Source organism: Salvelinus fontinalis, chromosome 32, assembly GCF_029448725.1.
Source record: "Salvelinus fontinalis isolate EN_2023a chromosome 32, ASM2944872v1, whole genome shotgun sequence".
Classification (NCBI taxonomy): domain Eukaryota; kingdom Metazoa; phylum Chordata; class Actinopteri; order Salmoniformes; family Salmonidae; genus Salvelinus; species Salvelinus fontinalis.
In genome coordinates this window covers 34673248-34738078 of record NC_074696.1, presented here as the reverse complement: position 1 = coordinate 34738078, position 64831 = coordinate 34673248, and the positions used below count along the sequence as shown (strand labels likewise).

Below are 64831 nucleotides of genomic sequence, written 5' to 3'. Positions count from 1 at the left end.
AATGCCTTTCTTAAAATCAATACACAAGTATATACACTGCTCAAAAAAATAAAGGGAACACTTAAAAAACACAATGTAACTCCAAGTCAACAAACTGTCCACTTAGGAAGCAACACTGATTGACAATAAATTTCACATGCTGTTGTGCAAATGGAATAGACAAAAGGTGGAAATTATAGGCAATTAGCAAAACACCCCCAAAAACAGGAGTGATTCTGCAGGTGGTGACCACAGACCACTTCTCAGTTCCTATGCTTCCTGGCTGATGTTTTGGTCACTTTTGAATGCTGGCGGTGCTCTCACTCTAGTGGTAGCATGAGACGGAGTCTACAACCCACACAAGTGGCTCAGGTAGTGCAGTTCATCCAGGATGGCACATCAATGCGAACTGTGGCAAAAAGGTTTGCTGTGTCTGTCAGCGTAGTGTCCAGAGCATGCAGGCGCTACCAGGAGACAGGCCAGTACATCAGGAGACGTGCAGGAGGCCGTAGGAGGGCAACAACCCAGCAGCAGGACCGGTACCTCCGCCTTAGTGCAAGGAGGTGCACTGCCAGAGCCCTGCAAAATGACCTCCAGCAGGCCACAAATGTGCATGTGTCAGCATATGGTCTTACAAGGGGTCTGAGGATCTCATCTCGGTACCTAATGGCAGTCAGGCTACCTCTGGCGAGCACATGGAGGGCTGTGCGGCCCCACAAAGAAATGCCACCCCACACCATGACTGACCCATCGCCAAACCGGTCATGCTGGAGGATGTTGCAGGCAGCAGAACGTTCTCCACGGCGTCTCCAGACTCTGTCACGTCTGTCACATGTGCTCATGTGCTCAGTGTGAACCTGCTTTCATCTGTGAAGAGCACAGGGCGCCAGTGGCGAATTTGCCAATCTTGGTGTTCTCTGGAAAATGCCAAACGTCCTGCACGGTGTTGGGCTGTAAGCACAACCCCCACCTGTGGACGTCGGGCCCTCATCCACCCTCATGGAGTCTGTTTCTGACCGTTTGAGCAGACACATGCACATTTGTGGCCTGCTGGAGGTCATTTTGCAGGGCTCTGGCAGTGCAGTTTTTTTACCATTTTAAACCATATTTAGCTAATAGAAATCCAGGTTAGCAGGCAATATTAACCAGGTGAAATTGTGTCATTTCTCTTGCGTTCATTACATGCAGAGTCAGGGTATATGCAACAGTTTGGGCCGCCTGGCTCTTTGCGAATGAATTTGCAAGAATTTTACGTAATTATGACAACATTGAAGGTTGTGCAATGTAACAGGAATATTTAGACTCATGGATGCCACCCGTTAGATGAAATACGGAACGGAATAAACGTTTTGTTTTCGAGGTGATAGTTTCCGGATTAGTCAAAGGTATATGGTTTAGAGAGAAATAGTCGGCGCGTTATAATCCCTGTAATAACTTGCGGCTGAATTTGAAAGGGGTTCCTTCGTTATTTTACCGTTCATGTCTTCCATAGAGAATGTCTTGATCTACTTCAAATAAGGTCTGTGTTTCGTGCAGGCTTAAACCGCCTCGACGTTTTGATACCCGTGTAAATCTACTAGGATAAGGTAACGTTTGTCAACATATTTTCATAATTCCACTCTACAATTTTTTTAATCTTCGCTTATATTTAGCCAATATTGATCAGAGTTACCTTGTCCTATGGATATCTACACAGTTATAAAATTGGCACGGTGATGTAAGCCTACACGAAACACAGACCTTATTTTAAGTGAATCTAAAAATATCCTATGCAATAAATGAAGAAACCGCTTTTCAGATTTTGCTAGGTGTCATGGGAATTATGACTTGCACTTTGGTTGTCAATTCTTACCATGCCCATTATTAAAATAGGATTTCCTGCATATAGAAATTAAGGTTTTTGTTTTCAACATTCATCACAGGTAACTTAAACTCTATTTTTATTCAAACAGTTGAGAGTATTTGTCTAGTAAGCAGACTCTTCAGTATCATTGTCACTTCAGAGCTGTGTGCGTGTGTGTATTTATGTATTATATTAAGTTAAAATAAGTGTTCATTCAGTATTGTTGCAATTGTCATTATTACAAAAATGTGTGTATGATATATAATTATTATTATTTATTATTATTATTATATTTTTTTTTTAATATAAATCGGCCGATTGATCAGCTTTTTTTTGTCCTCCAATAACCGGTATCGTCATTGAAAAATCATAATCGGTCGACCTCTAGCGCACACCACCCACCGCTTCTGAGTATATTACTCGCAAATGTTCAGTCTCTGGATAATAAAGTTGACGAGCTCAGTGTAAGGATCTCCTTCCAGAGAAACATCAGGGATTGTAACATGGCCATGTTTCCGTGAAACAGAGTCTCTCGGGATATACTATCTGAGTCCGTACAGCCAGTTGGGTTCTCGGTTCATCGCGCAGACAGGAATAAAGATCTCTCCGGGAAGAAGACGGGCAGGTTGTATGTTTCATGATTAACTACTCATGGTGTGATTGTGATAACATACAGAAACTCAAGTCCTTTTGTTCACCCGACCTGGAATACCTCACAGTCAAATGCCAACCGTATTACCTCCCAAGAGAATTCTCTTCAGTTATAGTCACAGCTGTGTATATTCCCCCTCAAGCCGATACCACGACGGCTCTTAAAGAACTACACTGGATTTTATGCAAACTGGAAACCACGTATCCCGAGGCCGCATTTATTGTAGCCGGGGATTTTAACAAAGCTAATCTGAGGAAAACGTTACCTAAATTCTACCAAAACATTGACTGTAGCACACTCTGAGAACATTGGACCACTGCTACTCAACAAAATGCCTACAAGACTGTCACGTAGGCCAGAAGGCTAAACTGAAAACCTAACCTCTATGAAATGAAAATATGGCGGAGCTGCAAAAGTACAACTGTGCAAGAGTGTTTATTTACATAGTGAATCCGGAAGAAAAACAACAGTACTGCCATCCAAAGTATACATTATGGGGACAGCTTAAAACAATGCTGCTCCATCAACAGCTCAATCCCAAAATGGTTCCCCCCTTGAACTGAAAGAGAGGCTCATTTTGTAGGGGAAGCCCCTCCCATCAGAACATACCCAGCACTAACTAATTAAGCAATTACCTTCATCAAAGCCTACATTTTCCACTCAGCTAAGCATAATGAATTATATACATTGCAACACGTTTCTCATGATACAATACACCAATATAACACACACCAATACAACACAAAATCCCATCCCTACTGACATGGAGTCTTCCAATATGCCCATTCACATGAACGAGCCATTCGGGACAGGCACTACAAAGCCAGCCCGATTACCGTAGCTCTGGTCCTTATCCCAGTATACCTGGAACCTACAGAGATGGAGAGAGAGGGACAGAACCAAACAAACAACGCGCTTGTCCGTAACATTGATAACTACAATGTGTTGCTTAAATTAAACATGAACGCTTGTCTGTATATTCTTTAAACTGCTACTGACGGGAGGTAAGAATAAAGTGTGAAATGTATGTACTAAGTTAGGGAAGTTAACTTGTGTGTCGACCCACATTGTTCACGTAGCTGATAACGGAGCAGGGAGGCGCGCTGAGTGTGTGTGTGATAGTGTACCAAACGCTGCCCACGGCCAGTGTCGGACTTCTCCTTCACAAAGACCCTCTCCCGCCCTCCTTTCAGGCAAATCTCATCATGACTCCATTTTGCTCCTCCCTTTCTATAGGTAGAAACTCAAACAGGAAGAACCCGTGCTTCGGACTATTCAATACTGGTCTGATCAATCAGAATCCATGCTTCAAGATTGTTTTGATCACACAGACTTGGATTTGTCCCGGGTAAAACCTACCCAAACCAGAAATCGTGGATAGATGCAAAACTGAAAGCACTAACCACCACATTTAACCATTGACTGGGAATATGGCCGAATACAAACAGTGTAGTTATTCTCTCCGTAAGGCAATCAAACAGGCAAAACGTCAGTACAGAGACAAAGTGGAGTCGCAATTCAACGGCTCAGCCCCCTCCTGTACTTACTGTTCACCCATCACTGCGTGGCCACGCATGCCTCCAACTCAATCATCAAGTTTGCAGACGACACAACAGTAGTGGACCTGATTACCAACAATGACGAGACAGTCTACAGGGAGGAGGTGAGTGCCCTAGGAGTGTGGTGCCAGGAAAATAACCTCTCACTCAACGTCAACAAAACAAATGAGCTGATCGTGGTCTTCAGGAAACAGCAGAGGGAGCACCCCTCTATCCGCATCAACGGGACCGCAGTGAAGGTGGAAAGCTTCAAGTTCCTCGGCTTACACATCACTGACGATCTGAAATGGTCCACCCACACAGACAGTGTTCAACCTCAGAAGGCTGAAGAAATTTGGCTTGGTACCTAAAATCCTCACAAACTTTTACAGATGCACAATTGAGAGCAACCTGTCGGGCTGCATCACCGCCTGGTATGGCAACTTCACTGCCCTCAACCGCAGGGCTCTCCAGAAGGTGGTGCTGTCTGCCCAACGCATCACCGGGGGTAAACTACCTGCCCTCCAGGACACCTACAGCACCCGATGTCACAGGAAGGCCTAAAAGATCAAGGACAAACAACCACCCGAGCCACTGCCTGTTCACCCCGCAGAAGTCGAGGTCAGTACAGGTGCATCAAAGCTGGGACCGAGAGACTGAAAAATAGCCTCTATCTTAAGGCTATCAGACTGTTAAATAGGCATCAATAGCTCGTTAGAGGCTCCTGCTCTATATACGTAGACTTGAAATCACTGACCACTTTAATAATGGAACACAAGTCACTTTAATAATGTTTACATATTTTGCATTACTCATCTGATGTATATACTGTATTCTATTATATTCTACTGTTTTTAGTTTATGCCGCTCCGACATTGCTCGTCCAAATATTTACAGTTGAAGTCGGAAGTTTACATACACCTTAGCCAAATACATTTAAACTCAGTTTTTCACAATTCCTGACATTTAATCCTAGTAAAAATTCTCTGTCTTAGGTCAGTTATGATCACCACTTTATTTTAAGAATGTGAAATGTCAGAATAATAGTGGAGAGAGTGATTTATTTCAGCTTTTATTTCTTTCATCACATTCCCAGTGGGTCATAAGTTTACATACTAATTGAGTGTATTTGGTAGCATTGCCTTTAAATTGTTTATCTTGGGTCAAACATTTCGGGTAACCTTCCACAAGCATCCCACAATAAGTTGGGTGAAGTTTGGCCCATTCCTCCTGACAGAGCTGGTGTAACTGAGTCAGGTTTGTAGGCCTTCTTGCTCGCACACACTTTTTCAGTTCTGCCCACAAATTTTCGATAAGCTTGAGGTCAGGGCTTTGATGGCCACTCCAATACCTTGACTTTGTTGTCCTTAAGTCATTTTGCCACAACTTTGGGAGTATGCTTGGGCTCATTGTCCATTTGGGAGACCCATTTGTGACCAAGCTTTAACTTCCTGACTGATGTCTTGAGATGTCATGTCATGATGTCATTTTCCTGCCTCATGATGCCATCTATTTTGTGACGTGCACCAGTCCCTCCCGCAGCAAAGCACCGCCACAACATGATGCTACCACCCCCGTGCTTCACAGTTGGGATGGTGTTCTTTGGCTTGCAAGCGTCCACTTTTTTCCTCCAAACATAATGATGGTGATTATGGCCAAACAGTTCTATTTTTGTTTCATTAGACCAGAGGACATTTCTCCAAAATATATGATCTTTGTTCCCATGTGCAGTTGCAAACCATAGTCTGTCTTTTTTATTGCGGTTTTGGAGCAGTGGTTTCTTCCTTGCTGAGCGGCCTTTCAGGTTATGTCGATATAGGACTCGTTTTACTGTGGATATAGATACTTTTGTACCTGTTTCCTTCAGCATCTTCACAGGGTCCTTTGCTGTTGTTCTGGGATTGATTTGTACTTTTCGCACCAAAGTACGTTCATCTCTAGGAGACAAAAGGCGTCTCCTTCCTGAGCGGTATGACGGCTGTGTGGTCCCATGGTGTTTATACTTGCGTACTATTGTTTGTACAGATGAACGTGGTACCTTCAGGAGTTTGGAAATTGCTCCCAAGGATGAACCAGACTTGTGGGGGTCTACAATCTTTTTTCTGAGGTCTTGGCTGATTTCTTTGGATTTTCCAATGATGTCAAGCAAAGAGCCACTGAGTTTGAAGGTACCCCACAGGTACACCTCCAATTGACTCAAATTATGTCAATTAGCCTACCTGAAGCTTCTAAAGCCATGATATAATTTTCTGGAATTTTCCAAGCTGTTTAAAGGCACAGACAATTTAGTGTATGTTAACTTACCCACTGGAATTGTGATACAGTGAATTATAAGTGAAATAATCTGTCTGTAAACAATTGTTGGAAAAGTTACTTGTGTCGAGCACAAAGTAGATGTCCTAACCTACTTGCCAAAACTAGTTTGTTAACAAGAAATTTGTGGAGTGGTTGAAAAACGAGTTTTAATAACTCCAATCCTAAGTGTATGTAAAATTCCGACTTCACCTGTATATATTCTTAATTTCATTCCTTTACTTTAGATTTGTGTTTATTGTTGTGAAATGTAGATATTACTTGTTAGATATTGCTGCACTGTTGCAGCTAGAAACACAAGCATTTAGCTAATAATATCTGCTAAACATGTGAGGCCAATAAAATTTGATTTGATCAACAGACCCCATCTCCAGACATCATCTCTTCCGCTTGCTCAGCAGTTCTCCACTCGCTCAATGGTTTGTATTGTGCTCCCTCGCTTTTTGTTCAGTGGCTTTCTGTGTGTCTTTTTAGCTATTAACTTGTCAGTTTTCTGTTGGCGTGTGTGTCTTTGATTCAGTGCCTAGCTTGTCTTGTCGGTCTACTTTAAATAGCCCATTTTCTCCGTAGCCACACTCTTTGCACTATGAACAAAGGATACTGTTAGTTCTGCCGCAGACTGCCGTAGGGGTGGCCTGTCATGAATCATCGTCTGTTTGACTCTGAGGCTCAACCGTGTGTGTGTGTGTGTGTGTGTGTGTGTGGTATGTATAAAACCCCAATGTATATATTCCTCCAAACACCATGTCCACTGGTATCCATTTCCTCCCAGTTAAAAGTGCTTCACAGGATTCGAGCTGCTGGAAAAACTATCATCACCGCCAGCCGGTGAGTCAAGAGAAATGACGTGTCACGTGTCATATAAATACATCATTACCTCATTCATGGTCATCCATATCCTCCCTTGGCCAATGCAATACCATCATCATCTGGGAGTATGACTAGCCAGAGGTTTGGCCAGGGCAGTCAGCTTCTTACTTGTAAGTGAGACAAGCACAGTTATTTGCCCAGGCTTTGCATCCAAGGAAAAAGAACGGCGAGTCAGCAAAAAAATCTGGTTTTGTGGTTTCTTTGAAAAGGAAAGGAATGAATGGGGAAAATGACTTAACAGCTTGTCTCTTTTCCCATTGCCGTGTGAGTACGTTATGGATCGCAGCGTAGGAATATGGAGAGTAGGCCTATAGCCGAACTCTTGCTCACATTTTTACGCCTGTGTGTTGTGGGATCTCTGTTTCGCTTTCTGAATTAAATTTAAGAAGCTATATTGGCTTAGAAACTGCAAGAACTTACGTTACCAAAGCAAGCGTATAGGGACATATTGAATGAATGATGACAGAAAAATCTCCCTCTGGAATTCTCAATATTTAATTGGCAGATGAAACACATTTGTCAACAACCCATCTTTGAGCCTGCACAGTAATGGGAAAAGTGACCTTGAAAAATATGTAAACTTGTATTTTCCTTTATGTGGTAAAACAGCAGGAAGGATAACAAGCCATTTAAATAATACCGCTGAGAGTGAACTCAGACAGGCTAAATTAGAGACTTCTAATAAACACAACTGGGTTCCTTGTAATTTCGGTGATTCACTTGGTGACCCAGCTTGTCCATGGAAAACAAATGCATCCCCAAATGCAGCCTGTATTTAATGCTATTGTTCTTACCTACATTTTTAACCTTCTTATTGTGGGTTATTTGTTTCAAAGAGTTCTGGCATAGTTCTGATGTAATGTTGAACCATGTCCATGAGTCACTAAATGACTCATGTTTGACTCACTAATTGCATGTTTGGTTGACTCCATTTTGCATAGCTTCCCTCACCAAAGGGTAATTGGTTATTGGTAACGAAATGAAACCGAATTGATGCTCATGAAACCGACATCAGTGTACTGCTAACTTCCTCCACTGTCCCCAAACCGGGCTCGACCCAGTGATCCTCTGACCGCAAACACATGACCGCCCTCCTTGACAACGTACCAACCAATTGAGCTATAGAAAAGGATCCAATTTGATGGCTCTATTGGAGACATTTCAAGCTTATGGCATGTTCTTAACTCTGTGGCAGATTTGTGGACCTCACTTATGCTTACAAACTACCCAGAGGAATTCCCCAAGCTTTTGCACTCTGAGACGTGGCGCAAATAGTCTTGTGCTTCAGGACCACCAATCAACCTCCTCCAATGTGTATTTAGTCGTCCACCTGGATGCCTGAATAAGCCAGCCCGGTCATCAAAAGAAAACCCCTCTGTCCTTATAGCCTTGGCTAACCTCAGTTGAATGACAGCCAGCCCAAATCTATATGGAATTATGCCCTCTGGACGCCAGCAGGATGGGATGGATGGATGCACTGGGCAAAGTTAACTTTGCACATAGCTGCCACTGTGAGGGCATTTGAATGGCAGCTATCCATTGACCAGCATGCTTATGGCTAGCTACTGGATGGCTCTGAATGCACCGCTAGCATGCAGTCACAGCTTTGACCACATATGTTAACTTCTACTTCATCACCATCCCGGATCCGGGAGCATCCTCATCAGTAAAAAGCTGACTAGCATAGCCTAGCATAGCGCCACAAGTAAATACTAGCATATAAATATCATGAAATCACAAGTCCAATACAGCAAATGAAAGATACACATCTTGTGAATCCAGCCATCATTTCCGATTTTTAAAATGTTTTACAACGAAAACACTATGTATTTCTATTAGCTAACCACAATAGCAAAAGAGTCAACCGCATATTTTCACAATTTTTTTACCGCATAGGTAGCTATCACAAAACTGACCAAATAGAGATATAATTAGTCACTAACCAAGAAACAACTTCATCAGATGACAGTCTTATAACATGTTATACAATAAATATATGTTTTGCTTGAAAATGTGCATATTTGAGGTATAAATCATAGTTTTACATTGCAGCTACCATCAAAAATATCACCAAAGCAGCCAGCCAATAATTACAGAGAGCAACGTGAAATACCTAAATACTCATCATAAAACATTTATGAAAAATACATGGTGTACAGCAAATGAAAGATAAACATCTTGTGAATCCAGCCAATATTTCCGATTTTTTTAAGTGTTTTACAGCGAAAACACAATATAGCATTATATTAGCTTACCACAATAGCCAAACACACAACCGCATTCATTCACCGCAAAGGTAGCGATCGCAAAAGATATAAAATTAATCACTAACCTTGACCAACTTCATCAGATGACAGTCCTATAACATCAGGTTATACAATATACTTATGTTTTGTTCGAAAATGTGCATATTTAGAGCTGAAAACCGTGGTTATACATTGTGAAAATGTAGCAACTTTTTCCCAGAATGTCCGGATATATTTCTGACACTCACCTCATCTGACCAAATAACTCATCATAAACTTTACTAAAAAATACATGTTGGACAGCAAATGAAAGATAGACTAGTTCTTAATGCAATCGCCGTGTTAGATTTAAAAAAAATAACTTTACCATAACAAACAGCTTAAGTTAGTGTTCTTCTCTGACTCACTTTAGCTGTTCAGTCAGATAACCTTTATGCGGAGAAGTTCCACTCTATTACATTTTCTTGTCACACGGTGGTATACAGCGGAGCATCAACCTTGCAGTACCAAATCTCTCTGTCAATGGGGGGCACATATCAAGGGACTATGTTTTCCTACCACCACTGAGGTGCCAGGACAGGGAAGAGCTGTGGCTGGGATGAAGGGTGGGGAAGCCATGTGTCCACAGATTGCTGAACAGAGTGCTTGAGCCGAGGCAGAGATGGGCAAAGATACATCAAAATGTATATTGTTACAAAATACCCCCCAAACAAATGATCAGAATCCTGGTGCCAAATAAAATACATATTTTATTTAAAATAGAATAGTCGAGTCACTTGTGGACCAAATTCACTGCATGATCCTTGCTCTGGAAGTGCATCCCTGTTTCAACTGTCTTTCAAGCTCCTCCACTCATCCACCAACACCTCTAATGGCCTCAAAGGATACTGCCATAAGACTTCTGATACCAATGCATTACATTTGGGGTAATGGGAGCCACAAAATTCGGAACCTCTAAAAAATGGTTAAAAGTATTTTGTAAATGTTCTGAAGTATCTTGTTACAAATCACATACATGTTTTTCCAGGCCTTTCAAATACAAATGATAAAATACTCAAAAGTAATTAAAATACCCATCTCTACTGGAGGTAGGGAGGAGCGGTTTCCTCTACTACTCCGTAGGCATAAACCAAGGTGTTGAATTGGATGCAAGCTGCTACTGGGAACCAATGGAGATTGCAAAGGAGCGGAGTGACATGGGAGACCTTGGGCAGGTTGAACCCCAGGGGGATGCGGCATTCTAGATGAGTTCATGGCATGGAGCCTAGCCAGCAGAGTTGCAGTAGTCCAGACAGGAGATGACATGTGCCTGGACTAGGACCTGTGCTTCAGCTGCCAAGTCATATTTTGCTGTTGTTCCCCTTCAAGCTATTAGAAACATTGTTCAGATGGTGATAGTCGTTTCATTTCAGTTGTTTCTGTCATGGCCTCTTCACCCCAGTGAGGATGTTGTTCTCAGTCCTTGGTCTCCAGAGCCCCCCTGTGTTTCTGTCATGGCCTCTTCACCCCAGTGAGGATGTTGTTCTCAGTCCTTGGTCTCCAGAGCCCCCCTGTGTTTCTGTCATGGCCTCTTCACCCCAGTGAGGATGTTGTTCTCCGTCCTTGGTCTCCAGAGCCCCCCTGTGTTTCTGTCATGACCTCTTCACCCCAGTGAGGATGTTGTTCTCAGTCCTTGGTCTCCAGAGCCCCCCTGTGTTTCTGTCAGAAGACTCCGGTGTGCTCCCCAGCTCTGGGCCAGTTCAAGTAGGTACGTCTCTCCAGGAACACCAGGATCAACACGTCCTTTTGCTCAGCAAACAGATGGAAGATGGAGAGACCAGAGTGGCTAATAAAAGTGAGTTGTGTTTGTGTGTGTGCTTGGAAAATAGAGTAACCCCATAGGACATACAACCAAGGGTTTAAATCGGCATTTGCTGTATTTGGTACCTGTTCGAGTCACCCCAGTCTGATTCGAAGGACATTAGATACACCCCACAACCTGGAACTATATGGAGCACCCCTCGCCCCCAGATAAATACGGCTGATCACACAGATGGTCTTTCTGCTCCCGTCTGTGATGTTGTCTATGATTGGTTTGCCTGTGGAATACAGTTGAAAACCAATCCTTGGTAAATACTGTTTATTTTCAGAACCACATTAATGTAACGCTTAGAGAGGATCTCATGTTAAATACTGTTGAAGTAATATGGCTACAGGTTCATCTGCCTCACCTAAAACCCATTCTTGTGGGAAGCTGCTATAGACCACAAAGTGCTAACAGTCAGTATCTGGATAAAATGCTTGATAATGTATGTGATATCAACAAAGAGGTATATTTTCTGGGTGATGTAAATATTGATTGGCTTTCATCAATCTGCCCACTCAAGAAAAAGCTTCAAACTGTAATCAGTCAACCTACCAGGATAGTTACAAACAGCAAAGGAATAAAATCATCAACATGTATTGATCACATCTTTACTAATGCTGCAGAAATTTGCTTTAAAGCAGTATCCAGATGCATCGGATGTGGTGATGACAATATAGTAGCCATATCTAGGAAAACCAACGTTTTGGAGGGAGGCCTGAGACGCCATTATAGCTGAGATCAAGGGGTGTGAGTGAATGTGTTTGGGTGCAGGGTCTAAATACAAAATCTCCTGCAATGAAAAATTATAACGATCTCAGACTTTCAACGTTCTAGTCATTTAGCAGCCGCTCTTATCCCGAGCGACTTACAGGAGCAATTAGATTTAACCACCTTGCGCAAAGGCATATCAACAGATGTTTCACCTCATTGGCTCGTATTCAAAACAGTGACTTTTCGGTTACTGGTCTAACGCTCTTAACTGCCAGGCTACCTAGACAGTTAAGCGGTAAACTACAAGATTCTCCCGGAGATCCTGATTGTCAATCATCAGGTAATCTCGAGATGACAGGTTAGAGAATGATGGAGAGATTGGTATATATGTTTCATAGAAGATAGCATTACAGGATATTTCAAGGTTTAGTAAGCTTCTTAGTCCTGTGAGCACAGCACTTGTTATATGATACTGATCAACTGGATTTGATGACAGATGGAGTATTGTAACGTTGGCCAGTCGCTCTAAGACCCCGGGTTCCAGATGGAACATTTGATTTCCAGGTAAATCTAAATTATTGACTATATTATATATAAGCTTTTTTGTTCAGAATAATTTAAGATTATTTCCGGTCAAATCTAATGTCTCTAGTTTTTGCAAACCCTCCTTGAAAGTCTTCCTCAAGGTCTGGAGATTGTTGCTCTCAAGATTCATGGTTTTTAGGCCCTCAAACCCTGGACAAAACAGCCTTAAAGGTTTGGAATGTTAAGAATGAGTTCTGTGAGACCGGTGAGATTTTCACTACAGAAATTGCACCTTTTTTCTGGTCTTTTAAAAGTAATCCAGCAAAACAGCCTAAAATGTTTTTGCAATGGAAAAATAAAATGAATGTTTCTTATTGTACAAGTCCAGGTATTCCCTCCCTATTTCAATCTGTTTTCTTCTATTTGATTCCTAATCAACATGACCTAGCCCTTCCTGCTTTGCAGTTTTCCACCTAGACAGTCCTGGCAATATCTCATCAGTGTTAAATTCCTCTGGGCCCCGCCACTTCTGCCAAGGCATAGGAGGACATCTACAAAGCACCATTCACTCACTGCCCGCCCAGCAACACAGGTGCCACCATGGCACACTACCACCAGGTGTGTTGAACTCCAACTCAATGCCCATATGCAGCATGTACAGTGGGGAGAACAAGTATTTGATACACTGCCAATTTTGCAGGTTTTCCTACTTACAAAGCATGTAAAGGTCTGTAATTTTTATCATAGGTACACCTCAACTGTGAGAGACAGAATCTAAAACAAAAATCCAGAAAATCACCGTGTATGATTTTTAAGTAATTAATTAGCATTTTATTGCATGACATAAGTATTTGATACATCAGAAAAGCAGAACTTAATATTTGGTACAGAAACCTTTGTTTGCAATTACAGAGATCATACGTTTCCTGTAGTTCTTGACCAGGTTTGCACACACTGCAGCAGGGATTTTGGCCCACTCCTCCATACAGACCTTCTCCAGATCCTTCAGGTTTGATGATGTTTCCACCTCCATGCTTCACGGTTGGGATGGTGTTCTTGGGGTTGTACTCATCCTTCTTCTTCCTCCAAACACGGTGAGTGGAGTTTAGACAAAAAAGCTCTATTTTTGTCTCATCAGACCACATGACCTTCTCCCATTCCTCCTCTGGATCATCCAGATGGTCATTGGCAAACTTCAGACGGGCCTGGACATGCGCTGGCTTGAGCAGGGGGACCTTGCGTGCGCTGCAGGATTTTAATCCATGACGGTGTAGTGTGTTACTAATGGTTTTCTTTGAGACTGTGGTCCCAGCTCTCTTCAGGTCATTGACCAGGTCCTGCCATGTAGTTCTGGGCTGATCCCTCACCTTCCTCATGATCATTGATGCTCCACGAGGTGAGATCTTGCATGGAGCCCCAGACCGAGGGTGATTGACCGTCATCTTGAACTTCTTCCATTTTCTAATAATTGCGCCAACAGTTGTTGCCTTCTCACCAAGCTGCTTGCTTATTGTCCTGTAGCCCATCCCAGCCTTGTGCAGGTCTACAATTTGATCCCTGATGTCCTTACACAGCTCTCTGGTCTTGGCAATTGTGGAGAGGTTGGAGTATGTTTGATTGAGTGTGTGGACAGGTGTCTTTTATACAGGTAACGAGTTCAAACCGGTGCAGTTAATACAGGTAATGAGTGGAGAACAGGAGGGCTTCTTAAAGAAAAACGAACAGGTCTGTGAGAGCCGGAACTCTTACTGGTTGGTAGGTGATCAAATACTTATGTCATGCAATAAAATGCAAATGAATTACTTAAAAATCATACAATGTGATTTTCTGGATTTTTGTGTTAGATTCCGTCTCTCACAGTTGAAGTGTACCTATGATAAAAATGACAGACCTCTACATGCTTTGTAAGTAGGAAAACCTGCAAAATCGGCAGTGTGTCAAATACTTGTTCTCCCCACTGTATGTGCTGGCTTTCTCTTCCTTATATAACTTTTTGACCAATTAAATAAGCTTAGAGAAGTGTGATTCAAACAACTGGAGAAGATGGTGCTGCTTAAAATACAGTGCCTTCAGAAAGTATTCACACCCCTTGACTTTTTCCAGATGTTGTGTTACAGCCTGAATTTAAAATGGATTAAATTGAGATTTGTTGTCACTGGCCTAAACACAATACCCCATAATGTCAAAATGGAATGATGTTTTTTGACATTTTTACTAATTAATTACAATTGAAAAGCTAAAATGTCTTTAGTCAATAAGTATTTGTCATTGTAATCAGAGGGCTAATATTAATACTATGCATGTCAGTCTCTCTTGGCTAAGAGTTGAGGAAAAACTGACTGCGTCACTTCTTGTTTATATAAGAAATTCCAAATTGTTTGCTTAGTCAATTCATACAGCACTAACACACACACTTACCCCACCAGACATGCCACCAGGGGTCTTTTCACAATCCACCGTTTCAGAAAAAATTCAAGGAAATGTACAGTATTATACAGAGCCTTGAGTGCATGGAACTCCCTTCCATCTTATATAGTGCAAGTAAACAGCACACCTGGTTTCAAAAAACAAATAAACCAACACCTCACGGCACAACGCCTTTTCCCCATGTGAACTACTTGTTGTGTGTATGTACTGACATGTATGTGTAACTGATAGATTCACACACACACACTACATGTTAATGTATGTAAATTGTAAAGTATTTTGTCTGTAATGTCTTTTTTGTTATTTGTCGGACCTCAGTAAGACTAGCTGTTGCCATTGGTGTCAGCTAATGGGGAGCCTAATAAATCAAATCCAAAAATGTGTTATGACAAGCTTAAATATATTCAGGAGTAAAACTTTGCTTAAGTCACATAATAAAGCTGCATGGACTCACTCTGTGTGCAATAATAATGTTTAACATGATTTTTGAATGACTACTTCATCTCTGTACCCCACACATCTGTAAGGTCGAGCAGTGAATTTGAACGACAAAGACCTGGGAGGATTTCCAATGCCTCGCAAAGAAGGGCACCTATTGGTAGATGGGTAAAACAAATTAAAAGCAGACATTGAATATCCCTTTGAGCAGGGTGAAGTTATTAATTACACTTTGGATGGTGTATCAATACACCCAGTCATTACAAAGATACAGGAGTCCTTCCTAACTCAGTTGCCAGAAATGAAGGAAACTGCTCAGGGATTTCAACATATGGCCAATACTGGCTTTAAAACAGTTAGAGTTTAATGGCTGTGATAGGAGAAAACGGAGGTGGATTAACAACATTGTAATTACTCCACAATACTAACCTAATCATAAATAACTCCCTAGTCCTTGCCGATGACAAGCAAACCCATTACATGATGCAGCCACCACCATGCTTGAAACTATGAAGAGTGATGTGTTGGATTTGGCCCAAAAATGATGCTTTGTATTCAGAAGATAAAGCTAATTTCTTTGCCAATGTCTTTGCAGCTTTACTTTAGTGCCTTATTGCAAACAAGATGCATGTTTTGGAATATTTGTTTTCTGTACAGAAGTGGCAAGAAGGAAACCTGTACAGAATACAAATATTCCAAAACATACATCTTGTTTGCAATAAGGCACTAAAGTAAAACTGCAAAAAATTTGGCAAAGAAACTAACTTTACCTTCTGAATACAAAGCACAATGTTTGGGGCAAATCCAACACAGCACACCACTCTTCATAGTTTCAAGCATGGTGGTGGCTGCATCATGTTATGGGTGTGCTTGTCATCGGCAAGGACTAGGGAGTTATTTATGATGTGAAAGAAAAGGAATAAGGCAAAGCACAGGCAAAATCCGAGAGGAAAATCTGGTTCAGTGTGTTTTCCAACAGAAACTGGGAGACAAATTCACCTTTCAGAAGAACAATAACCTAAAACACAAGGGTAAATATACACTGGAGTTGCTTACCAGACAAAATTGAATGTTCCTGAGTGGCAAGACTTGAAAATGGCTGTCTAGCAATGATCAACAACCAACTTGATTGAGCTTGAAACTTAAAAAGAATAGTGTGCAAATATTGTACGATCCAGGTGTGGAAAGCGCTTAGATTACCCAGAAAGGCTCACATTCGTAATCCCTGCCAAAGATGATTCTAACATGTATTGACTCCGACACAACACATTGTGGAAAAAGTCAAGGGGTGTGACTACTTTCTGAAGGTAATGTGTACCAACCACTCAACTCTACTCTGTTTCCCAAATTCACAGTTTAACCCTTAGGATGGGATGCCACACTGTGCTGGCTTTGCATACTGCTCTTTGGGGTTAAGAAGACATTGTTGTCAATGATGCACTTTCAGATATCATTAGCAGAAGAGGAACTTTGTGAAGTTCAAAGGTCTTTGTCAACCTTTGTGGACATAAACATTGTATGTACTCATTTTGATCTAAATAATATCCAAATTTAGCATAACACATAGCATTTATAAATAATTTGTATTATGTTCATTGACCAAAATTAACCTATTGTAAGTGCATTATAAGCATATTGTAAATGCACTACTCATGGTTGTCTGCAGGCATACGTTATATTCAATATACTTTTTCGTGGGCTGCAGCCCATCTTCACATCGTCTTCTTTGACTGCTTCCTGCGAATCTAGCCTATACTCTCTCTTAGCGCGTGCCTGCAGCATCAGCAACTTGCCCGCATGCTGCACTGACTGACGCACTATCCCCATTTGTCTCCTCTCTACGCACGGCATCTCTCTACGCACGGCACTTCTCTTCTATCGCCCTTTTACTGCAATATAACCATGTGTCGTTTCCATTAAATGTCATATTCACCATCAGTTTTATGACGAATAAGCTTACGTTGAGACATTGCTCAAACAGTTCAACTGCATTGCTCTGTAGGCTGTCATTCCGTCCCACTTTATACCCCATCCCTTTTTGACGGACACATTCTCCTCCATCCTCTTAGTTGCATGAAAAAAGTGGGCAGTTCAAGATTTTATATTTGCCCTCACTGTCTCAAACTCCCTCTTTTCTCCCTGTTCTTTGCAGCCGGTCGGACGCACGCGTCCCATACCTGCATAGAGCTCCCTGCATTCTTGAGGACCGTCCCGTATCGAACGTCGCAATATCCCGCGCGCACTGCACCAAGAGGGAGACGATACCGAAAATAATTCACTTCACTTCAACCAAAATTATTATAAAGTCCAGTACTTCACAACCATTAATCGAAATGTTTGTCAAAAGAATGCGGTAGGTAACGTTTTATTTAATTTAGCCTAACAGCTTTGGACCGATGGCGCTTAAATGAGGGCAGAAAGTTCTAGTTGGCTATGTCAGAGTATATTTATTGTATTTACCCATAACCTGCACTTATATGTGATATGGAGCTTTTCTTTCTTTCCTCGCATTGCGTTCCTCCCCCGGTGGTCCTGAATTTAGCCTACTCTTATTTACATGAGCTATAATAGGGCTACAAACAGGATTAGACCACTTAGGGTCGTATTTCTTTGAAGCTCACCTGCGCACTATCAGGAAAAAAGTACAATACTCTACTAATTTTCTACAGTGACATTTGACAGCGTAATTTTAACGTCTTTGCATCAGATTGAGGATAAACCCAGTAACATCATTTTTCATTCCATAATCTTAATGCAGTGTCTTTTGGGTGATACGTTTTAAACTTTGCTTTGTAGCTTAAAGTTTGAACCAACTATGGGCCGATGGTGTCGCCAACTAAATGCTGCTGATGAAAGAGGGTTTTTATGTGGACCTTTGAGAGTTCTGATATGGTTTGTGGAACATCTTGCAAAGCTCTTTAATTACATTAAGAAACGTACACTAGACTTCTTCACCCTTTTTCTAATGTAGAAACTTACACATAATTCAACTCTATACTTAAAAACTTTCTTTTTTGCTCTTCTCCACTAGTACAGTACCACTCCTAGTAACTCTTTAGTCTTTCTTTCTCTCTTACACTCTCTCTCTCTTGTCTCCTCCCTGCTACCTCTATTTCTCTCTTTCTCTCACTCCCCCCTCTCTAATGCAGTCTCTTAGTGGACATGTTGCCTTTGGCATCAGGCTAGAAGCCTCAGTCTCGGTCAGTGACATTCGACTTTAAAGGTCCAGTGCAGTCAAAATCGTGATTACCTGTGTTTTATATTTATTTCCACCCTATGAAGTTGGAATAATACTGTGAAAATGTGGGAAAAAATCCCTTTTTGTGTAAGAGCTGTTTGAAAAGACTGCTTGAAATCTCAGACTGTTTTGGTGGGAGGGAGTTTTGGCCTTCCTGGTGACATCATCAATAGACCAATAAGAGAGTTCCAAACCTCTCTGCCAATAGCATCTAGTTTTCAGTTTTCCCCTCCCCACTCAGACCACTCCCAGACAGTCCTATCAAAATTCTTGCTTGAGAAATAGCTCTTTGCTAAGCAGCTATTTTTGTTTCATTTTGATAATTTTAATTAAAAATAAAGTAGCAAATATAGTAAATATGTATAGTAAATATATATAGTAAATATATATATAGTAAATATCAACCGTGTTGCTATTTCATTTTGATGTGAACTATTTTCTGAGGAGAGATGTTGCTAACCCTCATGATGTGTATTCTTCTCCTCTCAATACAACCCATCTGAAGAAGATCATTGCACAGCTATGATCTGACCCCCGTGGTACTGCTTTGGCTCTTTAATCTAGTGGCACCAATAGGATTCTAGCTCATAACTACCAAACTATTATCAATATTCAACTTCAGGGCTAATTTTAACCAACCTAATTTGCCAGACGTGATTTAAAATGGCTGGTGACAGAGTGGGCGTATGTTACTTGTTATTATCCCTGGCTTGTGTGCTTTGTGGCCACAAAGGTTGTTGTGCAGAGCCCACATTAGTGTAGAACATCCACCCCTCAAGCTATGTCTGAAGATGCAGTCTTGACAAACAAATGTTATTGCCACCATTGGTTGTGAATTTGAACTTTTGAAGAGTTCGTCAACCACTGGTAGGTAGTACAACTATGTTGACACAAGGATTGGGGTCAATTCAATTTCAATTAAGTTAAATCAGGGGGTTGGCTAAAATTCCATTTCCATTTTTTTGTTGCTATTTCAGTTTATTTGAAGACACTTTCTGATAGACTCTTGGGTTCAATCAAATGTCATTTTCACTCCCAAGTGGCGCAGCGGTTAAGGCACTGCATCGCTCTGTGTCAAGAAGCAGTGTGGCTTGGCAGGGTCAAGTTCCGGAGGACACACGGCTCTCGACCTTCGCCTCTCCCGAGTCCGTACGGGAGTTGCAGCGATGGGTCTAGACTGTACCAATTGGATAGCACGAAATTGGGGAGAAAAAGGGGAAAAAGAACAACAACAAAAAATTATTTTCAACCAAGGTGGTTGTGTGATTCACACACTTTTTATTAGCTACATGAAAAGGAAGGACGGATGGAGAAACAGATAAATCCATTAGGATTCTGAATCTATTGAATCTCCAGCCCAAATAACGTGTAATAATCCTTACTAGAGATTTCCACGTCAATGATATCAATCTCCCATTGACATTAATACTTGACTTACGTGAAAGTTCAAATGACAGCACACACACATTTCTCAACTTACAATGCAGCCATAAACGACTGTAGAGGTAAGATGAGCAAACTCATGGGATGTGTGATAGAGGAAACAGTCACTGGGGAGGAAACATACACTGGGGAGTTGGAGAGTAATCTTCCCTAAGGGATTTTCTTTTGTGGTAACAGACATGATGAGTGATTTATGAATATGTGGAAGCAGGTTAAATTAATAAACAAAAAGTAACTGGGTTCTACATGGTTGTTAAAGGGATAGTTCACCCAAATTGCATTGTAATTTGCGTGAACTATCCCTTTAACAGACAAGGTTGTGGGGAAGAGTCAGAGGTAGCACTTAATAAAAGAACTTGAACTAGCCTCCGGTGTTCATTGAAAAAGGGGAAGTTAAATGAATGAACTAGGCTCACGGAGGACAGACCAGTGATGAAGAGACAATGAGCTGAGAGAATTAAAAACAAGCCACCAACATTCTCTTGTGTATCTGTGCCAGAACATTCCTTTTGTAGTTTTCTATAAAACAACATGCGGATGTTGTGCCTCACTGGGCCGTGCAGAGACTGCTAACATCTTCTGCTTCCCCCGTGACTGTCTCCTCAGTCTCCTCATCCAGGAAACCAGGACATCATGCACCTTCTTGCCTTTCATCCCACCCTGCAGGAGGCGAGAGCCGGCTGCTCTGAGTGCACTCTGTTTCTCTGGCTTTCACCACGCAGCCTCTGGGACTGTGGGCTCATTTAGTTCACTTCATTAATGGACACGACATATAGGCTGGGCGGGTGGAGAAGAGAGGGGGAGATGGAGGAGTGGGAGCATAAGCAGAAAAGTGAGAGGTGTCCTGACGGAAGTGAAGTGAAGGGATGGAGAGCAGGAGGTAAGGAGGGAAAGCAAGATTCAATCTAAATTTAACACTCCATTAAGCATCCCCCAACCTTGAAATTAAGTGACAGAAAACACAACCTCACTAAAATGGGTGCAAGAGCTACAGAGCTTCAAATCAAACCAAATCAAATTGTATTGGTCACATACACATGGTTAGCAGATGTTATTGTGAGTGTAGCGAAATGCTTATGCTTCTAGATCCGACAGTGCAGCAGTATCTAACCGGTAATATCTAACAATTCCACAACAAAACCTAATATCTAACAAATTCCACAACAAAACCTAATACACACAATCTAGTAAAGGAATGGGATAAGAATATATAAGTATATATGGATGAGCAGTAACAGAGTGGCTAAGATGCAATAGATAGTAAATAATAGATAGTGAAGGATACAGTATACAGTATATACATATGAGAAGAGTAATGCGAGATATGTAAACATTCTTAAAGTGGCATTATTAAAGTGACTAGTGTACCATTTATTAAAGTGGCCAATGATATCAAGTTTGTAGGTAGGCAGCCGCCTCTCTGCGCTAGTAATGGCTGTTTAACAATATGATGGCCTTGAGATTGAAAAACAGCTTCTATCTCTCTGTCCCAGCTTTGATGCACCTGTACTGACCTCACCTTCTGGATGGAAGCGGGGTGAACAGGCAGTGGCCTTGATGATCTTTTGTTGCCTTCCTGTGACATCGGGTGTTGTAGGTGTCCTGGAGGACAGGTAGTTTGCCCCCGGTGATGCATTGTGCAGAACTCACCATCCTCTGGAGAGCCCTGCGGTTGTGGGCGGTGCATTTGCCGTACCAGGCGGTGATACAGCCCGACCGGATGCTCTCAATTGTGCATCTGTAAAAGTTAGTGAGGGTTTTCGGTGACAAGACACATTTTTTCAGCCTCCTGAGATTGAAGAGGCGCTGTTGTGCCTTCTTTACCACACTGTCTATGTGCATGGACCATTTCAGTTTGTCGGTGTGTACACCGAGGAACTTAAAACTTTCCACCTTTTCCACTGCTGTCTCGTCAATGTGGATAGGGGGGTGCTCCCTTTGCTGTTTCCTGAAGTCCACGATCATCTCTTTTGTTTTGCTGACATTAAGTGAGAGGTTATTTTCCTGACACCACACTCCTAGGACCCTCACCTCCTCCCTGTAGGCTGCCTCATTGTTGTTGGTATTCACTCAAGCCTACCACTGTAGTGTCGTCTGCAAACTTGATGATTGAGTTGGAGGCGTGCATGGCCACGCAGTCATGGGGGAACAGGGAGTACAGGAGGGGGTTGAGAACGCACCCTTGTGGGGCCCCAGTGTTGAGGATCAGCGGAGTGGTGGTGATGTTTCCTACCTTCACCACCTGGGGGGCGGCCCGTCAGGAAGTCCAGGACCCAGTTGCACAGGGCGGGGTCGAAACCCAGGGTCTCAAGCTTAATAATGAGATTGGAGGGTACTATGGTGTTGAATGCTGAGCTGTCGTCAATGAACAGCATTCTTACATATGTATTCCTCTTGTCCTGATGGGATAGGGCAGTGTGCAGTGTGATGGCGATTGCATCGTCTGTGGACCTATTGGGGCGGTAAGCAGTTGGGTGTGACAGGTAGGGTGGAGGTGATATGATCCTTTACTAGTATCTCAAAGCACTTCATGATGACAGAAGTGAGTGCTACGGGGCGTAGTCATTTAGTTCAGATACCTTAGCTTTCTTGGGAACAGGAACAATGGTAGCCATCTTGAAGCATGTGGGGACAGCAGACTGGGATAGGGATTGATTGAATATGTCCATAAACACACCAGCCAGCTGGTCTGCGCATGCTCTGAGGACGCGGCTAGGGATGCCGTCCGGGCTGGCAGCCTTGCGAGGGTTAACACGTTTAAATGTTTTACTCACGTCAGCCACGGAGAAGGAGAGCCCACAGGCTTTGGTAGCGGGCCTTGTTGTTGGCACTGTATTGTCCTCAAAGCGTGTAAAGAAGTTGTTTAATTTGTCTGGAAGCAAGATGTTGATATCCACGACAGGGCTGGTTTCCTTTTTGTAATCCTTGATTGTCTGTAGACCCTGCCACATACGTCTCCTGTTTGAGCCGTTGAATTGCGACTCAACTTTGTCTCTATACTGATGGTTTGCTTGTTTGATTGCCTTGTTTGATTGCCTTATGGAACATTCGGCCATGTTTCCAGTCTCCTTGCCATGATTAAATGCGGTGGTACGTGCTTTCAGTTTTGCGCGAATGCTGCCATCAATCCACGGTTTCTGGTTAGGGAAGGTTTTAATAGCCACAGTGGGTACAAGATCTCCTATACACTTCCTTATAAACTTGCTCATCGAGTCAGCGTATACGTCAATGTTATTATCTGAGACTACCCAGAACATATCCCAGTCCATGTGATCGAAGCAATCTTGAAGCATGGAATTCGATTGGTCAGACCAGCATTGGATAGGCCTAAGCACGGGTGCTTCCTGTTTTAGTTTCTGCCTATAGGAGGGGAGCAACAAGATGGAGTCATTGTCGGATTTGCCAAAAGGAGGGCGGGGGAGGGCCTTGTATGCATGGAGGAAGTTGGAGTAGCAATGGTCGAGCGTGTTACTCGCTTGTGTACTGCAAATTATATGCTTATAGAATTTAGGTAGCCTTGTTCTCAAATTAGCTTTGTGAAAATCTCCAACTACAATAAATGCAGCCTCAGGATATATGGTTTCCAGTTTGCATAAAGTCCAGTGAAGTTCCTTGTTGGCCGTCTTGGTATCCGGTTGCGTGGGGATATACATGGCTGTGACGATAACCGAGGAGAGTTCTCTTGGGAGATAATGTGGTCCGCATTTGATTGTGAGGAATTCTAGGTCAGATGAACAAAATTACTTGAGTTCTTGTATGTTGTTACAATTACACCATGAATTGTTAATCATGAAACGTACACCCCCGCCCTTCTTGTTACCGGAGAGATGTTTATTCCTGTCGGTGCGATGCACTGAAAAACCCGTTGGCTGTACAGACTCCGACAGCATGTCCCCAGCTAGCCATGTTTTTGTGAAACAGAGTATGTTACCATCCCAGATATCTCTTTGGAAAGCAACTCTTGCCCTGATTTCGTCGATTTTGTTAACTACTGTAGGGACTGGACATTAGCGAGTAATATACTCGGAAGCGGTGGGTGGTGTGCGCGCATCCGAAGCCTTGCTACAAGACCGCTCCGGCACCCTCTCCTCCGGCGCCGTTGTTTTGGGTCGGCCTCTGGAATCAGTTTGAATGCCCTGGGAGGTGCAGACAAAGGATCCATTTTGGGAAAGTCATATTCCTGGTCGTAGTGCTGGTTGTGCTGGTAAGTTGACGTCTCTCTGATATCCAATAGTTCTTTCCGGCTGTATGTAATAACACTTAAGGTTTTCTGAGCTAACAATGTAAGAAATAATACATAAAAAAAACAAAATACTGCACAGTTTAGAAGTGAAGCTTCCATCTCTATCAGCGCCATCTTGTAGCTGTTTATGTGATTTGACCTTGGTACGCCTCTTGTATGAGACATGTACTGCAGCAGTACACCTGTAGTCAACCAACCCAGGATCCGGGAGAGATACAGGGTGTGCAGGCTTTTGGTCCAGCCCTGCACTAAGGCACCAGAATGAACTAATTTGATTCAACTAATTGATTGGAACAGCAGTGTTTGTGGTGGGCTGGAACAAAAAGCTGCACACCACATAGCCCCCTTGGCTCAGGGTTGGTGACAATAGGGCACAGTGCATCACAACACAGTACAGTAGAAGTGTTTGATATTATAATAAAGTGCAGTATGGGTTGTGATAACCTTTTTTCAAAGTCCCCACAGTTACTTCTCAACAACGTTTATCTTGCATTCTACCTGTCTTTTTGTGTCTGCATAAAGCGGGAATCATAGTCCAAACCTTGTATGCGTTTGCACAGCGGTGTTCTAGAAAATTGTACCGTTGGCTTTCAGACTTGTCAAATTCTCAGCGCGGCCCAAGCAATTTCTCCAACTGTCAACACGTTCGAATGAAAAAAAGGACGTGTACATGGGAGCCGCGTTTGTTGGGAATTTTGGGAAGGTGTGCGTGCGTTGGGGCTGTGCGTTGGGGCTGTGCGTCCCCTGTGGACAATGGTCTCAGAGCCGCGGATGTCACAATGGGACGCCGGACTATCAAGTCTTAGTGTCTGTGGACTATGATTTACGCTTTAAAACCTCTTAAGGATCCGCCCCCTTATTTTCAATTTTCGCCTAAAATCACATAACCAAATCTAACTTCCTGTAGCTCAGGCCCTGAATCAAGGATATGCATATTCTTGGTACCATTTGAAAGGAAACACTTTGAAAGTTTGTGGAAATGTGAACGGGATGTAGGAGAATATAACTAAATAGATCTGGAAAAAGTTAAGAACCAGTTGAAAGAGCCCTATTTTATACTGTGCGTATCATGTACTTGAGGATATTGCACAGGCAGCTTTTACTGGATATGGAATTGCTCTTGGTGGCGTCTCTGGGTGATGCTTGAGTTCTATTCACTGTTTTCTTCATTAAAAAGAGCAGAAAAGCTGGCGGCCCAATGACTTTAAGTCCAAGGACTTTCTTCCTGAAAGATAACCAGGCATGACCGCCATTTTATTCCCCGTCATCAGTCTGTCGCCATTAGGATGGATCCAAACCTGTGTTTATGGATACTCATATAACAATTATATCGTTTCAGACATCCCTGGTTAGCGTCCTCTTCATGTGGTCAAGTCCTGTTTAAAGGGATTCCTAGTGGTTTTCGGCTTCCTTTTCCATAAAAAAAGCAAATACAGTGTGCCAGGGCGTCTTGTCCTGTAATCTTCCCACATGGACTTTTGTAAGAGAACTGATATAAAGTGAAACACAGTGTGCAGCTGTCCTCTTGCCCGTCGCTCGCCTTTTGTGAGACATTTTCTAGTCGAGAATACTAATGGCTGCATGTCTGTGGAGCTAACCCAGCTGGCATGAATACAAACAACATTTATTCAACCACAAGAGAGTGCCGTTTTATACTACACGTGTGTCTCTTTGTTTGCTTTGTATTTGGAGACCTTTGCATGGATAGGTTGTCATTTGATATAAAGTAACAGTAATGATGAGAGTAAGGATTAAAAAAACACAGATGAATGACCTGTGCACTGCGATTGACTAAGATTGACTTGATTGCGAGTGACTTCAGCTAACATGATTTTCATGAACATCTGGAAAATTGCCTTTTAAGGTATCCTGTTGTGCGCAGCTCACTAATCTGTGTTGGATGGAATCCCGGCCTAAATTTTGACTCAGAAAGAAACACATACTTTGTGCATGTGTGCTTATGTACAGTACCAGTCAAAAGTTTGGACACGCCTACCCATTCAAGTGTTTTTCTTTATATTGACTATTTTCTACATTGTAGAATAATAGTGAATACATCAAAACTATGAAATAACACATATGGAATCATGTAGTAACCAAAAGTGTCAAAACATATTTTTTATTTCAGATTATTCCAAGTAGCCACCCTTTGCACACTCTTGGCATTCTCCCAACCAGCTTCATGTGAGGAATGCTTTTTCAACTGTCTTGAAGGAGTTCCCACATATGCTGAGCACTTGTTGGCTGCTTCACTCTGCGGTCCATCAGTACAAAAGACAGATTTCCACCGGTCTAATGTCCATTTCCCGTGTTTCTTGGCCCAAGAAACAGTGCACAAAAACAGTTGAATGAGTAGGTGTGTCCAGACTTTTGAGCGGTACTGTATATATATATATACTGAACAAAATAAGGAAATCAGTCAATTGAAATTAATTAATTAGGCCCTAATCTATGGATTTCACATGACTGGGCAGGGGTGCAGCCATGGATGAGCCTGGGAGGGCATAGGAGACAGATCCAGCCAATCAGAATTTGTTTTTCACCACAAAAGGGCGTTATTAGACATAAATAATCCTCAGTTTCATCAGGTGTCCGGGTGGCATAGTTACACGTGGTCTGCAGTTGTGAGGCCGGTTGGACGTACTGCCAAATTCTCTAAAACTACCTTGGAGGCGGCTTATGGTAGAGAAAGTAACATTAAATTCTCTAGCAACAGTGATGGTGGACATTCCTGCAGTCAGCATGCCAATTGCACGTGTCCTCAACTTGAGACATCATTGGCATTGTGTTGTGTGACATAACTGCACATTAATTTTTTTATATATTTTTTTGTACTGTCATCTTTGAAATGCAAGAGAAAGGCCATAATGTATTATTTCAGCCCAGGAGCAATTTAGATTTTGGCCACTAGATGGCAGTAGTGTGTGTGCAAAGTGTTAGACTGATCCAATGAACCATTGCATAGCTGCTCAAAATGATCTATCAAGACTGCCCAAATGTGCCTAATAGTTTTTAAAATACATTTTAAGTTCATAATTGTGCACTCTCCTCAAACAATAGCATGGTATTATTTCACTGTAATAGCTACTGTAAATTGGACAGTGCAGTTAGATTAACAAGAATTTAAGCTTTCTGACCATATCAGAGATGTCTGTGTCCTAGGATGTTATTTTGTTGCTTACAACCTCATGCTAATCACATTATCCTATGTTAGCTTAAACGTCCCGTGGCGGGGACACCGATCCTGTAGAGGAGGTAGACTTAGCGATGCAGGAGGTAGACTCAGCGGGCTGATTTCCTCAACAATGTTGAAGCGTGAGGCTAAACTTATCTAAATTGTTTTGGTTCTGTAGCTACTACGTTGTAGCAGCATGAAGCACACCTGTACACATGTGCAGATCTTATGTGTGACTGTGTGAGAGCAACGTCTTAATTCGTTCTCAGCTCAACTTCTGTGGTGCTGCTCGTGCCAATGTCGTTGTGCTGCGTCTACCTTTAAATATTATGGAATAATATGTACTTACACTGTAGTTAAACTGTCTCTGCCTACGTAATTACTTTGTAAAGACAGATTTTCAGGCAAACGCTTTGAAGTGGTCCCAAAATGCTCACATTCAAAGGGTCATATAAGGACTTGACTTTCAATTTCACTTAACACAGAAGAGAGTGAATATCCACAAATGTTAGTAGAGGTATTATTATTAGTAGTAGTAGTTTGTTACATTTTACATGCAGGCCGTACTTGGCAGCTAAAAGCTGAATTTCAGTACACAGCATATACAAGTAAACAAATCTCAAAGCACTTGAAAGCAAAACAAGCATCAATTGAAAGTATGAATGACATGAGTATAGGTCTGGACTTCAAAGATCTAAGTACTTCAAGCCTCCAACAGATGAAGCGACAACCGCTTATACATTTCTAGCTACAACCCGCATCAGAGTAGCTACTGTACGAGCCGTTTAACACAGACAGCTCAGAGTAGGTTATGTGTTGTCTCCTGCATTTACATATTCCTTACCATGACTTGTATCATGATGGAAGGTGATCTTGGGTTTCCAGAGAAGTGTACTGGTATAATATATGTGCTGGGTCTTCCTTGGTCAGTCGAATGAACTTGGCTCTGTTTTGAGGGTGTCTGGGGCTCATTTAGTAGGCGAGTAGTAAGCTCTGTGAAACTGTTGGAGGTGGATTGGTGCAACTGGTGCTTGATTATTAGAATTTCAGTCACATAGAATGACTAAAAAAGCCTGAATCAAGCCAGCTGGATAGGAGTGTACTCCCCCAACACAAAGACAGATACCCCCCCACACACAAACACGCACACACACACACAGAGTATTTGTGTGTATTTTGATAAGAAGACCTTCTTCATTTAATGTGAGCAGAGTTGTATTTTTTTGAGTAGCTCACAGACTCTGCTTGTCTCTAAAACAGTGTCTGCAGTCCAAGTGACTTAATAGTCTACTGTGTCTGACTGAAAAATAATGCAAATGAAACAAAAACAATATTCACAAACATGTGTAACAAAGACAGATAACTAGAGAATTTTTTCAAAAAGTTGGTTTCCCGCAATCATTGCATTTTTTTGCAGAAAAGGCACTCAAATTTGCCTTTATCCGCAGAATTTACCTTTGCGGCAGAATTTCCCCAAAATGCATTTCTCTTCACCGCTACTAGATGGCACCAGCCACACTGTATACTTACCCAGTCAGCTAACCTAACATAGATAGGCGTAAAAGAAACGCCTGAAACTAGATTCCCCACATTCTGTTTTCGACAATATATATATTTTTTTAACTGTCAGGGAAGGTTCTCTTCTGCACTTTTCAACCAATCCAGTAAATATGAAGGAGAAGTTAAAATGGAGTGTCGCCTTGTTAAGTTTTGTTTGTTGGCAACTCTGCTAATGCTACCAGTCGACAAACATTCAGGGAGATTCTCAATTGGCCAAAAGTCTGTCCTTAACTCAACTCCGTCCTCCTCTCCTCTGTGACCCGGAAACCGATAAGTGGCCAAGCGGTCGAGGAGAGTATCAGTTTGTCAGTAGGCGAATGCAGGAGTGTCCTCTTCACCTCGATAGCCTCCTCTCGCGAAATCCTCAGCAGAAGAGTTTTGAAATCTGCCACACCCCCTTTGAATCAGCTGTTGCACATATTTAAAAATGATACACTACTTATCCTTTTATCTATAATATCTGTAGACATATCACAACTACCTACATTTATTTTTAATGCTTCACACATTTATGTTGGGATACCATGCCTGTAACTGTCATGACGCGCTAGTGAAGAAGGTCTCATTTCATGGAAGTGCATTTGTTTCCACGATTCATCCCCTCCTCTCCTTGACTACCTTTGACTTTTTTTTAAAAAGAGGTGAGGAGAAGAGGATGCAAGGAGTTGAGAATACCAATAGAGATTCCCCCTTCATTATTCATGGAGGAAGAGAGGTTTTTACGACCAGCTAAGCCAAACGCAGGAAACTAGGCAAACTTATCAGGTTTAGAGGGTTTTTGACAATTTAAATATTTAGTATAGGTGATTCAACTGGTGGTCAAGACACACAAAATTGAAATATTTTAATTTATATGAGGTTAAAGGTAGAAAGCATACCCTTTCGGAGGTTCTGAAAGTACTCAAAAGTATGAGGTAAAGTTTGTTGCCCTGTCCTTTCTGAAAAGTATTTTGAAAAACATAAAAAGTACTTCTGCTGTCTTTTGTCAAAAATGCCTCTGCCCTTATTTGTGTGAGGTCGATGTTTATGGCCCCTCCCCTTTCCATCGTGGCTGCCTCTGAGGTTGTGTGAGGTCAGTGAGAGCCGCCTGCCATGCCTGCTGAGCTAATAACAGGGTCAGACTGGTGAAGAAGCACTGGCAGGCAGCCCTGGGCTATGCAGACGTGTAATTTTCTCTTGGAGGTGATGAATCGCTTGCGGTCAGATGTGGATGTGCCGCCGGATTCCTTTTTGGGGGCTGAGCAACTGCTCCTCCAATGTCTCTGTGTCCTGTATTGGGTTATTTCAAGGTCCCTGATCTTTTTTATTTTATTGAATTAAGACCGTTTAGTCTTTACTTTATTCCCATAAATGGTCCATTTTCTGTCACCCCCACGTTTTTTCCTCACACTGCATGTGCTTTTCATCAACTACACTTTCAATCTCATCATCCTCTATTTCTCCACACATCCTTCTCTCTGCTCCTGCTCTCTCTCGTCTCTCTATCGATCAGTTTGACGCTGTTTATGTCATTCAAACTACTTGTTTACCATCTGGCATTGATCTAACATTTTAATACTAATCATTCATGACTCTCTGCCCCCTCTGTCCTTATCTACACTCAAATCATAGAGGGTATATCATGTAGGAGTAAAATAAGCCAACTAAAATAATACTGCAACCAATTGACGAAGTAGAAATAGTTTCTTAAATGAGGTGCATATGCCATATGTAATATGTCAATTTTTTCCCCTCATCTCACTCTCACTACCTCTCCTCCACAGACCAGTAAGGTTCCTTCTCCTTCTGTGCGCAGTTTGCCATCTGACCCAGGCTTTCCCCGCCCAAACAGGATATTCAGAAGGTACAGATCTTCTAATGTGTATTTTGATGGACTATCATTATTTGGGATGACTGCATTGCATTAAAACTTTTATTTTGATTTCAGGTTATTATTTTAAAGGGATACTTCGGGATTTTAGCCTTTATCTACTTTCCCAGAGTCAGATGAACTTGTGGATACCATTTTTATGTCTCTGCTAGCATTAGCGCAAATAGCATGCTAGCTGTTCCTGTAGACTTCTAGTCATTGTGCTAACGTTAGGTAGCATTGGGTCACGAAACTACCTCTTAACTTCCTTCATACTGGACACAGAGAAATAAAACTGTATCACAAAGTATCCCTGTAGCTTTAGCAGCTCTGTGGTCCTCATTAACGGAAATATAAAGCCTCAGTTGCGGTATAGTAATTGCCGCATAATAGTTGCTGTATTACAATTGTTTGGGATAGAAGATAGTTAATATAAACATGGATTATGTATAATTTATATTTCTATATATTCAACATGTAGCTGATTAAAGCATTTGGTTTTCCACCCACTCCGTAATCATATAATATTTTGGGGGGAAATTATACTTATCCATGGAATATAACCATTGCTGCAGAATTTTGAAGATTGTCCCCGAAATGCATTATTCACCATCACCACTAGAGGTCAATAGCCAACCACTTACTCAGTCAGCATCATTTACTCACTGTGTCTCTCCTTCCTGACTCAGATGACAACCGACAACTCCAGGTCACCATCTCCAAGGCAACCCCGATCTCCACTGCACAGCTAGGAGGCTCCATCACAATCCCCTGTATGGTGTCCCTGTCGCCTCGGCCCCCCTCGTCCTCCTCACCCCCCATCCCGCCCCGGGTTAAGTGGAGCGTGTTGCATGATGGGGAGCAGGAGGAGACAGAGATCCTGGTGGCGCGGGGTCAAAGGGTGAAGGTCAACGAGGCCTACAGAGAACGAGCTTCCCTGGTCAACTTTGCAGACTCGCCCGAGGACCTCTCCCTCTGGCTGGGGGAGCTGCGCTCAACAGACACAGGGCACTACCGTTGCGAGGTGCAGCAGGGCCTGGATGACGCCAGCGACTTCACACAGATCAAGGTCAAAGGTAACAGAGGTAGAAGGATTTTTAAGGTTGTAGGAGTCGATGTGAATATTTTTAATTTTTTTAAACTTGTCAAACAGGTTTAGAAACTGCGAACAGGTTTAGAAACAACCAGATTTTGCCTTATATGCAACTATTAATATTTTTTCTTTCAGTTTTTACCACATATTGTGTATTTGAGCCTGTCCATATTTCTGTGTGTGTGTATGTTTGTGTTTGTGCACACGTGTGTGCGTGTAGGTGTGGTCTTCCACTACAGACATTCCTCTGGTCGCTATGCATTTTCATTCAGTGAGGCCCAGGGGGTGTGCGAGAGCATTGGGGCACACATCGCCACTCCCGACCAGCTTCTGGCAGCCTATTACGATGGCTATGAGCAGTGTGATGCCGGCTGGCTCGCTGACCAATCTGTCAGGTATCCACAACTTATAATACAAAGACACATTTCTTAAAGGTGCAATACTTTGTTTTGACTAATTCACACACCTATAGGCTACTGGGGATTTAGAATTTGGCCCACCGTGTGGTATGTAATACTATTTTCTGTCAGACTGTATGTTGAACCGAGTCAGTTTCACTCTAGTCCTGGTGTTAATTAAGCTACATTTCCTCATGAGCATTATCATGGCTTACATGTGTAAGATAGGGACTCTATTTGGTCCGTGTTCCCAACACACACAACAATTCCCGCTAACAGATTAAAAAACAATGACTGAGGCCCCTCACCTATCAGAGTTAGTCTTTACAACATTTTCTTAGCACAGGAAATACTGATATTTTCTATTCTGCAGATATCCAATCCAAGTTCCACGGGAAGGTTGCTATGGTGACATGGATGGCCGCCCGGGAGTGAGGAACTATGGGACGCTGGAACCAGAGGAGCTGTTTGATGTGTATTGTTATGTGGAGCATATTGATGGTAAAAAAAAACTACTTGTCAATAGCTCCCCGTAAAAAGGCAGTGTAAATAGTGACAGTGTGAATAGTTCCCCGTAAAAAGGCAGTGTAAATAGTGACAGTGTGAATAGCTTCCCGTAAAAAGGCAGTGTAAATAGTGACAGTGTGAATTGCTTCCCGTAAAAAGGCATTGTGAATAGATCCCTGTAAAAAGGCAGTGTAAATAGTGACCGTGTGAATAGCTCCCTGTAAAAAGGCAGTGTAAATAGTGACCGTGTGAATAGCTCCCCGTAAAAAGGCAGTGTAAATAGTGACAGTGTGAATTGATCCCCGTAAAAAGGCAGTGTAAATAGTGACAGTGTGAATAGCTCCCCGTAAAAAGGCAGTGTAAATAGTGACAATGTGAATAGCTCCCCGTAAAAAGGCAGTGTAAATAGTGACAGTGTGAATAGCTCCCCGTAAAAAGGCAGTGTAAATAGTGACAGTGTGAATTGATCCCCGTAAAAAGGCAGTGTAAATAGTGACAGTGTGAATAGCTCCCCGTAAAAAGGCAGTGTAAATAGTGACAGTGTGAATTGATCCCCGTAAAAAGGCAGTGTAAATAGTGACAGTGTGAATAGCTCCCCGTAAAAAGGCAGTGTAAATAGTGACAATGTGAATAGCTCCCCGTAAAAAGGCAGTGTAAATAGTGACAGTGTGAATAGCTCCCCGGAAAAAGGCAGTGTAAATAGTGACAGTGTGAATAGTTCCCCGTAAAAAGGCAGTGTAAGTAGTGACAGTGTGAATAGATCCCCGTAAAAAGGCAGTGTAAATAGTGACAGTGTGAATAGCTCCCCGTAAAAAGGCAGTGTAAATAGTGACAGTGTGAATAGTTCCCCGTAAAAAGGCAGTGTAAATAGTGACAGTGTGAATAGATCCCCGTAAAAAGGCAGTGTAAATAGTGACAGTGTGAATTAATGTGATTCTACTGAGCAATAACATATGTTTGTCAGTTTGCGTCATTGTGTCAAAAAATAATAAAGGCCAATATGTAATTTTGCCAAGACAGGTGCTTTGTCATTGTATATCATAATGTGTTCTGAAGGCACTCTATAAGATGACTGTGTTGGGTCTCCTTAAAGGGATAGTTCACCCAAATTGCAAAATTACATATTGGTTTCTTACCCTCCAAACTGTCTCTGAACAAAGTATGACAGCAATCCATGCTTTGATTTAGTTTCCCTGGAACTGTTTCCACATGCTAACCTTTAAGTATTCAGTATTTGTGGCACCATCCGAGTCATGGGACCGATATTAGCATTTTTCACACATCATATTCAAATAATTTACAAGTGACTTTGTTGAGCTTCACAATTTTAGATACTTTCTGATTATTTGGACATGATGTGTGAAAAATGCTAATATCGGTCCCATGACTTTGAATGGGACGTGTGCCACAAATGCTAAAACATGGTAACAGTGCCAGGTAAACTAAACCAAGTCATGGATTGCTGTCATACCTTTACCATAGACCACTTACAAGGCAAGGAAACCAATATATCCTTTTGTAATTTGGGTGAACTATCCCTTTAAGTTACAGACATGTAGGGATTTTAGCTAGTGGACAGAGTACACACTTTAGATGAGTCAGATAAGTTGTATATACACAGCATACATTTTAGACATTGATACTACTTTCCCTCCAAGGACAGGTACAATACACATCAAATATTGATGTCAATTTCCCAACCGAGATCTCATTCTCCCATGTGTTCAGCTTTTTGTATTTTTCCAGATACTGCAGGAAAATTAAGGATCTAGGACGATCGTTCGGAATCTAAATCCCATTAGGAGTCTAACACATTACCTTTTTTTGTGCAGGGGAGGTGTTCCATGGCTCTGCCCCTAAGCAGCTGTCATTGAATGAGGCTTGGGCATACTGTGAGAAGGAAGGGGCAGAGCTGGCTACCACAGGGCAGCTGTATATGGCGTGGAGTGAGGGTCTGGACCGCTGCAACCCTGGCTGGCTGGCTGATGGCAGTGTGCGCTACCCCGTCATCACCCCTAGAGCGCGCTGTGGAGGGCCTCAGGCAGGGGTCAAGACCCTGTATCGCTACAGCAACCAGACAGGATTCCCTGAATCATCCAGCCGCCATGATGTTTACTGTTTCAGAGGTCTGAGTCTTGTACTGGACTAATTAGTAGTTAACCTCTACGGGATCGCCCCCCCCCCTCCCCCCCTTGAGCTAATGTAGGCTAATGTGAATAGCGTGAGGTTGTAGGTAACAAAATAAAGTCCCAGGACATAGACATATCTGATATGGGCAGAAAGCTTAAATTCTTGTTAATATAACTGCACTGTCCAATTTACAGTAGCTATTACAGTGAAATGATACCATGCTATTGTTTGAGGAGAGTGCACAATTATGAACTTAAAAATGTAATAAAAAACCAATTAGGCACATTTGGGCAGTCTTCATACAACATTTTGAACAAATATGCAATGGTTCATTGGATCAGTCTAAAGCTTTGCACATATACTGCTGCCATCTAGTGGCCAAAATCTAAATTGTGCCTGGGCTAGAATGATACATTATGGCCTTTCGCTTGCATTTCAAAGATGAGAGTAAAAAAAAAAAAAAAAAAGTTAATTCTTTGTATTATCTTTACCAGATCTAATGTGTTATATTATCCTACATTAAATTCACATTTCCACAAACTTCAAAGTGGTTCCTTTCAAATGGTATCAAGAATATGCATAGTTAGATTTGGGTATGTCATTTTAGGCATTGAAAAAACATTGAAAAAAAGTGTTCGATCCTTAAGAGATTTTAAAAGAGATAATAAAGTACTTATTTCAGAGGTCTGTTTTGTGCTGGACTAATTACTAGTTAAAAGATCCTTAAGAGTATATTGACGCACCCGTGCATTAAACCTAAGTAACATAATAATAAAATCTCCATCAAAATCCGTCAGTTTAAGCTAGAGATATCCGTTTTTTTGCATGGGCTGCGTCTCAGTCCCTAACAACTGTCTATGTCGGCCTTCCGTATCTGTGGTGGAAGGTGGCCAAGCTACAGTGGTGTTTGTCAGACCATGAGACATCCCGGAAATCGGATGTAGCATCTGAACGGTTTGGCCTAAAAAACTGTTATGACCACTCTATGGAAAAGGGAGACCCTCACGAACACGTTTTCTGTTTTGCTTTACGAGGACACGGGTCTCGTCTGAAGGTAACCCATACGTGAACCCATAAGTGTGAAGGTTGTTTTGTGCCTACAAAAATAAGGGTTTAAATATGTGGAAAGAAATTTTAAAAAATTATCCTGAGCTTTCTTATATCTCCTAAATATAGGACACACTATTCAAAACCTTATTTCTTATGAAGTTAATTGTTTTACTATTTTTTGCCATGTTTGAATGTGTTATTCAATGCGTTTCTATGGGCTATAGTCGTAGTGTCCTAATTCAATATTTAATCAAATAATGTAAAAACATTTTTTTTTAAAGATACCTAAATGGGTCCTAAAATTCTAATCAGATATCCATATGATCCATGGTATGACCATCTTAAAATAATTCCATATTCCCCACTAATTTTAGAGGTCTGTTTTGTACTGGCCTAATTAGTAGTTAAAAGAGATAGTACAGTACTTATTTCAGAGGTCTGTTTTTCTACTGGACTAAATAGTTGTAGCATAGATAATATCGTTTTTTTATTGCAAGATATTTGTTAGATTGCGTGCTTCCATGGATTATTTTGTGTTGTTATGCAGGGAATGTGTTCGTTTAATGAATGGACATAAAACTATCTCAATGAGTCTCCTATCTACTCCCTGTTCTTTTCAGGTAATGGGAATCCTCACACTGAGGCCCCCATGGACTACATGGCCACTGAGCCAGAGGACATCAGACAAGATATTGTTGTTCTTATGAAGCCTGCCGAGGAGCTCCATCTGAGTCTGGATCCAGAGCAAGTGGAGCGAGAGGCCCAGAGTGTCCTGCAATCCCTCCCCGTCTTCCAGTCAGCTTCTGCTCGGGAGGACCTGCAAGGATCTCCCCCTACTTCCATGTCAAGCACAGAGATTCCACTCACCCGTACAGCTTCCACCCAGGACCTCCTCCAGCCTTTTGATGAGACTTCACTTCCTGTAGAAGAACACTACCACTCCCAGCATCCGACTTCACTTCCCAGCACCTCCAGTGAGCCAGACTCCCTTGACAAAGAAAACTATCACTCCCAGCATCCTACTTCATTACCCAACACCTCCAGTGAGCCAGACTCCCTTCTCAAAGGAGACTATCCCTCCCAGCATTCTACTTCACTAGCCAGCACCTCCAGTGAGCCAGACTCCCTCCTCAAAGGAGACTATCCCTCCCAGCATTCTACTTCACTACCCAGCACGTCAAGTGAGCCAGACTCCCTTCACAAAGGAGACTATCACTCCCAGCATTCTACTTCACTTCCCAGCACGTCAAGTGAGCCAGACTCCCTTCACGAAGGAGACTATACCTCCCAGCATTCTACTTCACTAGCCAGCACCTCCAGTGAGCCAGACTCTCTCCACGAAGGAGACTATCACTTCCAGAATTCTAGTTCTCTACCTAGCACCTCCAGTGAGCCAGACTCCCTCCTCAAAGGAGATTATCCCTCCCAGCATCCTACTTCACTTCCCAGCACCTCCAGTGTGCCAGACTCCCTCCACGAAGGAGACTATCCCTCCCAGCATCCTACTTCATTACCCAGCACCTCCAGTGTGCCAGACTCACTTCATGAAAGAGACTATCACTCCCAGAATTCTAGTTCTCTACCCAGCAACTCCAGTGTGCCAGACTCCCTCCACAAAGGAGACTATCACCCACAGAACTCTAGTTCACTACCCAGCACCTCCAGTGTGCCAGACTCCCTTCATGAAGGAGACTATCACACACAGAATTCTAGCTCACTACCCAGCACCTCCAGTGTGCCAGACACCCTCCACGAAGACGATTATCACTCCCGGCAGCCTACTTCACTACCCAGCACCTCCAGCGTGCCAGACTCCCTCCACAAAAGCAACTCCAGTTTCTTCCGGCTCAAACTGGAAACGACCCCAGAATTCCCAGACCCGTCCTACGAGCCACACAGACATTACCAGCCGATGCCAGAGATGAACCCGGAGGAACCCGACTACCAGCAGTCAGGCTCTTCCAAGCACTTCCAGCCAATGCCAGAGACCAACCTGGAGTTGGATCAACTGGAAGCCAACTACAGCACAACAGCAGGTAACCAGAGTCATCGGGAGAATGCACAAGAGACTACCAACATGGCCTTTGACCCCATAGAGAATGCTACCGAGGCACGTGACCACACCGCAGAGAGAAGGCACAAAGAGGCGATCGTGGGAGAACCTGAGGAGACATCCATCTCGACCGAATCCCCGGGAGAGCTTGATCCCCACCCAGTCTGGTCTACACTCTCCCCCCACGGAAGGGCAACCTCGGTGTGGTTGCCCCTGGATGGATCTGGAGATATGTCCCAAGGTATGGCTAATGTGGCAGCCAATTCCTCTTGTACTTTGGGTTATAGCTTTATGATACATGACATTTCATATTTTTCATATTTTGTATTTATTAGGATCCCCAATTAGTTGCTTCCGAGGCAGTGGCTACTCTTGCTGTGGTCCAAACAGGAATCAACACAACAAATAAAATACAGAATATACATTTCAAAACATTTACATTACAATTTAGCCATTCAGCAGACGCTCCCATACAGAGCGACCCACAGCTAGTACATTCATAAGATAGCCAGGCGAGACAACCACCATATCACAGTCGTATCCCAACCACGTATCACATACTACATAATACAATGCAAAATACAATACAAAATGCATACAAATGTATGTGTGTCTCTTCACAGTCCCCGTCGTGCCGTAAGGTGTTCTTTTATCAAATTTTTGAATCTGGTTTTATTTGCTAGCTTGAGTTACCTGGGGGGGGGCTGAGTTCCATTTAGTCATGGCTATTTAATACTGTGTGTTTCCTAGCCTAAGTTCTGTACCTGGGGACTGTGAAGAGACCTCTGGTTGCATGTCTTGTGTGATACCGATGAATGTCCGAACTATGTGCCAACTGCTTGAACAGACAGTTCTGTACCTTCAACACATAGACCAATAGCGATGCAGTCAATCTCTCCTCAACTTTGAGACAGAAGAGATTGACATGCATGTCATTGACATTCGCCCTCTGTGTACATCTAAGTATGATACGTGCTGCTCTGTTCTAGACCAACTGCATCTGCCCATTGCATGAAAACATGCTTGTTATTTTAGAGGCAAGTGTATTTTGATCATACTTGAAAATAGTGTATACTGTTAAAAAAATAAAATTGATAATATCTTGGATGTTACAGATGTTTTTGATCTTATCGATGTTGCTCCTAACTCCTTTTCTCAAAAGTATGTACTTTGTCATTGTAGGGCTGTGTAAAACTTAAGACTTGATAATCATGCAATAATAATGTATATTGTACCTTCTTTACAGAGATAGACCTAGGTGTCCACCAGGGAATGCACACAGAGATAGACCTAGGTGTCCACCAGGGAATGCACACAGACAGAACCCCCACCTCTGAATCCTCTGACTTCACCACTCACATGTCTGCCTCCCCTGGAGCCACCAGCATCCCCAGTGAGCAGCAGACGGGAGTTCTGCATTCAAGCAGCATCTCATCTGGACTGGATCATTCTGAGGAGCTGGGACTGGATGTGTACTCCACAGTAGCTGTGTACTCCACAGTAACTGTGTACTCCACAGTAGGCCATCCACCAGGAACCTTCCAGGGAACTTCCTTCGCTAGGCCGGAAGGCAGCACCAGTCTAGATTTCGAGGGTATTGTCAATCCAGAGAGATTTGAACCTTCAGGAGCAGTGGAGCTGGCACCAGGGGAGTCTGATGAGGAGCACCTGGGGTCTGGAGAGGGCATAGCTACGACCGAGTCTCCAGACCTGTCCACCACCTCCCAGCTGCCCGTCGAGTTTACCACTATGGGCTATCAAACAACGGCCATGTCCAGAATAGAGGTGGATCTCACAACCACGGACCCTGAAGAAGACGGAAGTGGACATGAGCCAGGCACTGATGAACCGTCCCTCGGAGACAAAGTTACAGTCTCCCCCTTTGAGTCGCAAACAACCAGTTGGGATCTGCACCGTACCACCTCTGCACCCCAAGAGTCTCAGGACGACCTTGAATACAGCGGGGAATCCGCTTCCTCCTCTTCCCAGACAGAGCTTCCAGAGTCCTCAGCAGAACCTGAACTGTTTGGGTCAGACTCCTTGTCCACCTCAAGTACAGATCCCACCGCTGCCACTATGTCCACATCCACCATGTACACATCCACAGAGTGGGCCACACAGACCTGGAGCCCAATCACCTCCACTACACAAAGTCCCCCAGAGCCAGAGAGGATGACTGCTCTTATGCCCCCTGTGGATCATGGCCGGATGGATCTGGAATTCGGCCTCACCCAGCCGCCAACCCTGCTCATCTTGCCCAATGAGAGAGCTGCTGTGGGCAGTTCCAGGAAGATTTCAGGTAACACTCGAGCCACCCTAACCAGCCTAACCGCCCTCCTCTTGCTGCTCGACACGGCGATGCACTAAACCCCGGCCTCTCCCACCCCAAGCTGCCTTGCTCCATTTTCTGTAAACCGCCACCCTCCCAACGGCTCCCCCCTCTTCGTCTGTCTCACTGTTTGTCTCAGCAGCCCACTCACCCTCCTCCCCCTCCCTCCCCCCTAAAGAGCACCCTGCTCCTTGTGATGCCCAAGAATTGAGCATTGAGAGATATATGGGACAACCCCCTTTTTGACATTTGTCAAACAAACCAGTCTTGCGGTGCATGATGTTTTTATCACTCAAAGATTGACTTCTGTGAAGTACTGTATTGTCCGGACACACCATTTCTGTGAAAGAGAATTGCGATGCTTGATTGTCTCCCTCTACTCTTCCTGCAAGAGTGAAGTCTAACTTGCACCTTCACCGTCCTGAATGTTTCTGCATTCAAACAGTCAACTTCCTCTTACCGGGGGCCCATGAGCACATTTCCAAGTGGAAAAAAACAGTGTTATTCAACCGGACAAACATTTGTCCTTGCATTGTAACGCCACTAACTCTGAATGTAACAGCACTGACTCCCAAATGCAACACCACTGACATTTTTTGGGGTAACGAATACAGATATTATTGATTTAATAGAGGGACAGTATCCCAATTACAAAACATCCGCAACTTTTTAAACAAACTCAGCAGCTATTGAGTTAGTATATAGTAGAGAATGTATGGCAAAGAATGTCACTTTTATAACCATAATAAGGGAATATCCGGTTTTCAAGTCTTGTAGATATGTAAATTACATCTATCAAAATATTTGTAATGTTATTTGAGGTAAAAATGTCTGTACTGCCATCAATCTCCCAGTGTAACAGGACGTACCATTTGAAAAATGACAATGACCTCCTAGATGGCGGTCTGATCATAGTTTCTCCCAAATCTTTTAAACATCTGTAATGAGTAAGAGTTGCTAAATGCAAAATGGAAACTATTGAGGCTGGTTTATTGTTTAATGTTAAAGTATAGTCAGTGTGGCATGATTATTGCCATGTCATCTAATCTAAAATGGGTCTTTGCAGATTGTGATTGTACTGTGATTGGAGATGGAGAGTCAGAAGCAGCATCTCACAAGCACAGCTAACAGCATGGATTATTCTTTAAACATGTGTGCTTTCTCCTCTAAGGAATTAACTCATACAGGATGGCCCAATCCATAAAACCATTCAACTAACAGACCATAAACCAGCCTGTTGGATAACTTGCACAGAATTGTATAAAATGCTACATTTGCCGTCTCATTTTAGTAAATGTGCCTTTAAATGTGCCGTAACCATTAAAGGTGAAAATCTAAATTAGAGGACATGGCCTTTAATTTTAGGTTTACTTTGTCACTAGTGCTTTACATTCCTGACAGGTTAGGTAGATGTTCCCCTTTTTATTTTTTATTTCACCTTTATTTAACCAGGAAGGCCAGTTGAGAACAAGTTCTCATTTACAACTGCGACCTGGCCAAGATAAAGCAAAGCAGTGCGACAAAAACAACAACACAGAGTTACACATGGAATAAACAAACGTACAGTCAATAACACAATAGAAAAATCTATGTACAGTGTGTGCAAATGAAGTAAGATTAGGGAGGTAAGTCAATAAATAGGCCATAGTGGTGAAATAATTACAATTTAGCATTAACACTGGAGTGATAGATGTGCAGACAATGATGTGCAAGTAGAGATAATGGGATGCAAAAGAGTAACAACAAAAAAATAACAATATGGGGATGAGGTAGTTGGGTGTGCTATTTACAGATGGGCTGTGTACAGGTACAGTGATCGATCGGTAAGCTGCTCTGGCAGCTTCCCTAACCACTGACACAGCATCTGATATTTTTTTATCTCATGGCTAAAATACTGGGTTGGGTAATCTGTTCCTACATCTGTAGTTAAGGACAACTTCTACATCAAACTTTCTCGACACTGAGCTAATGCCAGATGCAGGCTTTGTATTATTTGTTTTACTACAGTACAACTTTATTATTTACCACTATTACTGCAGTAGTAGGCTGCATATGATTATCAGAGCTGGCAGGACTGGTCTCTTGCTGTGTTTCAGATGCCTGTCTGGAGGACCCCTGTGCCAACGGCGGCACCTGTGTTGAGATGGGCGGGAGCACCAAATGCCTCTGTTTGCCCAGCTATGGAGGTGACCTCTGTCAGATGGGTGAGCTCCTCATTCAGCTGTTACAGTACCTCTATAATTGTAAGAGTGCTATTAAATAGTGTTATACTGCACCAGATGACAATACTAGGCGACAGGTAGTCTAGCAGGTTAAGCTCAGGGATTTAAATAGTTGAAAAATATGCCAATGTGCCCTTGAGCAAGGCACTTAACTCTAATTGCTCCTGTAAGTCACTCTGGATAAAGAGCGTCTGCTAAATGACTAAAATGTAATGTAATGCGCCACCACATTCAGTAATAATAATTGTGGGTTTGTATGTGCTGGAGCAGATTGTCAGACTCCGATGAGTGGAGCCACATTCCAGTTATTTTCGTAATAAAGAAGTAATTGGATGTATACGGCCAAAACATAAACAAAGTAACAGGTCCTTCATTGTTTTGTTATCAGAAGGTAAGACATTTGTACTAGTCTAGTTTAGTAGTACTAGTCTATTAATAACTAGTTTTACTATTACCTCAATCAAAATATAAATATTACACACTGTGGCTTTAAGAGCCCATTAATCACAAAGAGCCACCTTGTTTTGGAGAGGACAATCCAGGAATGGCTGTTCCATCCCTGAGCCCAACTCAAGAAAGGACAAAACCTTGCTTTTGGAACAATTGTCCCCTTCAGTTCAGTCGGACGAAGCCTTTTCTTTGAGACCTGCTTGCTATGCCACCGCGTTCCTGTCACATAGTTTTAGGGATGAGAAAATACAGATGGAAAGAAGGTGAGATGAGAAGTGTTCTTTAGATGGATGAACCTCGTGGATCCATCTGCTCAGGGAATCAGGGAAACTGTCTTCCTGGGTTACAATCATCTAGTTTCCGAGTCAGGCCAGGATTCAATCAAAGTCCATTTGATTGATTACATCTAATGGCATCTAGTAAATCTCTCCGTCCCTCCTGTTCTGTCTGTTAGATCTGGAGCAGTGTGGGGTGGGCTGGCAGAAGTTCCACGGGAACTGCTACAAGCACTTCAACCAGCGGCTGAGCTGGGAGGTGGCGGAGCAGCACTGTCGCATGGTGGGGGGCCACCTGGTGTCAATCATGACCCCTGAGGAGCAGGACTTCATTAACAGTACGGTGGGAGTGGTGACAGCGAGCCACCAAACTTCATACTCCACCTTTTCTCTTTCATTGACAGGCAACTCCATTTGTTAGCATAGCGTACCATTTTTACAGCATATTAATACATTGGAAATACAGCAGCAAGCTCTCAAGGGTTTGTGTGTGCTATTTACTAGCATAGGAAGGCCCATGACCCTGCTGTGCGGAAGTGCTACATGCAAATGCTAATCTGGTTCATTAAAGAGGTAGTTCAGCAAAATGACTAAATAAATTAGATGCACACTTACTTTTAGCCAGAGTGACAGACTGTGTACTAAAGCCACTGTCACCAACTGCTGACAATAGCATTCATTACCAAACAAACTATGGGAGTGATGGGGGCAGCTTTAGCATGTTCTAAATTACGTGGCCACATTACTTCCAAGTAACTTCATGCCAAGTCAATTGGAAACACAAACCCTGGCAGAGGTGTTGATATTCGCAGTGGAAGCACAAAGACAAAGGCCTACTGTATAATGTCTTCGAGAAGTGATAGGCCTACTGCTTGAAAAGCAAATAAACTGGCGTATTCTATCCGCAGATAACTATAAGGAGTATCAGTGGACTGGACTGAACGACAAGACCATCGAGGGGGATTTCCGCTGGTCCGATGGTAACCCTTTGGTGAGTCCAGACAGATTGGCTTGACATAGAAAAAGTACAGTGTCAAAACATGTCCACAGGATGACATGCAGCTACAAAGACACAGGAACACAAGACATTAGCTCCCAGGCTTATAAACAACTACAGCTCTGTGTCTCTTACTTTGTTTTCACAGCTCTATGACAACTGGTACAGGGGCCAGCCTGACAGTTACTTCCTGTCTGGAGAGGACTGTGTGGTGATGGTGTGGCATGATGCCGGGCGCTGGAGTGATGTGCCCTGCAACTACCACCTGGCCTACACCTGCAAGAAAGACACCTGTGAGTAATGGACATGATGTTACTACAAGCAAGCACCTATCTACCAGTGCCTCTACATACCTGTAACTACCTCAGTGCAATATAATATATTGCTACAGTATACAGGCAATAGGTCACAGAGGTAGTTAACTTAGAGGTATGTAGTATTCGATGTTTAATGCATACATTCAATACAGTCCCAAACTAGTGTAATGCTCAAAACGTAACTGAATGTGTACATTAGGACAAATAATCGTTCAACTTTTCATTCATATGTTGTTGATTTAGAAGACATTATCACCTACAGTCTTTGTTACTCCTCCCACAGCTTCATGTGGCCCTCCCCCCAAAGTCCGGAACGCATCTGTGTTTGGCAGAATACGCCAGAGGTACGAGACAGACGCCGTTGTGCGCTACTACTGTGCCCAGGGCTTCCAGCAGAGACAAAACCCTCTGGTCAAGTGCCTGCCAGGTGGAAAGTGGGAGGAGCCCCAGATCCTCTGCATTCCTGGTATGAACAGTTCTATGATCAGCCCACCTCTCTCTAACCCATGACCATGTTCCATTACACTTCTATGATCAGCCCACCTCTCTCTAACCCATGACCATGTTCCATTACACTTCTATGATCGGCCCACCTCTCTCTAACCCATGACCATGTTCCATTACACTTCTATGATCAGCCCACCTCTCTCTAACCCATGACCATGTTCCATTACACTTCTATGATCGGCCCACCTCTCTCTAACCCATGACCATGTTCCATTACACTTCTATGATCGGCCCACCTCTCTCTAACCCATGACCATGTTCCATTACACTTCTATGATCGGCCCACCTCTCTCTAACCCATGACCATGTTCCATTACACTTCTATGATCAGCCCACCTCTCTCTAACCCATGACCATGTTCCATTACACTTCTATGATCGGCCCACCGCTCTCTAACCCATGACCATGTTCCATTACACTTCTATGATCAGCCCACCTCTCTCTAACCCATGACCATGTTCCATTACACTTCTATGATCAGCCCACCTCTCTCTAACCCATGACCATGTTCCATTACACTTCTATGATCGGCCCACCTCTCTCTAACCCATGACCATGTTCCATTACACTTCTATGATCGGCCCACCTCTCTCTAACCCATGACCATGTTCCATTACACTTCTATGATCGGCCCACCTCTCTCTAACCCATGACCATGTTCCATTACACTTCTATGATCGGCCCACCTCTCTCTAACCCATGACCATGTTCCATTACACTTCTATGATCGGCCCACCTCTCTCTAACCCATGACCATGTTCCATTACACTTCTGATATTGCTAAATATGACTCAAGAACAGTTATTGGGACACAGTGCGTCTCTCATGACTGTCAGCAAGAATCTGCCTCACTAAAGAAATACTGAAGAATTGTGATTTAGTTCATCAGTGTCACTGATTATTTTAAAGGACTAAGGAGATGCTTAAGAGCAGAGACAGGGGTTTTTTTAACCGGAAAGTTAGTTGTTGTTCTGTAGTGGGGAGTTTCTGATTCTGCTTTAGCTCTTGAGGAAAACATCTATCTTTGTGTTCAAGGCTGGGATTCTTAAAAATAATGGAGAGCCGCACGCTCTAGGAGCTCAGATGCAAAAATATTTAATTTACCAACGTTTCAACAGGCAAGCTGTCTTCATCGGGGTACAAGGCTGGGATTCTACCAATCGCATTGTCGACAAGCGCACCGCACTTCACTTTTAAAGGTAGTTTACACTTGAGCCAACATCCGCAGTGTTTACTGCGAATGCAATCTACACGACCGTCAGGGAATTGCCTGTAGAAGGCACAATGTCAACTGTCGACAGTGCTGTGCGCTTGTTGAAATGTGCCTTTCAAGTCAAGGCAATGCCATAACAGCAGGCAAAGCCAACCCAGAAAACTAGTGTCTAAATCAGACAATGTTCTCACTCTGGACATTATGTGGGGGGGACAAGATAAATGTATGAAAGGGGTGTACATATGACACTGCCTTTTTATCCAACAGATTTGTCAGAAGTCTTTATTTTCAACTTGTGTTGGGGTTTCCTTTCAGGGGCAGGAAACACAGCACAGGTAGCAGGAGTAACATCACCAACAACAGAAAACCAGGAGCCGACTGAAGAGGAATCACAAACAAAGAAAACACCTCAATACTGGGACATCAAGTGGAACTTTTAAATTACATACCATGTCCCATTACACTTCAAGAGTTTCTTTCTTCATTGACCAGAGATCTGAAATGGCTGAACATGTGAAGGCAATATGGTGATCTTGAAAGGAGACAAGGAAAGAGTATTGGGACACAGGGTCAGTTTGGCATTACATTCCTACTCCTCCTCAAAGCACATCGATCTGAATCTGTAGTTGGGATAGCCTGGGCTTTAGTGTCTCTTGCAGCCCTACATAGGATGCCATGAATTGCAATGTTGTGCTAGAATGCGGAACACGGGACATTTTCCGTGAAAAGTCCTTAGGCTTTCCGAAAATCCTGCCACTGACGCATATCTATTATCAGTAACTCCTTGTCCATCCATCCTGATTGTACACTATATATATATAAAAGTATATGGACACTCCTTCAAATTAGTGCATTTGGCTATTTCAGCCACACGCATTGTTGACAGGTGTATAAAATCGGGCACACTGCCATGCAATTTCCATAGACAAACATTGGCAGTATAATGGCCTTATTGAAGAGCTCAGTGACTTCCAACGTGGCACCGTCACAGGATACCACCTTTCCAACAAGTCAGTTCGGCAAATTTCTGCCCTGCTAGAGCTGCCCCGGTCAACTGTTAGTGCTGTTATTGTGAAGTGGAAACGTCTAGGACCAAAAACGGATCAGCCACAAAGTGGTAGGCCACACAAGCTCACAGAACGGGACCGCCAAGTGCTGAAGCGCGTACTGCGTAAAAATCGTCTGTCCTTGGTTGCAACACTCACTACCGAGTTCCAAACTGCCTCTGGAAGCAACATCAGCACAATAACTGTTCGTCGGAAGCTTAATGAAATGGGTTTCCATGGCTGAGCAGTAGCACACAAGCCAAAGATCACCATGCGCAATGCCAAACGTCAGCTGGAGTGGTTAAAGCTCGCAGCCATTGGAGTCTGGAGCAGAGATGTTCGATGAGCAGATGTCCACATACTCTTGGTCATGTAGTGTGTAATGTGTCGCTATCTGTAAAGAAACTGTCTGAACCTAACTTTTCTCCAAACTGGCACCTAACTCCAACTGTGTTGGACAGTGGTAGGATACACGGTAGCTCGTCTTGAGAAAAATTTGGTTCAGATGGTTTTTAGAACGATGTCCACACATTGTACAATCCAGAAGGACGGACAAGGAGTAATGGATTATAAATATGCCTTAAGTAGCAGGATTTTTGGGAACCGGTATGCCTAAGAATTTTTCACCAAATATGTCCCGGGCTCCAAATTATATCGATCTAGGATGCCATTGCATTCAATGTGCGACGTCAACTGTAGGCCCAGGTCAAATCAAAAATCACATTTATTTTATATAGCCCTTCGTACATCAGCTAATATCTCCAAGTGCTGTACAGAAACACAGCCTAAAACCCCAAACAGCAAGCAATGCAGGTGTAGAAGCACGGTGGCTAGGAAAAACTCCCTAGAAAGGCCAAAACCTAGGAAGAAACCTAGAGAGGAACCAGGCTAGGGCTTGGTTTTAGTGTTCTGCCACTAGGTTACCAAAATAGCTTACTGAACAAATGTCATGACATTAACTCTGGAAGATACAACATTCAGACAAACAGTAAGAAATTGCAAATATTAACCTAATCATAAACACATGACAAACTACGAGCATTGATACTGTATGTTCCAGGTCTTGGTTGGTTTTAAACAGGCGTCAGCATGCTAACGGTGTCAATCATTGTTTATTGACTATTATTGGCAAATCAGCTTTATAAATCCACCCATCATATTTGAAACAACAGCTGGTCTGTTTGCAATTCCATTCATATTCCATCAGCTAGTGATTACCTGGGGTCTGTTCAGGAGGGGGAATGTTACAGAACGGTCAGATAGAAATGTATTGTGTAGAACCGATATGATTGTCCAGCCTGGCCTCAGAGCCATATTGAATATACTTTATGTATTTCTGAGCACCTCCAAGACGTATGATACCTACTAATGGTCTAGTTACTTGAGAGAAACTCAAGTAGGGAGGTTGGTCGGGGAGGATGGGTGGGCGTAATCCGCGACAATCTAGCAATCCAAGGTTGCATGTGTGAGCCGCATCAGGGTCACCTGTAACATTTTAGCTAACCCTTATTCTAAACTTATCCCAATTCACCTAACCTGCTATGTAAATTCACCTAACCTTTGTCGTTTTAGTTCTCCTAACCTTTGCCGTTAGTTCCCCTAACCGCCCATGTAAATTCTCCCTGTAGTTCTCCTTTGTTGTTACAGCGCAACAAGAAACCTGGCCTCAGATAAAGACCTGCAATACTATACGTCCACCAAGACGTATGATAAGTTACATCACCCAATTCGTATGTTTTGTATGACCGGGAAACACCTATGGCACTGTACGTCCTCTAATTCGAATGATATTGTACGACTGCTATTCCATTTAGAATCTAATGTAACGCATCATACTAAATTGAATCTTAGACTGTCACAGATGTACGTACAGAATAATATGAATTGCCCTGAGACCACATTGGATTGTCTGTAGACTTGGGACTTGGGGACGAATGTAGTTCTATTAATAATATTTCTACCTGCAATGTTTTTGAACTTTTTATCTCACCGAGTACACTCCAGGACGGGTGAGTCATTATTGGGATGTTTGGTTGAGTGTCAGGGAAGACACAGAACAGACTCTGTGGTCCATATCCAAACCTGTTCCACGTCACAACCTCTAGGTCCTTTGAGTCCCTTTCATTGAACTAAAAATGACTGTATAGGTGTACACAATATTGTTGGAGCTCTGCCAAGCCTACCAGAGGGCTGGGTGTGGCTATGACCACATTGCTGATACCAATCCAAATATTTCAGATCCACACGATAACTTGACAAAGTCTTTAGAATAAGAGCAATGGTTGGTTTGGAATTGGAGCAGAAAAATCCCTGTCCTCCTAGGAACCCATATCAACTCTTGAACTCTTGAACTCAGCATTATTTCCATCTCAACTTTCTCACAACCATAGATAGGCCTTCTTGGACTTTTATCATCAACAGACTATATGAAATATGGTGCTAACACCCTTGCCTATGATACATGCATGAAGTACATTTCATTTTTGAAATCATAAAGAATCAAAATGGCACGTTTGTGCAGTAGGATGTTAGAAAACAAAACGACTCCAAACACAGCACGTTTATAAAGCCAATTCCATTATCAAACTAAAATGTACATTTCACACAGTGGTTTATTTATTCACTCTTAACTATTTTGGGGTGAAAAAGGTTAGAGTGAGTAGCCTGCAATTGTTTTTACAAGGGTGACAATGCCTTCACTGTACGTATCAATGATATTGATTAGATTTTGTTTCAAAGTATTGTTGAATTACTGTCCACTCTTCCCTGTGATAGATGCCCTACATTTTACTGATACAGTCCTATGAAAAGCTTTATGTTGTAATAAAGTTTTGTAGAATAAAGCAAGGATTTAATCAGTATTAACCACAAAGCCATCTTCAGAAATATGTTTTGTTTGTTCTTTATTTTCCAATTTTATAAGTATCTTTTACAGTAACACTCTTCCTTTATAAACAAAATAAAATGACATTAGAACGTTTCTGTGACTGTTTGTGTGCCTGTTTGTGTGCCTGTTTAGTTGATGTGGAGCATCAACTGTTGAGAGATAGTCAGAGGTTCAGGTGCATAAAGTTGTGGAATTTATTTAACAGTCCAGGTGATGATGAAGACTGTATCCAGAGGTTGTATTTACACTGAACAAAAATAAAAACGCAACATGTAAAGTGTTGGTCCCATGAAACGAGCTGAAATACAAGATCCCAGAAATGTCCCATACACACAAAAAGCTTCTCTCATTCTGTCAATTTTGTCCACAAGATAATCCATCCACCTGACAGATGTGGCATATCAAGAAGCTGATTAAACAGCATGATCATTACACAGGTGCACCTTGTGTGGGGGACAATTAAAGGCAACTCCAAAATGTGCAGTTTTGTCACACAACACAATGCCACAGATGTCTCAACTTGAGGGATTGTGCAATTGGCATGCTGAATGCAAGAATGTACACCAGAGCTGTTGCCAGAGAATTTAATGGTCTCACAACCGCAGACCACGTGTATGGCATCATGTGGGTGAGCGGTTTGCTGATGTCAATGTTGTGAACAGAGTGCCCCATGGTGGGGTTATGGTATGGGCAGGCATAAGCTATGGACAATGAACACAATTACATTTTATTGATGGCAATTTAAATGCACAGAGATACCGTGATGAGATCCTGAGGCCTATATTTGTGCCATTTATCCACCGCCGTCACCTCATGTTTCAGCATGATAATGCACGGTCCCATGTCGCAAGGATCTGTACACAATTCCTGGCAGCTGAAAATGTCCCAGTTCTTCCATGGCCCACATACTCACCAGACATGTCACCCATTGAGCATGTTTGGGATGCTCTGGATCAACGTTTACGACAGCATGTTCCTGTTCCTGCCAATATCCAGGAACTTCACACAGACACTGAAGAGGAGTGGGACAACATTCCACAGGCCTCAATCAACAGCCTGATCAACTCTATGTGAAGGAGATGTGTCACGCTGCATTAGGCAAATGGTCACACTAGATACTGACTGGTTTTCTGATCCACTCCCCTACCTTTTTTGTAAAGGCATCTGTGACCAACAGATGCATATCTGTATTCCCAGTCATGTGAAATCCATAGATTAGGGCCTAATGAATTAATTTCAATTGATTGATTTCCTTATATGAACTATAACTCAGTAAAACTTAGAAATTGTTGAATGTACCCTGCTGTTTAATCAGCTTCTTGATATGCCACACCTGTCACGTGGATGGATTATCTTGGCAAAGTAGAAACGCTCACTAACAGGGAACAACAAATTTGTGCACAACATTTGAGAGAAAGAAGCTTTTTGTGTGTATGGAAAATGTTGATTGTCTTTTATTTCAGCTCATTAAACATTGGACCAACACTTTACATGTTGCGTTTATATTTTTGTTCAGTAGATAATAATCTACTTTGATTGGCCGACCAAGATTTCAAAACGGAGATGGTTCTGAACTCTGCAAGTTAGCTGTCTCCTGGGCACATGTACATACAACAGTCCTCATTTGCTGATTTCTCACATAGATGCACATCTTAAATCAGGTTACGTTACAGACCAGTTAACTAGGCCTTAGACCCCTAGATTTAGCGAGCGTATCAATATCAGCAGGCTAGTTATTGGTTTCGTAACACTTATATGTAACATCTCTATTTTAGTAATGTGATGATGTGCACTGGGTGAACTTTCAACAATGGATGTGAATTTGTGATTGCATTTCCTTCACCAAATGCATGCCTAGTGCATAACCTTTCCCCCTATTTCCTAAAGAGAACACGTCACCATAGACAATGGGGAGTCTACAAACAGCCAGGGGAAGCCCTCGACACATACTGGCTGACATGTGGCCAGAGGAAAAGGTTATTCACCCGTTTGTTATGTCAACCTTCCAGGCTCCTCCAACAAACACATTAATAGGATACAAAGTGCGAGGGGAAGCCCTCACCACATCCTATTTTACAGACGATCAGGGGGAAGAGAATTTATTCACCAGTTTGTTCTGGTAAAGTTCCAGGTTCTCATCCAAATCTCTTTCAGGCTTCCCATTTAACACGAAGAAACAAACAAAGGCTGTCTGAGAGGCTTCTGGCCTCGCTCTCCTGGAATGACCATCATACTGATTGCCAAACCCTGAGTCATTATCAAGGCTTCCTGGCAGAGCACCTACCCTAAACCTTTGCTTCTGCCCTCTGGGGATGGAGTGTGGAAGTGTATCATGGAGAAAGTTTGCTAACGGGAGAGGTGCTTGACACGACAATACAGCCTGCAGTGTTTTTATAAATTTCATGGACAAAAGAAACTACTTTCAGGGAAAAATAAAGGCAGAGGAGCATGGTTCATGATCAACAACTCATGGTGTGATGTAGGACTGTACAAACCCTTAGGACTTTCTGCTCCCAGCCAATAATTAAGTTCCCGGGTTACCTCCGACAAAAACATCAACAAGTATACATACACAGTCACGGGGTTCATCAGGAAATGCATAGAGGATGTTGTACCAACATTGACTATCCGCACATATCCCAACAAGAAACCATGGGTAAAAAGCGACATCCGCGCAAAACTGAGAGAACGGACCAACACATTCAATTCCAGTCGAATTGCTGAGGATATGGATGAATACAAAAAGACCAGCCACGCCCTCTTGAAATCTCCAAGCTTGTGAATACTCGCAAAGCAGCTGGCCCAGACGGCCTCCCCAGCCGTGTCCTCAGAGAGGACTGGTGTTCACAGACATATTCATCTTCTCCCTGTCCCAGTCTATGGTCCCCACATTCTTCAATATGTCCAAAATTATCCCCGTACCCAAGAAAACTAAGGTAACCTGCATAAATGACTATTTCCCTGTAGAATTCACTTCTGACATCATGAAATGCCTCGAGAGGCTGGTCAAGGACCACATCCAGCTCCACCTTACCTGACACCTTGGATCTACTCCAATTTCAACACCATAGTCCCTTCCAAGCTTGACACTAAGCTCAAGGCCCTGGGTATGAGCAACTCACTCTGCAACTGGATCATGGACTTCCTGACAGGCAGACCCCAGGTGGTGAGGTAGGCAACACCTCTGCCATGCTGATCCTCAATACTGTGGGACCCCAGGGGTGTGTGCTCAATCCCCTACTGTACTCCCTGTACACCCACGACTCCAACACAATCATTCAGTTTGCCGATGACGACGACGGTGGTGGGCCTGATCGTCGACGAGACGGCCTACTGGGAGAAGGTTAGAGCCATGGCATAGTGGGGGAGAGCACGCCCCTGTTCTCATCTACAGGGTTGCAGTGGAGAGGGTCAAAAGCTTCAAGTTCCTCGGCGTGCACATCACAGAGAACCTGACATGGCCCAATCATACCACCACTGTGATAAGGGCACAGCAGTGCCTTTTCAACCTCAGGCACCTGAAGAAATTTGTAATCCCGTAAATTTGTGGTCCCGTGTGGCTCAGTTGGTAGAGCATGGCGCTTGCAACGCCAGTGTTGTGGGTTCATTCCCACGGGGGGACAAGGATGAATATGTATGAACTTTCCAATTTGTAAGTCGCTCTGGATAAGAGCGTCTGCTAAATTACTTAAATGTAAATGTAATGGGCCCTCAGATTCTAAATAAGTTCTTCAGCTGCACAATTGAGAGCATTTGGACTGGCTCCATCACCACATGGTACGGCAAATGCACAGCCCTCAACTGGAAGAACCTACAGAGGGTGGTGCGAACAGCCCAATGCATCACTGGGGGCAATCTCCATGCCTTCCAGTACATCTACACCAGGCGGTGTCTGAGGAAGGCCCGAAAGATTGCCAAGGACCAGTAACCCGAGCAACAAACTGTTCCCTCTGTTACCATCTGGCAAGTGGTATCGGAGTCTCGGACTAACAGGCTCAGAGACAGCTTCTACCACCAGGCCATCAAACTGCTGAAAAGCTAAACCTAGCCGTCTCCCTGCGCAGACCTGCACCTTAGAGACTATTTGCACTTTAGAAATGGATTTGCACCGACTACCCACACATCCATGCCTTACACAAAGACACCCATAAACACAGACACACACACAACACTGCGGTTCTATTATAAATGATTGATTTCACTACCCACTTTATATTTGTAAATACAGTCCATTATTACTATGCATACTACATCTTCTCTTATTTCTACTATTTGTTACTTTTTACTTGACTCAACTCTTCATTGTTGTTATTGATTAGTGTACTGCATTGTTAAGGGAGGTAGCACATAAGCATTTCGCTGCACCTTTAATATCTGCTGTAAACTGTGTGACAAATACTTTATTCGATTTAAACAGTTAGCGCTAGGCTAGCTAGTGGCTAACACAAATGCATGTACCACAGAGTCCTCCACACTCCAAACTGGGAAATCCAATCCTACAAACAGCGCCAACAAAAGCTACCAAAACCATAGCCAAAAACAGTCAACACAAAATGTTCCGTCCCATGAGCAAAACACATCACCAGCCCTAAAGTATTTAGCGACTACCAGCTGTAAACAACTGACTAAACACATGGCCGTCACCCCAAACATCTCTGTTGACCAAAACAATGTGCTATCTTGCTAGCCAGAAAACTGAAACTCGCAGTAGCACTGCTGCAACCCTGTCCTACCGTGCTAGCTTGACACACCTGCTACAAACTCTCAAATGCACAACCACAAAACCAAGCCATATCGGTTCAAAACCAACCAGACTAAAACCACAAATGCCAACATTTATCCCGGACGAGCCCCCATATCTTCTGAAACCAATAACTAGCCTGCTAATATTGTCACGCTTGCTAAGTTGAGGTCTTCGGCCTAGTTAAATGGTCTGTAACCTGATTTAAGATGTGCATCTATGTGAGAAATCAGCGTATGAGAACTGTGTTGTATGTACATGTGACCAAGAGACAGCAAATTTAGAGAATTAAGGCCCAGCGCCATTTTGACCTCTTGGTTTCGGCTTGTCCAAGCAGATTATTCATATGTTCATGGTGACAAAATAAATATGTAAAAAAAAGAAATACAAGGCATGCCCAACTAAATAGGTTAAAAAATAAACAATGGCCAGCTGAGAGGGTTCTGGCCTCCTCTCACTCCTGGACTGACCATCATACTGATTGCCCACACCTGAATAATTATCAAGGCTTCCTGGCAGAGCACATCCCCTTAACCGGTTGCTGCTGCCCCCTGGGGATGGAATGTGGAAGTGTATCTTGGCAGTGCATTGCCTAACTGTGTGCTAACACTAAAATTACACAAGTGTGTGTGAGAGACTGTGCCTTGTTACAATTATTTTTACCAGATGCAGTGAATGCTATCAAACGCAGTGTAAAATACTGTTAATTTCTTAGTATAGTTTAAAAACACGACAAACATCCTGTCAGTGTTCACTTAAACCAAGTTCTTACAATGAAGAACTAATAAATATTCAGGGAGAAAAGGGTGTAGATTAATGTGCAGAGAGCGGCAGGTATTTATTTTGTGGTCACAGGCAGGCAATGGTCATACACAGGTAGGCAAACAGGCAGGTGAATCAAAACTAGGACTGAAGGCTGTAACTGGTTCTCACAAACAAGCTAGGAAAAGGCTTAGTAGAGTCTAAACAAACAATACCTCACAAAAGCACAAACAGAATGAACTGAACTAAATAAGGAGCTGATGAGACCAGGTGAGTAACTAACACAGGTGAAATCAATTAACAAAAATGAAAGACAGGGCTACGTTCAAGAACACAAAGAAACAGGCTACGTTCAAGGACACAACTAAACAGAACAAAAGGTTGACTAAGAAAATAAATACAGAACCTTACAAGAATAAGTGTATACCACTCTAAAAAACATTTGATGTATTTGATAATGTTGCAGTTATAATCCACATTTACTTGAGGCTTCAAGTTGCAATAAATTAGGTTTTTCAAACTTGGTCAGCATGAAATCATTCCATTAAACAGCCATATAAAAATTACTGGTGGCCGATCTCAGCTCTTCAGTATGTCTACCATGCTGAACACATAGTGAAGGCTTCAGGGAACTATAATTACAATCAACATTGGCAGGAAAGGTTCCCTGGGGGAGAATATCAAAGTGACAGTTGAGTCAAAACACACTTTGTTCGGTTAAAACATGTGCTCGGAAATTGTTGTTTTAAAACCTATTTCTAGTTTATGTTGCAGGTTTTGTGAAAGACATGGTACAGCCAGGTACTTGGACACATCATATAACTATGGTTCCCATGATCCCGAAGCCCAAAAGGGAAGGTCCAACTCCAGGCACACGGTGGCATGCAGTATTTACATAAAGTGTCGTTTCCGTGCTTACATGTTCAACAGTATTCAACGTGAAAAGGAGGAGGCAATATGAAAAGTTTCCGGGAAAAGAAGCGAGTCATACAGCATTGATAACTTGAATTCCTCAAATGGAGAAAAGATGGTGAGCGAGGACGTTTTCAGCGAGTTTGTATCCCACGTTATAGCTGCTAACAAGGTAACTGCGTGTCAGAGAAACCAGGACTGCATAACTAAATAGGCCAATGTAGAAAATGTGTACCCTCAGTGTCCAACAGAGGCAAAAGCTGCTTCAAAGGTCATAACTAGAGCATTAGTCAACATTTGGGGATTTTCAATTTTCAAAGTGTGCAATATTGAAAGTGTAATCCAGCTAACAAAAAGCGTTCCCCCAACTTTAGTTTCCTTGAGAGTCTCATTAGGTCATTAATTAACTGTGTTTTCATACGAATGTTCCTGTAATGTGCAAAGAATGTTTCCAATAGACCATTGCCTTAATGACAAATAGAACTTACCCAGAACGTGGTTACCATGTTCTCAGAATTTAATATATTCATGTTCTAGACACGTTTCATGGGAACATTGAAAAAACATTAGTGTCCAGTTTTCTGTGGGTTAGGAGAATGTTCCGTCAACGTTCACGCAAACATACACAGAACATGGTTGCCATGTTTTAGAACATAAGATATTAATGTTCAAGACACGTTTCATGGGAACGTTGCATTGTCTGCCTCAGCATACGAGACTTTCTGTACTACTCTGATCCTGGCAACCTCGACCTGCCTTTCTCTCACCGGAAACTTGTGATCTTCAGCGCCATGGGTAGCCCTACAGTTAACACATACAGCTTTTTCCACCGATACTACACATTTCTTTGTCTCATGCCCTCCTGCACACTTCTCACTTCTAGGAATCTCACACCTACACACTGCTACAACATGACCAAAAGCTTGGCACCTAAAATACTGTAATTGGTTCGGGAACAAAAGCCTCACGGGATAACTGACACATAACTTGACTTTGTCGGGTAAAGACTCTGCATCAAAACTCAGCAGGACAGACAGTGTCTTTCTGGTTTCACCACGCTCTCCACCAGGTCTGATTCGCACCAAACAGCAGGCGTCACAAACACCGTGAATCTTCCATTTCAGTTGGGCCTCCTCAACACTTAACGCTACTCCAGTTATCACTCCTTTCACTACTCCGGAGAGCAAAGAAAGTCACAGGTCTTGTGACCTCTGGATGGAAGACACAAAAAATCATCACGAATACACTTACTTTCACCATTTCAACAGTCCACAACCTCTTCTCCACCCATCCTGACACGACATATGACCAGCCAGAAGGCAAGGGTCCATTCTCATAACTCTGACTGTACCAGAATCTTCCTTGTCATCATCAGAACGAGGCCCAAACTCGGCGGTCTTCACCACACCTGCCACCGCAGGTAATTCATCTTCACTTTCTCTTCACATCTTCACATGCCGCCAATCTTCTTCACCACACCACTCCTTCCCTTCTTCCTTTCTGTCCATTTCCACATCTTTACGCTCTTTCTGCTCCTTCATCCACTGTAACAGCAAACTGTTCAAATGGTTCTGGTATCTTGACGTTCATTTTTTTTTTTTTTTTTTTTTAAATCTGTTGTGGTTTAGTACTGTCTTTTTGCTAGCTAGGGCTATCTACTTTAAGTGCTGCCTGTCTCCCAGTAGCCTACTTGGTGTGTGAACTGCTGACTGCTCATCATTTGCAGATAGTTGTTTACACATAAAACAGGATCAAGGGGCAGGGCAATCTTGACTTGTTTTAGTAATCAGTGGCTGTATTGGAAAGGGATTGGTTTCGTCTCTTTTCTGAGTCTATATAACCAGCTTCTCAGGCTCCATCTCAGTGTACTTCATTCTATATATACTACACTACGCCTTGACCTCTTTCTCCCCTCTCTCTCCAGATGACATCCTGCGACTAGTGAGGTCTGGCCGCCCGATAACCTACCTGCTCAACCCCATGCCCTCCTCCCGTCTCCATACCATCTCTGGAGACCTTATCTCATCCCTTACTTCCCACATCAACTCATCCCTGACCACTGGCTGCATTCCCTCTGACTTCAAAATGACCCGAGTTGCTCCCCTCCTCAATAAACCAACACTCGAGTGAACCATCAGATCCTCCTCTCCACCCTCTCAGGACTGGGCGTCTCAGGCTCTGCACACTCTAGGATTGCATCCTACCTGGCAGGCCGCTCCTACCAGGTGACATGGAGAGGATATGTGTCTGCACCACATACTCTCACTACTGGTGTCCCCCAGGGCTCGGTTCTAGGCCCTCTCCTCTTCTCTCTATACACCAAGCCACTCGGCTTCGTCACATGGTCTCTCCTATCATTGCTATGCGGATGACAATCAACTACTTTTCTCCTCCCCCCCTTCCGACACCACGGTGGCGACACGTATCTATGCGTGCCTGGCTGATATGTCGACTTGGATGTCGGCCCACCACCTCAAGCTCAACCTCGACCAAACGGAACTGCTCTTCCTGCCGGCGAAGATCTGCACAGGGAAGGTCTGCCCACTCAAAGACCTCTCTATCACAACTCCAGTGTCCCCCTCCCAGAGTGCAAAACACCCTGACGTTCTCTGCAAACATCAAAGCAGTGACACGCTCCTGCAGGTTCATGCTCTACAACATCTGTAGTGTACAACCCTTCCTTCCTTTGAGGGGGTTGACTCACTGTCGACTCACCTTGAATTGAATTCCGCTACTCTATAGATTACACACACATTCAGTCTGAATCTGCCATCCTAGATCATCTCTAACAAATCTAACCAATCAGAGTATCAAAGTTGATAACTCATCATGAAGGCTGGCTCTGGCCCAACCTATCAGTTTCTGATACTAATTAGAACGATCAGAATGTGTTCACATTCTAGAAATCGTAGGGGAGGGAGGTAAATCCAAATTTATCTTGGAGAAGAAACGTCAGTTAGGTCGGAGCGATGTGGATAGTTTGAATAGGCATTTGCTCGCGCCTCCTTTTCTACCACTAGATGGCATCATTGAGACATGTTTATACACTCATAGTTGGGTGTGCTTAGGAAGACAGGGCAAATGTTCTTATATAGATTCAACGCTAGTGCATTTATTTTCGATAGCAGTTTGGGGTTTGGGGGGGGGGGGGATTTGTAACAACAGCCCTTTATAAACTGTGGGATCATTTAAGAGGGGAAACAGCCTGTTTTCTTATGGTATCTGAATTTGAGATACTGAGGGTATAGAGTTTAAATTCCCCTATTTTACATGTGAAAATTATGTTGTGCCTATGTTTGTGAAAGTGTGTGTGTGTGTTGATCGTGTGTGTGGGAGCTAATCTTTATGAATTCATTATGTAAGCTGTGATATCAGCGCAGCAAGGGATACTGTTGGCATCCAGATGGTGTTTATCTTTGGCTTAATTAACACAGTTGCAGTTATGAAAAGGATCAAACGACTGAAGTCACAGTTGCCATGCCTCTTTTTTTGATACACTGCATTCAGTGGTGTAAGGTACTTAAGTACTACTTAAGTCAATTTTGGGGGTATCTGTACTTACTTTACTATTTATATTTTTGACAACTTTTACTTCACGACATTCCTAAATAAAAGTAATGTACTTTCATACTGCATACATTTCCCCTGACACCCAAAAGTACTCATTATATTTTGAATGCTGGAAAATAGTTTAATTTATACACTTATCCAGAGAACATCCCAGGTCATCCCTTCTGCCTCTGATCTGGCACACTCACTAAACACATGTGCTTCGTTAGTAAATGATGTCTGAGTGTTAGAGTGGGCCCCTGGCTATCCGTACATTTAAAAAACATTAAAGTTGTGCCGTCTTGTTTGCTAAATATGAGCAGTTTGAAATTATTTAACTTTTGATACTTAAGAATATTCTTTTAGCAATTACATGTACTTGCTATACTTAAGTATATTTCAAATCAAATACTTTTAGACTTTTACTAAAGTAATATTTTACTGGGTGACTTTTCACTTTTACTTGAGTCATTTTCTACTGAGGTATCTTTGATTTTACTCAAGAATGAATATTGGGTACTTTTCCCAACACCAACTGCGTTAAGCTGGGCCTGGGGGGTAGCTAGAGTGGTGTTTGTGTGTGATGGCGGAACAGAGTGGGCATAATAAGCAGAATCCTGCTTTAGGCCCCGTCTCCACGTGAACCAGGGTGCCAGGGCTTTCCCATGAGCCAAGCCAGGTGTTCTTTGCATTAATGAATGGACGGTAATTAAGAAACCGTTTAATTATGGTGTAAAGCTCTAATTATAAAATGCAAGAAAGTGCTGCTAATTGTGATTATGATAATAACCCCGCTCCGAGCAGAATCTTAAGCAAATTTCTCAGATCCTGACCAAGGTTGGCCCCAGCTAATCTTTTCACTGTCAGCAACATGAAAAACAGTGTTATCAAAATTTGAACTGTGTGTGTGTGTGTGTGTGTGTGTGTGTGTGTGTGTGTGTGTGTGTGTGTGTGTGTGTGTGTGTGTGTGTGTGTGTGTGTGTGTGTGTGTGTGTATGTGCGTGCGTGCGTGCGTGCGTGCGTGCGTGCGTGTTTGTGTGTATATGCACTTGTGCAGTGACAGCAATGAGGTGAACCCTGAATGCAATTTTTCTTATGGTTGTTTGGAGAAAGTTTCAGGGTCTCCACCATATAAGTAAACCACACGGCCCCAAATGGGGTTGCATTGTGGGCCTTGATCCCAAGGTCATAGGGTCAGTAAGAGGTGAAGAGAGGCCAGTGCTTATGAACACTTTATGGAGTTCCTCCTTCTTTTCAAAGCCCATGTGGCCCTTTAAGCAAAGGGAAGCTAGCGGTAATTGAAAACTGGTAAAAAATTTGCTCTCTGCCCCCGTCCCAAGTGCAAAGTGCTTTTCACTCTGTAATGATCATCCACCCCAACCCCAATGGGTAGAAGGAAAGAAAGTTTATTTGGAAAATATTAGATTATGCAGTATATTTCATTCCTTTTCCCTTGTAGCCTACTTCAACAAGTGTAATAAAAAAAGGTTCATATTTTATAATTCTCAATATACTGTACTTGTCATTTCCATTGAAAATCATACCATCTACTGTGACCTCCTAAATTATTTACACCCTAGGTAAATATGAACAAAAAAGGCTGAGAAAAAATCTCATCGTTGTTTATCAGCTTGATTCTACACTCAAAATATCATATTAATCTAACTTTTAATTGAGTTAAAATAGTTTTTTTTGTGTGTCGTCATCAAGAAATAATTTTATTCAAAAACATGCATGAAACAATTATTGACACCCCTGCATTTAGTACTTTGCACACCCTCCCTTTGACAAGATAACAGCTCTGAGTCGTCTCCTAGAATGTTTGATGGGGTGGGAGAACACACCCTCCCTTTGCCAAGATAACAGCTCTGAGTCGTCTCCTAGAATGTTTGATGGGGTGGGAGAACACACCCTCCCTTTGCCAAGATAACAGCTCTGAGTCGTCTCGTAGAATGTTTGATGGGGTGGGAGAACACACCCTCCCTTTGCCAAGATAACAGCTCTGAGTCGTCTCGTAGAATGTTTGATGGGGTGGGAGAACACACCCTCCCTTTGCCAAGATAACAGCTCTGAGTCGTCTCGTAGAATGTTTGATGAGGTGGGAGAACACACCCTCCCTTTGCCAAGATAACAGCTCTGAGTCGTCTCCTAGAATGTTTGATGGGGTGGTAGAATACACCCTCCCTTTGCCAAGATAACAGCTCTGAGTCGTCTCGTAGAATGTTTGATGGGGTGGTAGAATACACCCTCCCTTTGCCAAGATAACAGCTCTGAGTCGTCTCCTAGAATGTTTGATGGGGTGGTAGAATACACCCTCCCTTTGCCAAGATAACAGCTCTGAGTCGTCTCGTAGAGTGTTTGATGAGGTGGTAGAACACATAGGAAGGGATTTAAGACCATACCTTCATACAGAAACTCTCCAGATCAGTCCTTGCTCCTCGGTTGTGGACTCTCCTTTTCAGCTCACCCCACAAGTTTTCAATAGGGTTTAGGTCAGGGGACTAGGATGGCCATTGCAAAAGCTTGATTCTCTGGTGAGTGAAGGATTTTCATCTGGATTTGGAGGTTTGCTTTGGATCGTTGTCCTGCTGGAAGATCAAACGACGACTCAGTTTTAGCCTCCTGGCAGAGGCAGACAGGGTTTGGCCTAAAATCTCCTGGTACTTGATGGAGTCCATGATGATGATGCCAGGGCCCTTAGAAGTGAAACAGCTCCACAACATCACAGATCCACCACCATACCTCACAGTGGGGATTAAGTTATTTTCTGCATGACTATGGCTCTTTTTACGCCAAACCCACCTCTTGTGTTTGTTGCCAAAAAGCTATTTTAGTCTCATCAGACCATAGAACCTGGTTCCAATCAAAGTTCCAATGACATTTAGCAAACTCCAGCTGCTTACGTTTGTGGTTTGGTGACATCAGAGGCTTTCTTCTGGCAACCCTTACAAATAACTTGTTGGCATGGAGGTGGCGTCTAATTGTAGTTTTGGAGACTTGTTGACCCCGAGATGTAACCAACTTCTGCAATTCTCCAACTGTGATCCTTGGAGATTTTTTTTGCCACTTGAACCATCCTTCTCACTGTGCGTTGGGGCAAAGTACACTTGCGTCCTTTTCCAGGCAGCTTCATCAAGGCTCCAGTTCTTTTACATTTCTTTGTTATTGCCCTAATAGTGAAGATGGGTATTTTCAGACATGTAGCTTTCTATTTATGGCCTTTGCCGGATTTGTGAAGGTCAACAACCTTTTGTCTCATTTAATTTATGTGTTCTCTGGCCTTTCCCATGTTGATGAATGGCTAAGGGAGTTTAGCCTGTGTGTCACCTCATATTTATACCCCAATGAAACAGGAAGTCACCGATGATCACTTAGAGGACAATTCCACCCCAAAACAGCATCATATGATGCAAAATGCATCATATGGGGATGATTTCTGTATTTTGAAAGTTACATATCTTGAAAACTTGAGTGCTAACAAGCAAAACATTTTAGGACTATGTCAACAATGGCAACTGCTCGGCCTCCGACCACAAGGCACTACGGAGGGTAGTGCATACAGCCCAGTACATCACCGGGGCCAAGCTGCCTGCTATCCAGGACCACTATACCAGGCGGTGTCAGAGGAAGGCCCTAAAAATGGTCAAAGACTCCAGCCACCCTAGTCATAGACTGTTCCCTTTGCTACCGCATGGCAAGTGGTACCAGAGTGGCAAGTCTCGGTCCAAGAGGCTTCTAAACAGCTTCTACCCCCAAGCCATAAGACTCCTGAACATCTAATCAAATGGCTACCCAGACTATTTGCAGTGCCACCCCCCCGCCACCCCACTCTTCTACGCTGCTGCTACTCTCTGTTATTATCCATGCATAGTCACATAGTGCATAGTTTTCCTTTAAGAGTTCCCAAAGACTCAGATGAACTTTAAAAAGTAAAATGTTTATCGGATTATACAGTACATCAATTATCATTTCTTGGGGTGCATGTTTTTGAATAAAAGTATTATTTCTTGATGAAGATTATTATTATTATTTTTTTTTAACTAAATGAAAGGTTAGATTTATATGATATTTTGAGTGTAAGATCAAGCCGATAAACAACAATTACATTTTTTCACAGCCTTTTTTGCTCATATTTACCTAGGGTGCCAGTAATTCAGACCGGCACTGTATTTAGCAACAAGCTATTTTGTTATCCGTTATAAGAAGAAAATTCAATGTTTGTTTTAAAAGCAAACTATGCTTATCATAACATGTTTTCACCTAGAGCCTATAGGAAGAACAAAATATGTCATATTTTCTGGTAGTTCACGGCATGACCTGTTACATAGTATATTTTCTAGGTATATTTTCTAGGTATACTCATAAAAATGTCAGTAGCCAATAAAAACATATGGGGAGGTTTTAGTTAATGAGCAACAAATTGCAGCACAGCAAATAACAGCACTGGAGTCACAGGAGGGCTGGCATCTACAACATGAAAAAAACAGAATGAAGTGA

At 42.7% G+C, this 64831-nt stretch overlaps 1 protein-coding gene and 1 long non-coding RNA gene across 3 annotated transcripts; one reads left to right on the top strand and one right to left on the bottom strand.

The window, feature by feature from the left end:
- The first annotated feature begins 17228 nt into the window (after positions 1–17228).
- On the top strand, positions 17229–50463 carry LOC129831146 (brevican core protein-like). 2 transcript variants are annotated; one of them, XM_055894221.1, is made up of 14 exons: positions 17229–17741; positions 30811–30890; positions 31586–31972; positions 32210–32384; positions 32761–32888; positions 34727–35020; positions 36695–38368; positions 39410–40426; positions 42553–42660; positions 43583–43741; positions 44312–44394; positions 44549–44693; positions 45001–45183; positions 46753–50463. In XM_055894221.1, the coding sequence occupies exons 1-14, from the start codon at positions 17722–17724 to the stop codon at positions 46875–46877; spliced, it is 4578 nt and encodes a 1525-aa protein (XP_055750196.1). In that variant the 5' UTR covers positions 17229–17721; the 3' UTR covers positions 46878–50463. The 2 variants fall into 2 exon arrangements, with proteins under 2 accessions (XP_055750196.1, XP_055750195.1); XM_055894220.1 differs by having other exon boundaries at positions 17230–17741; positions 39374–40426.
- LOC129831147 (uncharacterized) lies at positions 18635–28523 on the bottom strand. Its single transcript, XR_008755675.1, has 2 exons — positions 28332–28523; positions 18635–19803 (listed from the first exon to the last, which is right to left on the bottom strand). It is a non-coding gene; the product is annotated as an uncharacterized LOC129831147 (long non-coding RNA).
- Positions 50464–64831: the final 14368 nt, after the last annotated feature.

What these genes read in the sequence shown, in the direction of transcription:
- LOC129831146 (XM_055894220.1), top strand. Translation starts at nt 17,722, where the DNA reads ATGTTTGTCAAAAGAATGCG. An exon ending in ATGTTTGTCAAAAGAATGCG is followed by an intron (nt 17,742 to 30,810) that starts GTAGGTAACGTT and finishes TCTCCTCCACAG; the next exon opens with ACCAGTAAGGTTCCTTCTCC. An exon ending in ATCTGGAGATATGTCCCAAG is followed by an intron (nt 38,369 to 39,373) that starts GTATGGCTAATG and finishes CCTTCTTTACAG; the next exon opens with AGATAGACCTAGGTGTCCAC.